Source organism: Sminthopsis crassicaudata, chromosome 4 (assembly GCF_048593235.1).
Source record: "Sminthopsis crassicaudata isolate SCR6 chromosome 4, ASM4859323v1, whole genome shotgun sequence".
In the NCBI taxonomy this organism is placed as follows: Eukaryota; Metazoa; Chordata; class Mammalia; order Dasyuromorphia; family Dasyuridae; genus Sminthopsis; species Sminthopsis crassicaudata.
In genome coordinates this window covers 291,204,371-291,270,640 of record NC_133620.1, presented here as the reverse complement: position 1 = coordinate 291,270,640, position 66,270 = coordinate 291,204,371, and the positions used below count along the sequence as shown (strand labels likewise).

The 66,270-nt window shown below is 43.5% G+C and overlaps 8 protein-coding genes across 19 annotated transcripts; 3 read left to right on the top strand and 5 right to left on the bottom strand.

Moving 5' to 3' along the window:
- Positions 1-17,453: 17,453 nt before the first annotated feature.
- On the bottom strand, positions 17,454-21,421 carry PRRT1 (proline rich transmembrane protein 1). Its single transcript, XM_074311347.1, has 5 exons — positions 21,328-21,421; positions 21,086-21,196; positions 19,548-20,086; positions 18,916-19,101; positions 17,454-18,573 (listed from the first exon to the last, which is right to left on the bottom strand). Exons 2-5 carry the CDS (start codon positions 21,102-21,104, stop codon positions 18,397-18,399), a joined length of 921 nt encoding a protein of 306 aa, XP_074167448.1. The 5' UTR covers positions 21,105-21,196; positions 21,328-21,421; the 3' UTR covers positions 17,454-18,396.
- Positions 21,422-25,432: 4,011 nt separating this feature from the next.
- Positions 25,433-30,215, top strand: PPT2 (palmitoyl-protein thioesterase 2). 3 transcript variants are annotated; one of them, XM_074311341.1, is made up of 9 exons: positions 25,433-25,561; positions 26,546-26,736; positions 27,017-27,170; positions 27,546-27,641; positions 27,911-28,018; positions 28,682-28,765; positions 28,932-29,016; positions 29,184-29,238; positions 29,439-30,215. In XM_074311341.1, the coding sequence occupies exons 2-9, from the start codon at positions 26,554-26,556 to the stop codon at positions 29,580-29,582; spliced, it is 909 nt and encodes a 302-aa protein (XP_074167442.1). In that variant the 5' UTR covers positions 25,433-25,561; positions 26,546-26,553; the 3' UTR covers positions 29,583-30,215. The 3 variants fall into 3 exon arrangements, with proteins under 3 accessions (XP_074167442.1, XP_074167440.1, XP_074167441.1); XM_074311339.1 differs by lacking the exon at positions 25,433-25,561 and adding an exon at positions 25,679-25,781; XM_074311340.1 differs by lacking the exon at positions 25,433-25,561 and adding an exon at positions 25,980-26,177.
- On the top strand, positions 28,973-34,876 carry EGFL8 (EGF like domain multiple 8). Of its 2 annotated transcripts, XM_074311349.1 has the most exons (10): positions 28,973-29,016; positions 29,184-29,238; positions 32,000-32,135; positions 32,289-32,411; positions 32,609-32,721; positions 32,836-32,931; positions 33,022-33,192; positions 33,807-33,886; positions 34,020-34,173; positions 34,520-34,876. In XM_074311349.1, exons 3-10 carry the CDS (start codon positions 32,035-32,037, stop codon positions 34,567-34,569), a joined length of 888 nt encoding a protein of 295 aa, XP_074167450.1. In that variant the 5' UTR covers positions 28,973-29,016; positions 29,184-29,238; positions 32,000-32,034; the 3' UTR covers positions 34,570-34,876. The 2 variants fall into 2 exon arrangements, with proteins under 2 accessions (XP_074167450.1, XP_074167449.1); XM_074311348.1 differs by lacking the exons at positions 28,973-29,016; positions 29,184-29,238 and adding an exon at positions 31,265-31,340.
- Positions 34,877-35,172: 296 nt separating this feature from the next.
- Positions 35,173-46,176, bottom strand: AGPAT1 (1-acylglycerol-3-phosphate O-acyltransferase 1). 4 transcript variants are annotated; one of them, XM_074311346.1, is made up of 7 exons: positions 45,026-46,176; positions 39,981-40,189; positions 39,550-39,683; positions 38,825-39,000; positions 38,542-38,637; positions 38,265-38,337; positions 35,173-36,900 (listed from the first exon to the last, which is right to left on the bottom strand). In XM_074311346.1, exons 2-7 carry the CDS (start codon positions 40,178-40,180, stop codon positions 36,716-36,718), a joined length of 864 nt encoding a protein of 287 aa, XP_074167447.1. In that variant the 5' UTR covers positions 40,181-40,189; positions 45,026-46,176; the 3' UTR covers positions 35,173-36,715. The 4 variants fall into 4 exon arrangements, with proteins under 4 accessions (XP_074167447.1, XP_074167446.1, XP_074167445.1 ...); XM_074311345.1 differs by lacking the exon at positions 45,026-46,176 and adding an exon at positions 44,663-44,810; XM_074311344.1 differs by lacking the exon at positions 45,026-46,176 and adding an exon at positions 43,524-43,825.
- On the top strand, positions 46,165-50,174 carry RNF5 (ring finger protein 5). The gene is made up of 6 exons (XM_074311350.1): positions 46,165-46,628; positions 48,908-48,926; positions 49,044-49,156; positions 49,261-49,315; positions 49,407-49,524; positions 49,622-50,174. The coding sequence occupies exons 1-6, from the start codon at positions 46,489-46,491 to the stop codon at positions 49,717-49,719; spliced, it is 543 nt and encodes a 180-aa protein (XP_074167451.1). The 5' UTR covers positions 46,165-46,488; the 3' UTR covers positions 49,720-50,174.
- Positions 50,175-50,311: 137 nt separating this feature from the next.
- Positions 50,312-53,757, bottom strand: AGER (advanced glycosylation end-product specific receptor). 3 transcript variants are annotated; one of them, XM_074311335.1, is made up of 11 exons: positions 53,354-53,757; positions 53,004-53,104; positions 52,712-52,904; positions 52,507-52,571; positions 52,308-52,395; positions 51,969-52,157; positions 51,721-51,851; positions 51,357-51,498; positions 50,917-50,943; positions 50,692-50,821; positions 50,312-50,612 (listed from the first exon to the last, which is right to left on the bottom strand). In XM_074311335.1, exons 1-11 carry the CDS (start codon positions 53,658-53,660, stop codon positions 50,516-50,518), a joined length of 1,470 nt encoding a protein of 489 aa, XP_074167436.1. In that variant the 5' UTR covers positions 53,661-53,757; the 3' UTR covers positions 50,312-50,515. The 3 variants fall into 3 exon arrangements, 2 of the variants coding, with proteins under 2 accessions (XP_074167436.1, XP_074167437.1); XR_012489361.1 differs by lacking the exon at positions 50,917-50,943 and having other exon boundaries at positions 51,340-51,498; XM_074311336.1 differs by lacking the exon at positions 50,917-50,943 and having other exon boundaries at positions 51,348-51,498.
- A 1,137-nt stretch (positions 53,758-54,894) lies between these two features.
- On the bottom strand, positions 54,895-59,523 carry PBX2 (PBX homeobox 2). 2 transcript variants are annotated; one of them, XM_074311337.1, is made up of 9 exons: positions 59,059-59,523; positions 58,094-58,167; positions 57,488-57,735; positions 57,204-57,394; positions 56,924-57,059; positions 56,568-56,721; positions 56,110-56,198; positions 55,834-55,920; positions 54,895-55,699 (listed from the first exon to the last, which is right to left on the bottom strand). In XM_074311337.1, the coding sequence occupies exons 1-9, from the start codon at positions 59,277-59,279 to the stop codon at positions 55,607-55,609; spliced, it is 1,293 nt and encodes a 430-aa protein (XP_074167438.1). In that variant the 5' UTR covers positions 59,280-59,523; the 3' UTR covers positions 54,895-55,606. The 2 variants fall into 2 exon arrangements, with proteins under 2 accessions (XP_074167438.1, XP_074167439.1); XM_074311338.1 differs by lacking the exon at positions 55,834-55,920.
- Positions 59,524-60,127: 604 nt separating this feature from the next.
- On the bottom strand, positions 60,128-62,665 carry GPSM3 (G protein signaling modulator 3). Of its 3 annotated transcripts, XM_074311351.1 has the most exons (5): positions 62,538-62,665; positions 62,191-62,309; positions 61,913-62,012; positions 61,428-61,627; positions 60,128-61,111 (listed from the first exon to the last, which is right to left on the bottom strand). In XM_074311351.1, exons 2-5 carry the CDS (start codon positions 62,236-62,238, stop codon positions 60,974-60,976), a joined length of 486 nt encoding a protein of 161 aa, XP_074167452.1. In that variant the 5' UTR covers positions 62,239-62,309; positions 62,538-62,665; the 3' UTR covers positions 60,128-60,973. The 3 variants fall into 3 exon arrangements, with proteins under 3 accessions (XP_074167452.1, XP_074167454.1, XP_074167455.1); XM_074311353.1 differs by lacking the exon at positions 62,538-62,665 and having other exon boundaries at positions 61,428-61,589; positions 62,191-62,392; XM_074311354.1 differs by lacking the exon at positions 62,538-62,665 and having other exon boundaries at positions 62,191-62,380.
- Between the last annotated feature and the right edge of the window lie 3,605 nt (positions 62,666-66,270).

The window sequence follows — 66,270 nt, the reverse complement described above, 5'->3', positions numbered from 1 at the left end:
CTAATTTCTAGTTTTCCCAGCAGTTTTTGTCAAATAGTGAATTCTTATTCCAAAAGTTAGGATCTCTGGGTTTGTCAAACATTAGATTGCTATAGTTATTGACTATTTTGTCTTGTGAACCTAACCTATTCCATTGATCAACTAATCTATTTCTTAGCCAATACCAAATGTTTTTGGTAACTGCTCCTTTATAATATAGTTTTAGATCAGGTACAGCTAGGTCACCTTCAGTTGATTTTTTTTTCCCATTAATTCCCTTGAAATTCTCAGCCTTTTGTTCTTCCATATGAATTTTGTTGTTATTTTTTCTAGGTCACTAAAATAGTTTCTTGGGAGTCTGATTGGTATGGCACTAAATAAATAGATTAATTTAGGGAGTATTGTCATCTTTATTATATTCACTCGGCCTATCCAAGAGCACTTAATATTTTTCCAATTGTTTAAATCTGACTTTATTTGTGTGGAAAGTGTTTTGTAGTTTTGCTCATATAATTCCTGACTTTCCTTTGGTAGATTCCCATTTTTTATGCTATCAACAGTTTTTTTAAATGGAATTTCTCTTTGTATTTCTTGCTGTTGTTGGTGATATATAAAAATCCTGAGGATTTATGTGGATTTATTTTGTATCCTGCAACTTTCCTAAAGTTATGAATTATTTCTAATAGCTTTTTAGTAGAATCTCTGGGATTCTCTAAGTGTACCATCATATCATCTGCAAAGAGTGATAGTTTGGTTTCCTCATTACTTACTCTAATTCCTTTAATCTCCTTTTTGACTCTTATTGCTGAGACTAGCGTTTCTGGTAATAGTTTTCCTCATATTGAACCAGCCCTTCATTTCTGGTATAAATCCTATTTGGTCATAGTATATTATCCTGGGGATGATTTTCTGTAATCTTTTTGCTAATATTTTATTTAAGATTTTAGCATCAACATTCATTAGGGAAATTGGTCTATAATTTTCTTTCTCTGTTTTCAACCTTCCTAGTTTAGGTATCAGTACCTTGTCTGTGTCATAAAAGGAATTTGGTAGGACTCCTTCAATCCCTATTTTTTCAAATAGTTTATATAACATTGGAGTTAATTGGTTCTTTAAATATTTGGTAGAATTCACTTATAAATCCATCTGGTTTTGTGGATTTTTTCTTAGGGAGTTGGTTAATAGCTTCTTCTATTTCTTTTTCTAAAATGGGACTGCTTAGACTACTTCAGAACTCTGTTAATCTGGGCAAGCTATATTTTTGAAGGTATTCTTCCATTTCATTTAAGTTATCTAATTTATTGGCATAAAGTTGGGCAAAGTAACTCCTAATTATTGCTCTAATTTTCTCTTCATTAGTGGCGAGTTCTCCCTTTTCATTTTTAAGACTAACAATTTGATTTTCTTCTTTCCTTTTTTAAATCAGGTTTACTAAGGGTTTGTCTATTTTGTTGGTTTTTTCATAGAACCAACTCTTAGCTTTATTAATTAATTCAATAATTTTTTTGCTTGCAATTTTATTGATCTCTCCTTTTATTTTTAGAATTTCAAGTTTAGTGTTTGACGGGGGGGGGGGTTAATTTTTCTAGCATTTTTAGTTGCAAGCCCAATTCATTAATCTTCTATTATATCTATATTATATTATATTATATCTCTATTTTATGAAAGTAGGTTTCTAGAGATATGGAATTTCCCCTTATTACCACTTTGGCTGTATCCCACACATTTTGGTATGGCATCTCATTATTGTCGTTTTCTTGGGTGAAGTTATTAATTATGTCTATGATTTGCTGTTTCATCCAATCGTTCTTTAGTGATTTAGTTTCCAATTATTTTTGGTCTATTTTCTCCTGGCTTTTTATTGAATGTAATTTTCATTGCATCTGAAAAGGATGCTTTTCCTATTTCTGCCTTACTGCATTTGAGTTTGAGATTTTTATGTCCTAATATATGGTTAATTTTTGTATATGTTCCATGAACTGCTGAGAAGAAAGTGTACTCCTTTCTGTCTCCATTTAGTTTTCTCCAAAGATCTATCATATCTAATTTTTCTAGTGTTCTATTTACCTCTTTGACTTCTTTCTTATTTATTTTGTGGTTTGATTTATCTAATTCTAAGAGTGCAAGGTTGAGATCTCCCACTATTATAGTTTTGCTGTCTATTTCTTCTTACAGCTCTCTTAATTTCTCTTTTAAGAATTTAAATGCTACACCACTTGGTGCATATATGTTTAATATTGATATTGCTTCATTATCTATACTACCTTTTAGCAAGATATAGTTTCCTTCCTTATCTCTTTTAATTAGATCAATTTTTGCTTTTGCTAGATCTGAGATCATGATGGCTACTCCTCCTTTTTTTACTTCACCTGAAGCATAGTAGATTCTGCTCCAGCCTTTTACCTTTACTCTGTAAGTATTACCCTGCTTTAGGTGTGTTTCCTGCAAACAACATATTGTAGGGTTCTGGCTTTTAATCCAGTCTGCTAACCACTTCCTCTTTATGGAGTTTACTCCATTCACATTTATAGTTAAAATTACCAATTCTATATTACTTGCCATCTTATTAACCCCTGCTTATGCTTTTCTCCTTTTCTTCCCCTTTATCTCCCTACCCAGTATTAAACTTATGAGCATCATTTGCTTCTCACAGCCCTCCCTTTTTAATATCCCACCCCCCACCTTAGAGTTCCTCCCCTTATCTTATCCCTTTTCCTCACAATTTCTGTATTCCTTTTGGTTTAACTTACTCCTTCCCTTTTCATTTTCCCCCTACCACTTTTCAATGAAGTGGGAGAAGTTTCACTATAAGTCAAATATTTCTAATATTTTTCTCTTAAAGCCAATTCTGATGGCTGTGCAATACACACTATGTTCACCCCCCTCCATTCTTTCTCTCAGATACAATAGGTTTCCTTTGCCTCTTTGTGAGATGTAGTACCCCCTTTTCTGGGTACAATTTCCTTTCCTCCTCTAATTTCTAGAACAATGTATACATGTGTTCTTTATATATCTTTATGGCAGAAATATAGTTCCCAAGATTTCTTTTTACCTTTTTAGATTTCTCTTGAGTTCTATATTTGTAGATCAAACTTCTTGTTTAGATCCGTTTTTTTCAACAAGAATAGATAAAATTCACTTATTTCATTGAATGTCTATCTTCTTCCCTGGAAAAAGATGCTCATTTTTGCTGGGTAAGTTACTTTTGGCTGCATACCAATTTCCTTAGCCTTTCAGAATATCATATTCCAGGCCCTTTGATCCTTTAATGTGGACACTGCTAGATCCTGGGTAATCCTTATTGTGGCTCCTCCATATATGAATTGATTTTTTCTATCAGCTCGCAGTATTTTTCCCTTCGTCTAATGGTTGTGGAATTTGGCCACTATATTTCTTGGTGTTTTGATTTTAGGATCCCTTTCAGTAGGTGATTGATGAATTCTTTCAATTTCTATTTTACCCTATGTTTCTAAAACATCTGGGCTGTTCTCTTTGATAATTTCCTGAAAAATATGTGTCCAGGCTCTTTTTTTCATCATATTTTTCAAGGAGTCCAATACTTCTCACATTGTCCCTCTTGCATCTATTTTCCAGGTTTATTGTTTTCCCAAGAAGTTATTTGACATTTTTTTTCCCATTGTTTCATTTTTTTGGTTTTGCTTGACTGATTCTTGGTGTCTCCTCAAGCCATTCAATTCCATTTGTTCAATTCTAATTTTCATTGAAATATTTTCTTCACTCACTTTTTAAATCTTTTTCTAATTTTCCAATTGAGTTTTTAAGTGAGTTATTTTGTTCTATGGAATTTTTTTCCATTTTGCCAATTTTATTTTTTAGAGAGCTATTTTCTTTTTCCAACTCATTAATTCTATTTTTTAGGGATTTGATTTCTTTATCCACTCTATCTTTAAATGAGGGGGATGATTTATCCAGATTCTCTTGCCAAGCTTCCCTTTCCTTTTCCCATTTTTCTTCTAGCTCTCTTGTGAGAGCCTTTTAAATTTCTTCCATGAGAATCTTGTGCGTTGAGGACCAGATTATTTCCCCCTTTGGGGATTCATCTGGAGACAGTCTGTTTTTAGTCTCCTTGGGGTTAAAAGAATGCTCTCTATCCATATAGAAGCTATCAATAGTTAGAGTGCACTTTAACTTTTTGCTCATATTGTCTAAGAGTCAAAGAAAACAAACTAACAAAAAAAAATTATCTGCTTTTCTTTTTTGGGGGGGGAGGGATGCTGGATGGTATTACCAAGCTTCCTCTACAGACTATAGGGGGTAGCAGTGAGGCACTAGCAGGACAGCAATGGCTATGCTGCTTCTGCATTCTGAGAGTCTAAGAGAGTGCTGAATCACTCAGAGTGGGTGTGGCCAGGTCCCCAGAGACCTTAGTTTTTCGGGGTTATAGTCTTCACCCCTGTGTTTTTAGCTTCTCTTCTTGTTTACTGGCTTGCTGCCAGAGCAAGGTAGCCAACACTGTGTTAAAGTTCTCTCCATAGAAACAACTGAGATCACACCCCTCCCCCCTCGGTTCTGCATGGCTGTGAGATGCCTGACTTACTCTGCTGTGCTACATCTACTTGCCCTCAGTTTGTGCTGGATCTAAAACCTTCCCCACCCGCAAGCAAAAACAGACCTTTTCTACCTACTTTCAAGGATATCTTCTCTTGGTATTTGTGGTTTTTTTTTTCAGTCAAGCACTAATTCCAAGGCTTCTCATGAGATAAATTATTCTGAGAGAAAACGCAGAGCTTAAGCAGATGTGTGCATCCTCTCCGCCATCTTGACTGGAAGTCCTAACATATGATTTTAAGATATATAAGCAGCATGATTTATCTTAATAAATGGCTCTGTTGAATTATCAGCAACCTCGACTCCTTATTTTTAACCATTAGCCTATTTGTATTGTACTGTCATAACAAAATATAGTCCTTTGTTTACAAAAGAAGGGGAAAAAGTCATAATTTGAAAAAAAATAGAATTGGAAGAAAATATAAACCAAGTTATCATAATTTTAAATGTGATGGATGGATAAAACAATTCAAATGTATGAAAAGGAGTTACAAATTAGATAAGAAAACAAAACCCTATACAATCAGTTGGTTATAAAAATAATTTTGAAAAATAAAGACATACAAAGGATATGAAGAGACAGTTTTTAGATGAAGAAATTGAAACTATTTCTAGTCATATGAAAAGGTGCTTTAAATCACTATTGATCAGAGAAATGAAAATTAAGACAAATCTGAGATACCACCTGTCAGATTGGCTAAAATGACAGGAAAAGATAATGATGAATGTTGGAGGTGGTGTGGGAAAATTGGGATACTAATACATTGTTGGTGGAACTGTGAATGGATCCAACCATTTTGGAGAACAATTTGGAACTATGCGCAGAAAGTTATCAAACTGTGCATACCCTTTGATCCAGCAGTGTTTTTACTGGGCTTGTATCCCAAATAGATCTTAAAGGAGGGAAAGGGACCCACATGTGCAACAATGTTTGTGGCAGCCCTTTTTGTAGTGGCAAGAAACTGGAAACTGAATGAATGCCCATCAGTTGGAGAATGGCTGAATAAATTATGGCATATGAATGCTATGGACTATTATTGTTCTGTAAGAAATGATGCAGAATGATTTCAGAGAAGCCTAGAGAGAACTACATGAACTGATGCTAAGTGAAATGAGCAGAATCAGGAGATCATTATACACAGCAACAACAAGATTATATGATGATCAATTTTGATGGAAGTGGCTCTCTTCAACAATGAGATGATTCAAACTAATTCCAATTATTCACTCTTTTTGTTGTTGCTTGTTTGCATTTTATTTTGCTTCTTTTTTTTTCTTTTTTTACTGTTTTGATTTGATTTTTCTTGTGCAGCACAATAATTGCATAAATATGTATGTATATGTTTGATTTAACATACATTTCTACCATGTTTAACATATATTGGCCTACTTGCCAGAGAGGGGAGGGCATGGGGAAAGGGAGGGAAAATTGGAACACAAGGTTTTGCAAGGGCTAATGTTGAAGAATTGTCCACGTGCATGTTTTGAAAAATAAACAAGTTTAATTAAAAAAAAAAACATGTAAAATATAACTGATGGAATGGGGAAAAATTTACTATGCAAATGAATCTGAAAAGCAAGAGTTACATCATGCTAAATGATTAAATGAAAGCAAACATTGAAAAAATAGAAAGAATAGCATGGAAACTCTATTATTTTGAAATGCCTTAGCATCTAAATTCATAAAGGAAAACTATTTGAGCTAGAAGAAGACATAAAGTAACAGGAAACTTCAATATCCCTCTCTTTTAGTTTTTGGATAAGTCTAACAGATAAATAAAAAGTAAACCATGGAACTAAAAAAATTGATGGAGAAACTAGAGTTAAGTGACTTGTGATGTCTTTTAAATGGAATAGCAATTAAATTTAAATATTTCTCAGCACCAAATGGAACTTTTACAAAAACTGATCATGTTCTAGAGTGCAGTGATATTACAAATAAAGTTAAAAAGTCAGAAATAGTTAACACATCTTTTATGGACCATAATGCAATAAGAATAGTACTTGGTTGAGGAACAATAAACAAAATATGAATTAACAATGAAATCTTAGATAATGAGTGTGTCAAAGGACATAACAATAATTAATAATGTAAAAGAAAATGATAATGATGAAACTACGTGTCAAAATTTCTGGGGACAACTAAAGTAGACTTCAAACAGAAAACCACATCCTTACAAACATATATTTAATAATAATAAAAAGAAAGGATTAATGAACTGAATATACATTTTTAAAAATTAGAGGTCCTTAAAATAAACCTAAAATAAGCACAAAGGAGAAGATGCTAAAAATTATAGGGGAAATAGATAAGTTGGAAGCAAAAAACTCGTGGAAATGATAAATGATCAATCAAACTCTCTAGCATTTGCTGATTCTTTGAAAAGACTTTTTGTTCAATCATGTTCATTCTTTGTGACCGATTGGGGTTTTCTTGGCAAAATTACTGAAATGTTTTGTCATTTCCTTTCCCAGATCATTTTACAGATGAGGAACGAATAAAAACAGGATTACAAGTGATTTGTCCTAGGGTCATACAATCAGTCAAGTACCTGAAGCCACATTTGAACTTAGGAAATTGAGTCTTCCTGACTCTAAGCCCTCATTTTTATCCCCTATACTATCTAGCTGCTCTTGGAAAAATAAAATGATAAATTCTTAATCTTGATTGATTTTTTTTAAATAAATGAGTAGACAAACAAATAAAGTAGCAAATGAGCAAGGTGAAATCACAGCAAAAGCAGAAGAAAAAAATTATTATTAAAATATATCATGCATATATATGCTAACAAAACTGAGAACACAAAAGAAATAGAACACCTTAAAAAATATAAAGTACCCAAAGCAGAACTCCAAATATAGATCTTAAACAATACAATCTCAGAAAAGAATTAGATCTAATTGTAAAGAAACTAGCAAAAGAAAAGTAAAAACAAACAAAACAACTCCTGGTTGAGATGGATTCACAGGAGAATTCTGTGCAACTTATTTCAAATTTTTTTTTAATTTTTAAAACATATGCAAGGATAATTTTTCACAATGATCCTTGAAAAACTTTGTGTTCCAATTTTTTCTTCCCTTCCTCCCACCTGCTCCCCTAGTGTTATGTGCCAGAACTCTGAATTTGAAACAAGGATTCTTACAAGATGTTCAGTCAGTTGAATTGATTTTTTTTTTTTTTTTTTGAGGCTGGGGTTAAGTGACATAAGTGTCTGAGACTAGATTTGAACTCTGGTCCTCCTGAATTCAAGGCTGGTGCTCTATCCACTGCACCACCTAGCTGCGCCTGTCAGTGGAATTGATAAATACAATGGTTATCTAGTTTAACATGGTGCTTAATAGTTCTTTAGTTCAGTACACATAATTAGTACTTAGAACTATATTGTTCCACAAGATTCACATTTATGATAATGGAGTTTATAACAGCCAGCAAGGACTGGATGAGATTCATTCCATCTTCGGTCAGGCTCCTGGTGACTGGCCTGGTCTCCTGCAATTTCTCCACTGAGATCAAGGCCAGTCTGAAAGGCTCTCCAGAAAGCTGCCCAGCCCCAGGAAAGAGATAATAAAGAATGTTGGACTTTAACACCTGGCTATTTTTGTGGTGATTATCTTGTGGTGATAGCTGAAAGGAAGGCTTCTCCAACACCTCTAGAAAACCAAATGAGAACATTATATTTTGGCACTCAACGTGGGCTAAGAACCTACATCTCTGACCCAGAAATTAGGGTAAGTACAAAAATAGATAAAAAGGAAACTTTGTAAAGGGCTAAACTAGTATTTCAGTTGAAATGGAACGAATGTTTAGAAAACAGCCTTCTTTTCCACTTCAAGGAAAATGTGTTGAAAGCATAGTTAAACTCATTAAAAACCAAGATTAGATTGTAACTTGGATGCAGATCATTGGACTCTTCAAAATATTAAAATACACATCTCTTTGTGTCTCTAAGGAAAAAGAATTAGATCAAGATAAGTGGAAATTAGTAAGAGAGCAACTAAATGAATATTACAATGATAATGGTACCAATTCAATTCCTAAAGAAACATTTTATACATATAACTTAATATAATTGGCTTTAGGAAATTATATAAGTATAAGAATAAGGAAAAAGAATAAAGTGCAGGAAGGGGAGGATACTGACAAACTAGATGAAAAGGGTGAAGAATTAGACAAGAGTCTAATTCTGATGAATTTAAGGAATAACCATATTCCTTATTCCTGCTTCACCGCAGGAGCCATTAGGGCATTCTCCATCCCCTGACCTTCCTTCCTCAATTAACCCTTTAGGGTGGAGGGAGAAGGAGGAGGGGGGAGAGGCAGTAACACAATCAGCACCATGTATGAAGCAGCCTGTGACAAGATTACTAAAGGCACTGGCTAAGGCAAAAAAAGAAGGACAGGATATATCTGATTTAATAAATGCATATCCTGTGATTAAAGAGCTTGATTCTTCAGGTCAACAAAGGAGAAGATACACTCCTTTTGATCTGGAAAAAATTAAGGATTTGAAAAAGGGTTGCACTCTTTATGGGGCTACATCATCTTATGTTAAGATACTATTAGAAAATGTGGCTTATGAAATTTTAACCCCTAGTGATTGGAAACCTATAGCAAGGACATGTTTAGAATCTGGACAAAACTTCTTGTGGCTTTTGGAGTACAGTGAACTGTGTAGAATACAAGCCCAATGAAATAGGCAAACTGGAGTTAATATACAAATCACCTTTGACCAACTAGCAGGTAAAGGTCAGTATGCAGACACTTCAGTACAGATTAATCACCCTTTGATAGCATATGAGCAAATTGCTGCTCCTGCTATCAAGCATGGAGCTCCCTCCCTTGAAAAGATAGAGGTAAAACCTTCACGAAAATAGAGCAAGGTCCATATGAACCCTTTGATGATTTTGTGGGATGTCTGCAAGCAGCTGTCATACAAATGATTGGAGAAAATGCAGCTATAGGAATTATGATAAAACAACTTGCTAGAGAAAATGCTAATGAGATTTGTAGAAGAATTATATGGGGACTACACAAGGATGCTCCTTTAGAGGAGATCATAAGATGCTATACCACAGTGGATACAAAATGCCTTTTATACTCAGGTTATGATGCAGAACATGAGAAGACAGAGTCTCTCTTGGCAAGGGACTTCCAGAGAGAGACTCTTTGATGCTTTCAGTGTGGTAAAGTAGGGCATCTGAAAGCTCATAAAGATAAAGTGAGAGGACAGGGTGAGAAAATAAGACCCAAAACCCTGTGTCCAAAATGCAATAAGAGCTTCCACTGGGCCTCAGAATGTAGATTACCCAGAGACATGAGGGGCGGGGTTCAGCTCCAGGGCTCCAGGTGGGGCATGGTGGTAGCTAAGGTTACACCCAGAGAATCTTTAGAAATTCAATATTAAGACATGATCAATCAGCCAAAAAGCAATCTGATGGAAGAAAGGGATTACATAATCTATCAGCCAAGAAGCAATCAGATGGGAAAAAGGGATTACAATTAGGAAAAATAGAATTGTATGCAGCAAGGATTACTGAGATATCCCCTGGAGAGGTGAAATCTGTGGGCCCAAGGATCCTTTGCCTCTAGGCACAATAAGTTTGACCATTTCACCTCCTGAGAATGCTTAGAAGACAGTGTTAATCCATACACTGATATGGAAAATGGAGAATGTTGACTGATTTAAGAAGAGTAAATGAACAGATGAAAACTATGGGAACTCTTCAGTCTGGACTTCCATCTCCTATCCAATTGCCTAGAAAATGGCCTCTTTGGGTTATAGAAATTAAGGACTGTTTCTATTCTATCACTCTAGATAAGGAGGATATGAAAATATTTGTCTTTTCAGTGCCCAGTGTTAACTTAGCTGAGCTTTATAAAAGATATGGACAGTTCTGCCACAGGGAATGAAAAATAGCCTTAATATGTGTCAAATGTATGTTGCTGCTGCTCTTACTCCAGTAAGAAATGCATTTCCAAAAGTTATGTTGTTACATTATATGGATGATATCTTGGGGTGTGCACCTGAGGAACAAGTGTTAGAAGCATGTCTACAAAAGACTATAGAAACACTAAGGAATTACAAATTGCATATAGCTGCAGAAAAAATTCAAAGACATGCTCCTTTTCAATATTTAGGATATGAAGTGTATCCTAAGATGCTTACAGTACAAAAGTTTTCTTTAAGAACAGAGAAGTTGAACACCTTAAATGACTTTCAAGAATTAATAGGAGACATCCAATGGGTGTATTCAGTGTTAGGCTTAATTATCAATCAATTGCAACCATTATATGACATTTTAAGGGGAAACACTGCTTTAAACTCACCACACAAGCTTACAAAAGAAGCTCACAAAGCTTTGAGAGAAATTGAACTGGCTTTATCCAATGTGGTTGAAAGAGTCACTCAAAAACCTTTGAAGATATTAGTTTTTGCTACAAAAGAGGCACCCACAGCTGTCCTTCATCAACGAGATAGTGTGATAGAGTGAGTGAACCTTCCAGCACAACTAGAACAAAGCCTTACTCCTTACCCAGTGCTTGTAGCTAGAATTTTATTAAAGACCATTAAGTGAGCAATACAATTATCTGGGATAAGACCTGACAAAATATATACGTTCTATACCAATGCACAAATTAATGTATGCTGTGAAACCATCCCAGAGTGGCAAATTTTGTTAGCCATAGCTCCAAATTTTACACACCACTAGCATACCTTGTAATCCTAAAGGTCAGGCAATAGTAGAGAGGAGAAACAGAGACATTGAGACACTCCTCCAAAAACAAAAGAAAGGGGGAGCCACAGGTAACCCTAGAAAATTTCTAAATTTAGTTCTGTATACCATTAATTTTTAAATTTTTGATAAAAATGTACTGGCTCCAGCAGACAGGTTTTATAACCCACCAGAAGGGCAGCGTCCAGTGCGAGCAGCTCCACTATCTTTAGATAATCTCTAGGTGATATGGAGAGATCCAGAAAGTGCTGAATGGAAGGGACCAGATAGGTTAATTGCTTGGGGGAGAGGGTTTGCTTGTATCTCTAGAGATGGAGAAGGCATCAGATAGGTGCCAACAAGCCATATTTGCCTTGTGCATCAGAGAAAGACAGAAAAAGAGAAAAGCCTCAAAATAAAGGAGAAGATCTAGGAAACATTTGACACTGAAAGAGCATGGCTGGTAAGACCATTACAGAACTTCAAAACCAGCAGGAATCATTGGATTCCTTGAGATGAAAAATTGTTGATAAGACTGTTGGAGAACTTCAAAACTTACAGGAATCATTGGATTCCCAGATACATGAAGTAAAGGACAATAGATTGGTTTTGGACTATTTCTAGGATTTCTGAATATGTATAATTCCTGAGGTTGACTCATGTTATTTGTTACATCACTACTAGCCTGTGTTATGTTGCTATGTGCTTATATAATACCTCCCATGTTGATGGATTTATGTATACCTGTTTCAAGTGAGACCCTTCAGAAACCCACTAATCTGGTTTGATTCCCCATTTTCCTTTGGTTTTCATCTCCCTTCCTGAGATGTCAGGGAGGGTGTGATCACCTCCTTTTTTGGTGTTTTCACTCCTTTTTTGAAAAGTCAGGGAGGGTGTGACCACCCTATGTTCTAAAATAAAAGAAAGCGGGAAATGTTATGGGCCAGACTCTGAACCTGGAATAGGGATTCTTACAAGGTGTTCAGTCAGTGGAATTGATAAAGACAATGGTTATCTAGTTTAGCCTGGTACTTAATAATTCTCTAGTTCAGTACTTATTACTTAGAACTATGTTGTTCCTCAAGATTCACACATGTGATAATGCAGTATATAAGGAAGCCAGCAAGGACTGGATGAGATTCATTCCTTCTTCCATCAAGCTTCTGGTGGCTGGCCTGGCCTCCTGCAATTTCTCCACTGAAACTAAGGCCAGTCTAAAAGGCTCTCCAAAAAGCTGCCCAGCCCCAGGAAGGAGATAAAGAATGTTGGACTTTAACACCTGGCTATTCTTGTGGTGATAGCTGAAAGAAAGGCTGCTCTAAGACCTCCAGAAAACCAAATGAGAACATTATATCTTAGCTGACAGATAGTCCAATAAATAAGTTAAAATATATGCTAAATCCAATATAGGCATACATATTTATACAATTATCTTGCTGCACAAGAAAAATCAGGTCAAAAAGTAAAAAAAAAAAAAAAATGGGAAAGAAAATAAAATTCAAGCAAACCACAACAAAATGAGTGAAATGCTATGTTGTAATCCACCCTAGTTCCCACAGTTTTCTCTCTGGGTATAGATGGCTTTCATCATCACAAGATCATCAAAACTGGCCTGAATCATCTCACTGTTGAAAAGAGCCAGTGGCAGGTAGTCCAATGCATGTTAAATATGTTGAAATACATGTCAAATCCAATATATGTATACATATTTATTCAGTTATCTTGTTGCACAAGAAAAATAAGACAAAGAAGGAAGAAAAAAACTGAGAAAGAAAACAAAATGCAAGCAAATAACAGAGTGAGAGAGAATTCTGTTTTGTGTTCTACACTCTGTTCCCATGGTTCTCTCTCTGGGTGTGTAGATGCCTCTCTTCATCACTGCACATGCAGAACTGGCTTCAGTCATCTCAGTGTTGAAGAGAGCCATATCCATTAAAACAGATCATCACATATTCTTGTTGATTCCGTGTATAATGATCATTTCACTTAGCATCAGTTCATGTAGGTCTCTAAAGTCTCTCTGAAATCATCCTGCTGGTCGTTTCTTACAGAACAATAGTATTCCATAGCATTCATATACCATAATTTATTCAGCCATTCTCCAATTGATGGGCATACATTCAATTTCCAGTTTCTTGCCACAAACATTTTTGTACATGTTGGTTCCTTTCCCTCCTTTAAGATCTTTTTGGGATATAAGCCCTGTAGAAACACTTCTGGGTCAAAGGGTATGCACAGTTTGATAGCCCTGTGGACATAATTCCAAATTGCTCTCCAGAATGGTTGGATCTGTTCACAATTCCACCAACAATGTATTAGTGTCCCAGTTTCCCCACACCCCCTCCGACATTCATCATTATCTTTTCATGTCATTTTAGCCAATCTGAGAAGTGTGTAGTGGTATCTCCAGAGTTGTCTGTGCAACTTTTTAAAAAGGTAATACCCACACTTCATAAATTATTCCTAAAAATTTAGAAAGAAAGCTTCATACTAGAATCCTTTTATGAAACAAACAAGGTCATAAGATTTAAACAAACCAAAAAAAGATAAAACAGAAAAAAAAAAACCCACTATAGGTCAATATCATTAATGAACATTGACTCAACATTTTTAAAGAAAATCCTATTAAACAGACTTTGGTAATTTACCCAAGAAATAATTCATTATGCAAGTGGGATTTATGTTGGAAATGTAAGCATGACATTTTGACATGAAGAAAAAAATAAACAGAATTAATCATATTAGAAACTAAAATATCCAAAGCCACATTATCATCTCAGAGATGCAGAAAAAATCTTTGACAAAGTGCAGCACTTTTTTATGCTAAAACATATAGACATAGGACCTTTTTAATATCATAAGAAGAATGTACCTAAAACCAAAAATCAAGCTATGTAATGTTTTCCAATAAACATGAGAATGAAGCAAGCTCTCCTATTATTTGATAATAGTTTGGAAATGGTAATGAAAGGAAAAGAGAAAGAAATGTAAAGGTATAAAATTGGGTAAAGAAGAGAAAAAGGTATTCTTGTTTTCTGATGATATAATGGTTTCCTTGGAAAATGTTAGCAAAGATATTGAGACAATTAGCTTCAGCTAAGTTCAAAGTTACAAAATAAAAATCCTAAAAAATCAACAACATTTCCATATAATAACAACACAAAAAGCAATAATAGAAAGCAAAATTTCATTTTGAATAACTACAAAATGCATAAAATTGCTGAAGATTAACCTATGACAGTATTTATAAGTATAATTACTTATATTTAATTTAATTATGAAGTCTTTAAAAAAAGAACTTAAATAGTTGGAAGACTATACAGTTATGATGGGTAGGTCATACTAATGACATTACCAAAAAAAAAATTACACTTTTAATGCTATACCAATTAAATTATCATAGGGATACTTTACAGAACTTGATGAAATAAAAAATTCATGTGGAAAAACAAAGGATTTAGAATATCAAAGGAAATTATAAAAAATTTAGGAACAAAGGAAAATAGCAATTCCAAAATTCAAACTATCTTATTAAATTATCTGGTATTGATTAAAAAATAGAGAAATAAATCACTGAACAGACTAAGGAGAGATTCAAAAACAATAGAACTCAATAACCCATTATGTGATAAAGTTGAAAACATAAGCTACTTAGGGGAAAAAACTCATTTGATTAAAAAAAAAAAAATCTTTGCGGAAAACTGGAAAACAATCTGACAGAACGCTTAGACTAGCAGAACCTAACACAAAGCTCTAGGAGGAGAGGGCAGAGGGATACTGCAATAACTTCGGTGTTAAAAAATTGCAAATACTAATAAAATTCATTTTAAAAAAGAAATCACTACTCAAATTCTACAGGGAACAAGTTGGGCTTATGGAGGTTTGGATAAGAAGGAAAATAATTCTTGAGAATTGGGAAAGTAAAACAAGAAAAAAGAATAAAGTGGGAATAAAATAGACATAAAAAAAGAAAAGAAAAAGAAAAAAGAATTAAAGTTAAGGGGTGTGGTAGTGAAGTGGTAAAGAGAAATAATATGCCTTATATTGCCTCTTAGATTATTTAGTTACCAAATGTTTGGGAATGTTTGAATAAACTGATACTTGAACATAATGGCACAGTAATGACCAATTCAGGGAATCTCAGGCAGCATGAACTGAAATGAAAAGTGTGAAATGAAAAGAACCAGGATAACAATTTATATAACCATGTGTTCAGAGGAGCTATGGTGAAGCATTTCACAAACCTGGTAGAAACTTGATGAACATACAAGTACAGAGACATATACTTTTGGACATGACTACTGTGCATTTGTTTTTGTATCTTAACTCTGCTTATTTGTTTCAAGGATTCTTTTTTAGTTCTTAATTAGGGAGAGAGATCAAAGATCTCTCTCTCTCCACCCTTTTCTTCTTCCTCTCCCTTTCACTCTTTCCTTCCTCCTCCTTCCCAGACAATGTCAGCAATAGAAATTTTTTAAACAGGGCCACTGTAACATTATTTTAAATGAATGGAAGACAATAGAAAAGTTTTCATAAGGAAGCACAGGCAAGTAGGACAGTTTTGAAAACAGCATGTAAAATTTATTACATACTCTGTTTTGGATCTCCTTTCCCATATGCTATTACTTGGTGATTTTGTCAATTTCCCTTACTTCAATGATTCATCCAGATAGAGTGTTCCAAGAAGTCCTAGTGACTAGATCTCAGGAGAGAAATTAGGCAGTCATCTGCAAGAGATGATCACTGAAGCAGTGAGAGTTGATGAAATCACACAGGGACAGAATATGGAGATCCTGGGGAGATCTTCACTATTGTGGTCTGAGTCATGCAGAATGATACAACAAAGGAGCCTAAGAAAGAAGAGTCAGGAAAACTGGGAGTAAAATTGTTATGAATTCCAGTGCAGGAGAGAGTGTTCAGGAGGAAATAGTGGTTAACAAAGATCTACAAAGAGGTAAAGTTGAAGATAGAAAAGAGGGCTTATGGATTTGGCAACTAAATAATCATCTATAACCTTGGAAAGAGAACAATTTTAGTTGGGTGGTGGGGTCAGAATTCCATACTACAATTGATAAAATGTCAAGAGATGTTTTTTCCTAGGATTTTATTAAAGAGAGAAAAAAATTGAACTTGAGGGTATGGCATGGTCAATTGGAAAGCTTCTTTATAAAGAGATTACATAATATGTATAAAGAGATTATATGTAAATATATATATAAATATACATATACTTAAATGATACACATATATACACACACATGAGCTTATGTGAATATATGTGTATCTATATTTTTATATAAAACACTTTGTAAACCTTAAAGTGCTATATAAATGTTGCCAGTAATATTATATGCCATACAAAAGAATCTATTAGATTGGGGAAGATTGAAGATATGGGAGAGGATGATATAAAGGAAAAGTTCCCAGAGAATATAGGAAGAGATTGTCCTTGATGTCTTGAAGATCTGGCTTCCCTGAGAAGTTCCCTTTGTTGAGTGCTAGGTGAAGAAAGGGATTGGTATTGCCCGATTTGATTGAAGAATTTATCAGTCCCACCTAACTTTCCCAATCCACCAAGTCCATACCACCTTAAATTCCAGTTCTACTCTGTAACCCTCTTATTCTTTCTTCAGCTATATATCCTGACCCTTACTCTTTTCTTGGAGATGTTTATACCTTTATCCTCTTCTCAGATTCATTGTTAATGCTGGATTTATCTTTGGGCCTGAATTGTACCTAATTTTCACTTTGTCATCCTTGCCCCTCCCCCCCCAGGCTGTTCCTTGATGGATAAGAGATAAGGAAAGGGAGAAGTTCAAGTACCAATAATCTCTCCTCTCTCCTTATTTCAGACTCATAGAACCATAGAAGGTTGGAGCTAGAAGGGATCCTAAAGACCAAATTTTACAACAGAAAAAATTGGATTGTAGAGAAGTGCCTTGACCAAGATTACACAATGACAGAACTAGCTTTCCTTCTACTGCACTCCTCTTTCCAACATACCAATAATGCCTTCTTTATTTCAAGTGAAATCTATATTTCTCTTCCTCAATCTTTCTCTTATTCTCTATTCTTTCCTTAATTTCCATTAATTCCCTCTGCATCTGGGGATGGTAGGTGAGGGTAGGACATATGCCACAATGTTTGTCAGAGAGGGAATTGTAGATTGAGTATAATAGTAGTCTCCAGAATTTGGGGCAACAAAATCACAAAGTTTCTTTAATCTCATCTTTGGGAATATCACACCATCTTTGAGACTGTACATTTTATCAAACACTGTATGGGGAAGGATGGGGAGCAGCCTGGGAAGTGGTGGGGAGATGAGGATTGGAGAGTTCATGTTCCTCAGAAGACAAGTGGATGGATCCAGGCCTATCCCTGCACGACTGATTTCCCTCACCTAGAGAAAGGGAGTAAAATTTGTAGATTCCCCTCTCCTTTTCTGGCTCCCCTACTTGGGAAGGGTGAGATAAGGGGAGCTTAGTTCTTGGGATGAGATGGAGGTGATTCAGGAGTCAGAGATCTCAACATCTATCTTAGGCCACACATAAAGGGTAACCCAAAGTCTGGGAATATAGGAGAGGGCCTCCCTGGTGGTCATGGGAGCTTGGGACTGTACAGGCAAACCTAGCTTCAGTAGAGGTCCCTCGGAAGGTGGGAAAAGCCTGAAAAGTAAGTAGAGTCTAACAGCAGAAGACAAAGGAGAAGCTTTGCTATGTCTAAGGACAGACCATATAGGAGATTGACCTCTGAGGCTCAAATTAACCCAGAAAAATAAGGGAAGTTTGTGTTCTAGACCCTGGGGTGGTTGTGGTTCCTGATAAGCTGAACCAATGGAGAGCTTCAAGCCTCTTAATCTGACAGCTTCTCAAGGGAAGTGGATTGTGGAGGTTTCCCAAGGGCCATATTTAGGAAATTCCTGGGGATCTGTGTAGCTGTTGACTCTGGTAGAAAAGATCTTTTTCAGGTTTAGGGGTATTTCCAGCTTTGGAGGCTCCATGGTCTTATTTGGTGGATATCTGGCAGAAGGGGAGGAGGGGGGAGATAGGGGATTAGAGAGTCATCACAAGGGAGAGGAAAGGGTATGGCAGGAAATTGGGTTTAAGGAGTCTCCAGGCTGGAGAAGGAAAGTTCCTAAGGATCCCAGTCGGTGTCGTGGTGCTGTGCAGCTATGATGATAACCACCGTGAGAATGGTACAGAGCACCATGGCTGCGATGCCCACAGCCAGGGAGATGAAAGAGAAATTCCGAGCCTCCCGGGATGCGATCTCTGCTGACACCATGTCTCCACGGGCCACAGCAGTCCGCACCTGCATGGGAAGGAAGAGGGAGGTCGGGATCAGGGAAGCACCCCACAAAAGTCTCCTCAAGCACTCTGTTTGGTCCCGGACAAGAGAAAGATGAATGTCCTCTAAGATCCTTGCAGTTTCCCAAGGGCCCAGTCTTTGCCTTTCTCTTCCTATCAGGCATAGCAGGCCTGGGAAGCGACAGAGAAAGAAGCCAGTTGGTACAATTCCAACCACCTCCACTGTAGCCTCCCACACTTTGGGCGACCTCAGTCCAGCCATAGTTCCCTAGCTTTCCTCCCCCTATGGACCCTGTTCCCCATCTCTGGCCCCTTCCCCTGGCCCCTTTTACTTCTACCACCTCACCTGTACCGCCTTGAAAATAGCTATGATGCCGGTTGGCCAAAAGCAACAAATTGTAGTGAGCACAGCGATTGGCAGGTAGTCGTGGGGTGGGCGGCGGGGCTCCAACAGGGCTAGCCCTGGACCCAAGGGTGGAGGGGAAAGCGTGGGGGTCACTCCAGTCCCTCCCGGAGCTCCTCCTGTGTATGGCTGAGGAAAGAACCGGTAAGGAAGCGGGTCACAGTCAGGACCTCGACCAATAAAATCCGGTACCCTCCCATTGCCGAAAGAGTGTGCAGTTTTCTGAGAGCAGGCAGGTCATTTTAAAGTCACTCTTTTAAATTAAAACCATTAGTGTAATCATGTAAATAATGTGATTGTTCCTTCCTTAAGAATCCCAATCCCTCTTGTCTCCAGTTCCTTCCAACCAGCCCGCTTGGCTATCCCCTCCAGTGCCTCCCACTCCTCTTCCTCCCATTTTCCAGTTATGTCACTTCCCTCTTATAGATTTCCCAGGGCCTCAAGCCTTCCCCACCACCCTCCAGGTTTCCCTTTCTTCTGACCCCTTACCTCTTAAACTATCCCGATGCCCGCCATATACCGCCCCAAGTTCCCCGTTCCCTCTCCCTTTCCCCTAGCTACCCTTCTGCACTCACGGCGCCCACGGGATAGACCGGCAGATAGGCGGTGCAGGGTTGCAGCTGCAGTGGGTACCCAGGGGCCACGTAGCCTCCAAGGGGTAGCGTACCCACGGTACCTGGGTGTGTGGGCACCACAAAGCCCTGTGCAGGAGCGGGAGGAGCGGGCGCGGGTGGGGGTGGGGCGGCGGCGGCCGGAGGGGGAGGGGGCAGCGGACCTTCAAAGCGGGTTTCCTGGAGGTAGGGATCTGGGGGCAGGCGGGGCAGGGTAGCGCACCCCGGAGTGGGAGCCCCAGGAGCAAGTCCTGAGGGGGCGTGGTGAGGAGGGCGGGGCAATGTAGCGGAGGACGAGGGACCCCGCTGAGCAGGAGCTGCTGAAGAAGTCAGCCCTCCAGCCCCTAATCTGGGGAGAGTGGCGGTGCCCGACTGGTGGTAGTGATGGTGATGGTGGTGATGGGAGGTGGAGGGTGCCTGAAGAGATGGGGCAGGGAGGTCGGCTGGAGGCTGGGGGGCATTGTAAGGGGGAGGAGAAGTATGAGGAACCGAGTCCGAGAGACCTGAGACGTGCGGACAGGTGGAAACGGTGGAAGGAGATAAGAGATAGAGAGATACGGATGCGGACGACACAGGAGTCATAGACACCGAGAAAGATAGGCAGACGAACACAGATAGAAACAGGGTCAGGAAGACAGGAAGAAAGGAAAAGAGAAATAAAAGGTGTAAGTCTCCATCCTTCAGTTTGGGGGTGGGAAAGTCTCAATCTTTGAACAAAACCTCAGCCCAGCCCATCAAAGTCTCCTCTTTTAATATATTTTTTGGTCATTTGCGCACCTTCTTCCGATAACATTCCCACTCCCCTAAAGTCCATCAGTTGCCAGGGTTTCTACCACGTGCCCATCTTCTGTGAAAGCCCTTGTCTGTATAGTTGTGTGTTACTATTGGGATGCTTGGATTTGTCCATGTAAAACCATGACAGCACGTGGCAGTTTATCTATTTGCATGTGCTCAACTGTCTGTCTGTCTCTGTGTGGTGTACCCTCAACTGTCTGGTTCTAGTTCAGGATTTTCTTTAAAGAGAAAAAGAATACTAGATTTCTCTTTTTCCCCATCCAAGGATGTACTTGTGATTGATTCTCCGCGAATTATTGCGATTGTTCATATGCTAGGATATCTGCATAGTTGTATTCCATGTTTTGATACATGTGACATAGATATTTACATCTGGACACCTGTGGTTCTTACTTTCCTTCAGCCTTCTTCCCTTCCTCCTCTCCTCCCCCTCCCCCCCCACCTACGGAAGAAAAGTGGGCAGCAGGAAGGGGAAGAGGTTGCGAATTAAAGCAGAGAACCTAGAATAAGGAGAAAGGAAGGAGAGATGGAGGAATTAGGGAAGCAGGGGAGAGGTGGATGAATCCAGAACCATGTCTTGGAGACTAAGGAAAAGTGGGGGGGGGAGGGGAACCTAGACTGCGGAGGTCAGAGAAAGGAGGATTTATGTGCTGGGGAAAAGTCAGAAAAGGTAGGGGGGGGGGATTGTTTTTGTTTTTGTTTTTTACCTGATTTTTCTGATGACATGACTGTGGGATCTGGAGTGCCGGGATGCGGAGTTCCTTCTCAGTTTGGAGATGCCAACAGACAACAGAGTTCAAAAGCACAGATGGCGCAGCCTGAGAGAGCAGAGGAGGATGGAGAGATGGAAGATATGGAGAAAGGGGGAAGGAGAGAGGCGGAGGAAAAGGAGAGAGAGGAGGGGGATCTTAAAGGGACCGAGCTGGGAGGAGGCACCCTTCAAACATACCCTCACTCAGTCTCTCTTGGTCTCTTCTCCAGTCCTGCCTCTTTCTTCCCTTGATCTCCTAGGAACCCAGGGATTCTGGTCCTCTGAGATTGCCATGGAAACAGATTAGAACTAAATCAGATGGGTTAGAAGAAGGAAGTAACTAGAGAAAAGGGACTTTTCAGTGTTGCTTCCTCTTCCCAGTCTCCAATAATCTACTGAAGTGACTGAATTTGGAACAAGGACAGGAAGGGAAGAGACTGAGAGATTTCTTCAGAAACACAAGTGTTAATCTCTCCACCTGTTTTTTCTTTTTTTTTTTTAACCCCTTTTTTCAAATCTCCAAGTATATATTTAAAGATGAATAGACTCAAAACCTAATTAACCAGAGGTAGATTCTCAGGAGAACATGGAACTACAGCAGGTTGTTTCCAGATGATTCAAGAAATAAATCAAAACTTTCAGAGAAAAATTTATATGACAACACATAGCCAAATCATTGATTTCCTGAAATGATTAATAGACTAGGTAAAACAACAACAACAAAATATCCTTGTCTACCTAATGCTTCCACAAATACCAAGGTATCCAACCTTCCTCCAAACAACTGATTCCTCACCACCATCTCCGTGTCACAATGTCACTCTATCAATCTGAAGACAAACGCTTTGGGAATTTGTGTTTATATAGGGACACACTGTTGTATGATATGAGCCCACTGACTCATCTAAAAGGAGTGAAAACTATAGAGTCAAATCCTGAATCATTTGAATTTGAATTTGAATCCTGGAGCATTCAAAATTGGATTAAGAATACAGGTCAAAATTAGAAGGGAGAGGTGAGTTGTGTAATGAAAATAGTATTGAAATCAGTAGACCTGAATTCCAGTCCTCACTTCATCACTCATTAGCATTTTGACTTTGGGCAAACAAATTGCATATTTCAGAAATGTGGGATAATGCTTGTGCTACTTATCTTTCAGAACAATTGTGAGCAAAGTGTCTTTTCAATAATAAATTGACATCTAACTGTGAGATTATTTTCTTGACCACTTTCTCTTCCTGATACTATTTCCTCTATGAATATTCATGATTCTGTTCTCTCTAGATTCTCTTCCTACCTATCTGATCACTTCTTAAGATCACTTAAGAGTGTTCCTCATCCACATTATGTTCCATTAACTGTCAGTATGTCTCAAGGCTCTGTTTTAGGTCCTTTTCTCTTGTCTTTCTATACTTTCTCATTAATTAATCTCATGAGCTCCCATGAATTCAATTATTACCTTCATGCACATGGCTCCTAGATAATATAATACACACACACACACACACACACACACACACACACATATACATATACACACAGTTTTTGTACAGTATATGCACTATATATTGTATATAATATATTACTATATAAATTGACAATATAATTCATATGTTTAAAGGTGATATGTAATATGTAATATTTATATATTTATATCTCTTTGTTTCCCTACTCTTGCCTAAGCTCCAGTACTGTATCATGAACTGGATATTTAGACACTTATAGATGTCTCAAATTTAACTTGTCCAAAACTGAACTCATCTTATCCCCCAAACAGACCTCTCTTTCAATTTTTTTTAGCTTCTGCCACCTTTCAGTAATACAATTTTATAATCTCAGACATGTTCTCAAATACCCTCTCTTACTTATGTCACAGATCCAAGCTGTTACCAAATCTCATGGTCCCTTTCTCTTCACATAGCCACCTAATCCTAATAAGGGATTCATCCCTTCTTGGGAATAGACTCCCAATTGGTCTCTGCCTCAAATGTCTCTCTACTTCAATTTATCTTCTTCATAGCAGCCAAAGTATTTTTCTTAAAGTGCAGGTATTGAGTTGTTAATTCAATAAATTCTAATGGCTCCCTATAAGTGTTAGGATTACATAGAAATTAATGTTTGGCATTTTAAAAGTATTCATTGATTCCAATTTAACTCTTATATACATTATATACATATATAATTATATACATTACTCATCTCCATGCACTTTAGAATTTAGTCAAATTGGTCTATTTGATATTCCTCAGTGATGACACTCTGTCTTCTATAGTCTGTCTTCTTAGAATTCATCCCTTTCTCATCACAGCTTCTTGGAATCCCTGTTTCCTTTAAGACTAAACCTGATTGCTACCTTCTGCATGAGGACTCTTTTTTTCTAAATTTCATTTTTTTTCATGATCAAAACTTTTTCCTGTGACTTAGACTGAAAAAAAGAAAAGAAAAAGGAAATGGTTGTATTGAATATGCATAGTCAAAAGTCTCCATCTCCAAATATATATATTTCATTCTGTATCTTGAATCTATCACCTCTCTGTCAGGATACATGTAGTATTATTCATCATTGGTCTCTGGAATCATTATTATATTTATCAGAATTCTTAAGAACTTCATAGACTTAAAAATATATATTTTTGTTATTGGATAGATAGGTCATACGTGTCTGCCTGAATTGTCTAAATGTTGCTTTCTAGGAGGTAAGGATAACTGGAATCTAGCTTACCTCTCTACAAGAGAGACTTGATTCTTGTCTGGATGGGAGAAGTGAAGTGGGGCCACTAGGTTGGCTATTTTTTTTTCTTCAGAAAGAAGGTACCATACAAGAATTATATCTATTTGCTCATATCTTAAATATTTCTAGAGGAAATTATTTTTAGGTTCAAGCAGCTTCTCTGGTTGCTATCCCTTAAAGGGGAAGGCGTACTCCAGGCTTAGATCCTAAAGCTTTACTGGTTCCCACCAAATACTAGCTTTTACACACACACACACACACACACACACACACACACACACACGCGCGTGTGCGCACACACCACACACATGCACACATGCACACACCACACGCACACACTCATGCACATACACAAAACCCCAAATATGACAATGAGTGAATCCTGAAAGGCCCATTTATCTAAGAAGATCACAAACAGAAACCTGAAAAGTTTTACAGACAATCCCCAGAGTGAATAAGCTTTCTAACTGGGAGATGAGAAATCCTAACTCAGCCAAGAGGGTACCTGTTCTTACCCAAGGGGAACCTCCCCAAGTCTGTAAGGAGGCAATCTAGAAATTAAGGATTTGTGGCTTTCCCCTACGTTCCTGTCTTTCAAAATCCATTCTCTTTCTCTCATACTTCTCCCAGAAGAGAATCTGGAATCATATATTTCCATTCATCCAAAAGCAGGCAGAAAGCTTCTCTATTCACAAGGTCTTACCTAACTTTGCCTCCTCACTTTCGTCCTTGCTTCAGTGTTCAATCAGTATCCTGTGTACCAATAAGATTATTAAGTAGACTTGAACCCAGGTTACATGTAAACTTTTTCTGAGTCTAATCCCTTCCCCTTCCCAATCTCCACTTCTGCCCACTGTGGTGGGTCAATTCCACTGCTCAGGATTCAATTCGATGTCTTTAAGGATCTCTAGGAGGCTGAAACTTGCAAAGGTTTTCTCCAATTTGCACAACGTGTACCTTTCAGTGTATTTGTTTCCTGGCTGGCAGACTAGATGGGGAGGACGGCTGGGGATGTTTATGGAGAGGGCTGAGAGGTGCTTAGAGGGCTCGGTCCCTTTCGGTCTGTCAGTTTCTCTCTTTGTTCCCATGTTTCACTGGCCCCAACGCCGTTCTGTGACCATGTTAAATGTTTCTCTCCCAGATCCACCCGTCCCACCGCCTGTGTCTTCAAACAGCCTTCCCCCTTTGCTCAGCGCGGAGGAATGAGTTTTATTTGGGGAGCATATTCTGCAGTGGGACCGACACCGGCAACACCAAAATGTTTTCCTGGACGCTTTCCCCCTTCCCAAAAGGCGTACGGGAAAAAGCAGCGATGAACCTGCTTTCTATACAAGGAGAAGAAGCGCACGGGCAGGCTGGTAAAAAGCAAAGCGTAACCTATTTTTACCGTGTTCAACATATATGGGTCACTTGTCATAAAACGCTTCAGTCAAAAGAAAAAAGAAGCCGAATAAAGCGCTTGCTCCCCCCCCCCCGCCCCCCCGGCGGACTGGGTGGTTCAGCAGGGCCAGAGTTGGAGGCAGCGGAGATGAAGGGCAGGGAAGGACCTCCCGGGGACGGAGGTGAGTCAGCGAGTCATTTTGGGGCCTCACCGGGCTGGAGAGGCTGGTTATACAAGTATCCGCACTCCGCCCGAGGGCCTCGAGGACTCTCAGAGCGCCGGGAGACCTCAGCCTGACAAGCACTCGAGCCCGCAGCAGCGTAAGGAACTAGCCCCGGCGGGGGGGTCGGGGCTGGGGGAGAGGAGGATTGGCTCGGGGCTCAGAGTCCTTCCCACCAATCCGCCTTTACTTCTCTCCGGCCCTCCAGAGGAAGGTCAGGCAGAGTGACATTTGCGGCAGATACCGGCCGGGAAGGGAGATGGATGGATCATGGGAAATAAGTGAAGGAGGCCAGGCTCTGGGGCTCCTTATCTGGAACGGCAAGGGGGACTATTTTCGTTCTCCCGGGATTCCAAACTTCTTTCTCCGAGATTCCATTTTCCTTACGCAAATGGGTCGCTCTAACTAACCCTTCTCTTCTCCCCCCTCTACTTTTTTTTAACAAATGGAACATTCCAGTCTGCCCGGGTCTCTTTTTCCCCCACCCGATCTGCCACTAGGTTGCCACGAACGCCTCCAGGGTTGCCAGGGAAAGCCCCGGACGTGACGCAAGATTGTCGTTCAGCCCCGAACTCCCACCCCAACCTTTTCTACGCTGGGGCGCACTCCCCGCCTCCCGCCCATCCCCCACCTCTTCCCCCCTCTTTCTCCCTCCCCCCGGGACTCTGGAATAGGGGGGAAGTACACAAGGGGAGAAACGAAGCTCACGGATCCAGGCAAGGGTGGGGGGAGCGGGCAGAGCGCTGATCGGAGAGCGTGGGGGCACGCGCCACCCTTGCATATATCCCTGGGGAGCCAGGCTGCTGAGACTGCAGAATGGGAAAAGGGTTGGTGGGAAGTGGGTGCCCAGGGCCTCCTTGGTGGGGGCCTCTCTGGAGGGAGATGATGAAGGAGCCCAGAATTGAGTGGGGCCTTGGAGAAAAGTTGCTGTAGTTCACAGGACATAGGTTGCAAATACAAGGGGTGCACTAGATCTGGAGCTGTGGGTACAGTTAGGGGAGGAAGATGGGATTCTAGAAGCTGGGGTCCTCGAAGCAGAAGGATGGTCTCTTTATCTCCTATCATATCTTGTCCTTCTTCCCAGACTGGAGCATGCCGGAGTCCTGGAGGCCCCGGTTCCCCACGCTGGGGGTCGTGCTCATATTGCCCTTGCTGCCTCTCACTGAGCTCACGGCTCCGGAAGCCCCCAAAGTTCCCTACAAGCCTGTCATCATAGTGCATGGCCTCTTTGACAGCTCTGCCACCTTTAGGCACCTGCTGCAGTACATCAACCAGGTGTGTGTATGGGTGGAGGGGGAAAGAAGGGGAAGGGAGGAAGCAAGGGAATGCTGGGTACAAGGGAACAGTACCTGGCTTCCTTTCAAACTCACTGGGGCCTCCTTTTGGGGCCTCCACGGGAGTTGATGCTGATGTAGAGAAAGACAGGGGGAAAAGGGCACTTGGGCCCTGATCTTGGGATGAGAGGAATTCTCACCTGAGAAGTGCGCCAATGGGAATGTGGAGGGCTGTCTCACACTGGCTTATAAAGGTCCTGATTTAGTCCATTTCACTCCAGACACATCCAGGGACACTGGTGACAGTGTTGGATCTCTTTGATGGCGGAGAAAGTCTTCGACCACTATGGGAACAGGTACAAGGGTTCCAGAAAGCTGTGACCCCGATCATGGAACAGTCTCCCCACGGAGTGCATCTCCTCTGTTATTCCCAGGGTAGGAATTTTTGTACCATATTGCTCACCCTGACCTCCTCGTGACCTTTCCTCCTTCACTTCCTCTCCCATCTCTGACCTTTGAACTCTGCTGCTGATCTCTGATGCCAGAGAGTGGCCCTGGCGTTTCATCCCATTTTGACTATTCCAGCCCCCTTCTTACTGACTATAGACTTTCCGATGAATCATTTGTAACTTCTCCTCTGTACCCCTATACCCACTAATATATTCAACTTCTATTATTTTGTCTTTGTATGTATCTGGCGACAATAACACCCAGCTCGGCTTTCGTACTTTACTCCCCAACTTCCCACATCCTTTCCTCTCTTTGGGTCAATGAGATGACTGCTTCCTCCCTTCCCCCACCATGCTATAGGAGGCCTCATCTGCCGGGCCCTACTCTCTGTTATGGATGAGCACAATGTGGATACCTTTATCTCCCTCTCATCTCCACAGATGGGGCAGTATGGAGGTGAGTAGATACTGTGGATACCTTCATCTCTGAGGGGAAGGGAAGAGTGGGGACAGCTTCTGGATTTCCCAGGAGAACAGAAACTGGAGAGGATGCGAATCTGGGCTGGATTTTCCAAGTCCTTGAAGGAGCAGGAGCTCCTTTCTCTGGGTCTCAGAGGAGCTGGGCCTCGGGAGGGCATAATCAGAGTTCCCCTTTTCTTAGCTCTCTGAAGAATATGGAAAGGATAAGTGCCTCAATTCCACCTGGCTGTGGCTTTCCCTTCCCAGACACAGACTACCTGAAATGGTTGTTCCCCACCTCCATGAGGTCTAACCTATACCGAATCTGCTATAGCCCGTGGGGCCAGGAATTCTCCATCTGTAACTACTGGCATGGTGAGAGGAGGAAAGAGAACTTAAAAAAATGGGTTAGTGGCTGGCAGTGGGAGGGTGCAGCTCTTTGTTTTTCACTCTATTTTTCTGTTTGTTTCTTTTATGTGTCTGTATATATCTTAAATTCTTTAAAGATCTGTAATTTCCTAAATGTGGGTACCACTTTTCACCAATTCAAATGGAAACCCCTCTGTGATTTAGATGTTTTTAAAGAGTTAGTGTGGCTGAAAAATTCATTAGGTTGTGGTCAACCTGGTGATATTTCTCTTTAATATAGACATGAAATATATATCATATATATACATTTGTGAATAGTTGTTCATTGTATAGAATATTTGTATACATTAATATATTTTATTATATATTGTATAAAATATTTATATATATTTATATGGTATAGAATTTGTATACATTAATATATTATGTATATAGATATGAATATCTATTTCATAGTTTTCTCTCTTATCTTCTCTGTATCTTATAGTCAGAATTGCCCAGAGAACTGAGAAGTTAAGTGACTTGATTAGTTTATTCAGCTAATATGTATTAAGTCAGAATTTGAACTCAGATATTCTTGAATTCAAATCCAGATTTCTATCAGATTTCTCATCACACAAAACCACAAAACTTATTTGTAATACATACACCCACTTTCTCTGTCTCCAGATCCCCACCACCCAGACTTGTACCTCAATGCTAGCAGCTTTCTGGCTCTTATCAATGGAGAAAGAGATCACCCGAATGCCACTGGTAAGATACCCTGACAGTTCTCCTCCTCCTTCCCTCTCCCTAGCTTGCATCCCCACCCCTTTTATAGTTCTCTCCTCCTTTTAGGGCTTCACCCCCCGCCCCCGCCCCTGTCTCTCCTTGATTCCTTTATCTAAACCTAACTTCTCATTTTTTCTTTCCTGGGCAGTATGGCGGAAGAACTTTCTACGTGTGAAGCGTGTGGTTCTGATTGGGGGACCTGATGATGGTGTAATAACTCCTTGGCAGTCCAGGTTGGAGACAATGGAAAAAAGGGGTTATGATAGACCGTGGGGTCTGGGGAGTAAAGGCTAATTGAGGGAGAAGAAGCTGTCTGGTACAGCAGAAGTAAGAGGAACATGTGTCACTTAGGGAAGAAAATTCACCAGCTTTTATTCTTTCCACTCCAAAATCTTTTCAGTTTTTTTGGCTTCTATGATGCAAATGAAACAGTATTGGAGATGGAAGAGCAGCAGGTAAGAATTACTTATAACTCCTATTCCCCTAATTGTCTTCTGAGAGAAACCCTGACTCTAAATTTCCCCACAATCTGGAAGGAAATTCAGTTCTAAGACTGAAATATCTTTCCCTTCACACATCTCCCTGTGTTTTGTTTTGTTCTTTTGTTTTTTCTTTTTTCCCCTGTATCTCTATCTCTCTTTGTCCTCTGTCCAAGGTTTATCTCCTGGATTCATTTGGGTTGAAGACCCTCTCTGCCCGAGGGTCCATTGTGAGGTGTCCTACACCTGGGATTCCCCACACTGCTTGGCACTCGAATCGTTCACTCTATGAAGCCTGCATCGAACCTTGGCTTTCTTGAAAGTGTTCTTGGATAGCCCAAGAACTCTAAACCTGGGGATGCCAAGTCTGTCTCTTTGAAGATCCAGCAATGAGCCCTGGCTATTCTATTATCTCCTGGCTGTTTGACTTCCACCAAGCTGCCGCTTTGATTAAAAGGGGCCTCCTAGATCGACAGCCTTCCAGCTATCTGACCTTCTTCCCTTTTTCATCCCCATATCCTCTCATTCTGGGAGGATGGTAGAAAATTGGATTTTAATCTTTTGGCTGCTGCTGTCCCTGTACTTTGGGGATGTGAAGGGAGATCCCAGTACTTTCTTTCATAGCGGGAGTTCCCTCTAAGTGACTCAGGATATTTCTAGTTTCTCTTCCTTATGTATTCCCTTTCTTTCCTCCTTCCCTCAGCCCCCAGGAGGACATTTTGGAGTGGGAGATCTGAGGGTTCTCCAGTGGGGTGATTCTAGGGACAAATCATTTTTGAATTATCAGTATTGGGGTATCTATGGCTTATAAGCCTGTCTCAGGCTTGGGGTAGTCCCTACCCTCTGTCTTTGGGATCTCCCGTAGAAGCTGTTTCTCTGAGGATCCTACTCCTGTGTAAAGGGGATGTTTTCTCTGTATTTGTGGAAATAAAATTCCATTTGTTCAACATAAACTGTCTTATTCTCTAGTTATGGGGGTCAGTACCTCTATCCTTAGAAAGGGTGGAGACAGAACTTAATGGTGGGGTGCTTGGATACCAGAGTGGAGGCATCTGTCCTCTCAATGCCCATTCTGTTTGGGCTCTTGATTCTCCGCAGGTTTGTTTCTCTTGAGGACAGTCCACTTCCTGTTCTAGCCCTAGCATTGGAGGACAGAGCCACAGGCACCAGAGGCCTGAGTCCAAAGAGCACTTAGTAGGCTGAGGCTTACTAGGTGGAATGTCTTTCTCCAACATCCCCCTTCCACTCCCCATCTTCCCCTCTTCACGATATGGAAGCTGTAGAGTGGGAGTTAAAAGAGGCATCATTTGGGCCCTTTTATGACCTTTATGAGGTTGGGGTGGGTGTGGGTGAGTTGGTACTAGACAATAAGCCTCCTTTTCCTCCAGCAAGGAATGTTGATCTAGACAAGGGGGCCCTGTCTTCTCTGAAGTAGGGGGCAGACTGACTCACAGCTTCTATGCCCCTCACAAATGCCAGAGGGAGCTAGAAACATTTCCTCCTGGGGCCCTAGCTTACCCCATTTACATGTTTTTGGAGGGGGAGGGCATATTCTCTCTCAAACTACCTTTCCCCTGTTTCCCATATACTGGACCACATTTATTCATTTTTATATTCCCATCTTCCTCTTGTCAGCTCCATTTATAAATTTTCCACCCTCTTTAACCCTTATACTCTCTCCTGACCTCCTAATAGATCTTAGTCTCACTGTTGGGAAATGGGGACTTGGGACCACTGGACCCTGCTGAAATGCCAGGAAAGAAGGCTTCTGGGGCCTTAGGAATTATAAAGGATGGGGAGATGCAGGTTGAAGAAAGCTCCTTTGCAAAGGTTTATTAGAGTTGAGTGGAAAGTATGTGAAAACTTGACCTTAAATTTCCTGGGCTGGTGCTAACATTCACAGGATCTTGTAGCAAAGGGAATAAGGTGGAGGCGGGGAAGAGAGAGTAGAGATGGGAGGCCCTATATCTAGCCCAGCCCCTTCTCTCTTAGCTTTCCTACTTGATTCTGCCTGAGACTTTTGTCTGCAGCAATTCCCAGTGGACTGAGGGAGAGAGAGAAAGCCCAGGTGGAAATAGGTATGGGGTAAGAAGGGGGTGGGGTGGGGTGGGGAGGGGAAGAAAAGGAAAAGATGTTCTGATCAAGTTGAGGGATGAGAATGATTTAGGAGGATGTTGATATCATGCAAGATTTTGGTATGGAAGAAGCATGTGTAAAAGGTGTAGGTGTAAGGATGTATGTTTGGGGTATTTGTAAAATGTAATTCGGTTCCACAAACACATGCTATTTTGTGCAAGGCACTATTTAAGATACGTGTCTGTAGAAAGATCAGAGCATTATATCAGAAGAAGAGTGTCTGGGGGATGAGAAACATGGAAATAATGGACAAGGTATAAGGGAAGACAAAAGTCTATAGGGTAGTATATTAAATAAGAGGTATATGTATGTGTGTCTCTTCTGTGTCTGGGTAGCAACACTGTAAAAAGTGAAGGAATAGTATTAAGGGCATATGCAAGGTGTTTAGGATATGTTGACAAGTATTAGAGGAGTAGTATATGACAACTGTAAGGAAAGGTGAAGATTGCTACAGGTAATGAGTGAGAGGCCATAGTCACTTCACATTCAACTTCTTGAAAGGTACATGAATGAGGGATTCCTTCTAGGGTTTTGAGAGGCTCAGAACAGACAAGAATAAGTGAGAACACTCCTTCATTCATTAACTCCTTACTCCTTTCAGGATAGCAACGTGGGACGCCTCATATACAAGTGATCATGGGGTCTGGGGTCCGGGTTTTGCTGTGCTGTCTGCTAATGGGGTTCTCAGTCCTGCTCTTTTTTGGGGGGCAGAGGGCGAATGGGGACCTTTCATACAGGTAAGGATGTTGTTTCCCTAGTGGGGGTGGGAGTTGGAGCACCTTGATGGAACATCCTTAAGTAACACTGAGGTCTCCTTCAGAGAAGGGGGCTCTCTAAGGGCATGTCCGTTCTGAATCTCCATCCTCTCTTCCCCCTCCACTTGGGTGCAGCAAAGGAGTTTGCTCCAGGCAGACCTTGGTGGTTCCTCTAAGGTACAATGAATCCTACAGCCAGCCAATATACAAACCTTATTTGACACTGTGTGCCGGTCAGCGTATCTGCAGCACTTACAGGTGAGTTGTAGGTTCTTGAATGCCCCAGTCTAGGAAGAGTTGTGAGTTGCAGGGAAGGGTGGAAGTTGAGTATTTGTGTTTAGGAACTGGGGATTAGACTACAGATTGAATTACTGAGGAGAGCTTAAGTTGGGATGAGATCCAGAATGGCCATAGGGAACCATGTTCCAGGATCTTAAGTCATTTGCTCCTTCTAGGACCACATATCGCGTGGCATGGAGGGAGGTTCAGAAGGAAGTGCAGCAGTTTCATGCCATATGTTGTCAGGGTTGGAAGAAGAAGCACCCAGGGGCACTGACCTGTGAAGAAGGTGTGTAGGAAGGAGGGGAAGATGAATGGTGGTAGGGTTGTGAGAGCCTGCCAAGAAGATGGAAGGAGGGAGCTCATTCCCTATCCTGACTCCATCCTCTTCTTCCATCCCCAGCCATTTGTCCTAAGCCCTGTCAGAATGGAGGGATCTGCATTCAGCCTGACCAGTGTGAATGCACCCCTGGCTGGGGAGGGAAGCATTGCCACATGGGTGAGTATTAGGCTACTCATTTCTGTTCTTTAACTACCTGCTGTGAGTAATCTAAACCATGACACCTGAGGGCTTATTTCTCTCTTTTAGATGTAGATGAATGCAGCACTGGCATCATTCTTTGCTCTCATAGCTGTTCCAACACCCTGGGCAGCTTCACCTGCAGCTGTCCAAAAGGTCTAGTTTTAGGGACCAATGGAAGGACTTGCCAGGAGGTCCCCTCTGAACCACTTCCCAGTCCCAGTATCCTTAGTTTGACAGGTAAGTGGAACTCTCTTCACAACATTGCTCCCTTATTAATGATCATGTGAAGGACCTACATGTCCCTAACTAAAGAGTCCTGACACTCAATCTAGCTCCAACCTTGGAAGCCTTGTTTCATACAATTTTAAGTCCATTCTCTTTCTACCTTCTCATCTCACATTCTCATTTCAATCTTCTCAAAATTATCCCTTTTTTCAACTCCCAACTTCAGGTGTACAACTCCCTTCCATTGGACTGTATGATTTCTGAGGTCCCTTCTAGCTCAAAAATCTATGATTTTATGTCCCTTCAGAAAGGGAAATCTTTTCAGATTTCTCATAGCATTTTATATGATCATAGATTTAGAGCTGGAAAGGAGCTGAGGTTCATCTAGCTCCATCTCATTTTACAGATGAATAGGCTCATGTCTAATGTCAGATGTAACATCTGAATTCAGATTTTTCCCCTGGCTCCAAGTCCCTCTACAACATTTTCCCTTTTGCAGTTCTTGCTCTCCTTTATCTTAATTATTTGTGCATGTCTTACCTACACCCCACTTTGACTGAGTTCTTTTAAGAAAGCAGTGTCATTTGGTATAGTGCTCTTAAAGTTTGCTGAACTGTATTCTCCAGTTCGGGAGGTGAAGAAAGAAAAGCATTCCCTGAGGCTGGAGGTTAGAGAATTACGTGGGCGGCTGGAGGTCTTGGAACAGGTGAGACTCTGGGAGTAGGGTCAAACTACTAGCAGGTAAATTCAGAGGCAACAAGGCTATAGGGCAGTCAAAGGAGCCCTCCAATGGGCAAAGGCGTTTCAGCAGCACCTTTGGCATCTTCCTGCCCCTGCAGTGGGCTAGGCAGGTGAGTGCCTGGGTTCGAGCTGTGCTGCCAGTATCTCCTGAAGCGATCCGGCCTGAGCAGGTGGCTGAACTGTGGGGGAGAGGAGACCGCATAGACTCCCTTAGCGATCAAGTGCTGCTTTTGGAGGAGAAACTGGGTGCCTGTGAGTCCGCTGTTCCATTATCTTCTTTTTATTAACCAGTAAACTTATGTGCTCCCTGAACATACCTGTATACACTTAACCTTATCCCCATACATAATCATACCAGTTCTTTATGCCCCCCTTCGATCAACAGTTGAAGTCTCAACTTTTCCTGCATTCTTACCTGTTAGCAACTGCTCTCTTGGATTTTGCCTCTATCTTCTCCTCCATAAGGTAATGGACAAATTCTTGGAGGAAGGAGTGATGTTATTCCTGCTCTCACCTTCCCAACACTGAGGCCCAAATCAGCTCTAAAAGTCTCTCCACATATCCTTCTCCCCCTCCCCCCATGTATGTCTCTTAATAGGTTCTTGTGAGGACAACAGCCTGGGTCCAGGTCTCAACCATGGCAGATAAAAGCCCTTTTGGACATCAACACTCTTGTTTTCAATGCCTGCCCTCCACCTTCTCTGCCCAGGGAATCTATAGTGAAATTATTGCTAAAGGAATTAAAACAGCTGCAAATCTGGACAGAAAATGCCATCTGCATGCAGAAACAGAACTAAGGAGATTGAATGTAAATCAACACGTGCTATGTTCACTTCTTTTTTCTCTCTCCCATGGTTTTCCCCTTGTGCTCTGATTTTTCTCTCCCAATAATTCATAAAGCAATATATATTAAAAATAAATTTACTACAATAATTAAAAAAAAACAAACTACAAAGCTAATTTCCTAAGGATATTGTTGGAAAAAAAGAAAAAGGATCATTTGTACAAAAATATCTATTGAAGATTTTTTATGTCAAAAACTCATATGTAACCTGTGTCTAGTAGTTGAGGGTAGCTGAATGTATTATCACAAATTGTAATGTTACTGCAGCATAAAATTAAAAATTAAAAAAAAAAAAAAAGCTGCCTAAGGGAAAGGCAAGAATATTTGTCTACTGCAGCCCTGCCCCCTTTAGCTTAAGATGGGTTTGGACCACGGAAATCTTTTCCCCAACAAGATACAACACACAATTAAGAGTCCTTCCATCTCCCTTTATTCTCCATATCTCACTATTAATCCAGATAATAAAAACCATTGAAGTCAAGCAAACCCTTGGACTGCCTCTTTCATCCCCTCCAGTCCCACCCTCCTGAGGTAGGAGAGGAGAGTGTTTGGAGAGGAGGAAAGGGCAGTCCTGGTACCCGTGATAGGGGAGATTACTGGAATACGGAGGCCTTGGGAGGAAAAGCAGAACCGGTTGGGAGAAATGTCTGGGAGTCCCCTTACCTCCCCAGATCATACTGGCCTGGGATGGGGGAAAGAATAGGACCATCAAATGGTCCTTTCCCCACCCACCCTCTCATTAATGCTCATCAGATTGGGGAAAGGGCATCAGCAGGACTGAGTTTCCCCCCAAAAGAATGGGGCTTCTCTTTTCCTCTCCCACCCAAATGGGGATGTGCTACTTAAGGCTGGGATCCTCTTCTAGGCTGGGACTGGCTTCTAGGCAAAGAAGCCTAGATTTGGCTGGGATTCTCCTCTACCCCTTTTTATAATCAGCCTCGCCCCTTTCCCTTTGGACTTTTAACACTGAGAGCTTTTGGCTGCCAATCTGGACGATGGGAGGTGGGGGAAGGGCAGCTCCTCAGCAGCAAAGGAAAGAAAAATAAATTAAAACCTACTTCAGCTCCCTCTAACCAACTTTCAGCTCTTCCTACCATTCCTCCTAGAGTAAGAAATTAATGCAGCACCTGTAACTCCACCCTTCCCAAAGGTCTGGGCCTAAAGGTACAGCCTAAGGCCTAAGGACTGTGTTGGAAAAGGACTGGGTTGGGCTGGTCTTCTGCTTCTCCAGGGGAATTTTTAAGAGTGTACTATCTCTGGAGTGTACCACCCACAAGTCGAAAGGGAGGAGGAGGAGGAAAAGGAAGAGGAGAAGGGAAAGAAGAAGGAATTTTTTGTCACTGGAAATTGAGTAACGCCGGTAAAATGGACTGTACCAAGGAAAAGGGGAAGGTACAAGTCCTTGGGAAAGAGGAATCCACAAAAATTCATTGGGGTAAGGGGTGCAAAGAGGAGCTCTTGGCTGGGTCTTTCTCGAGTGTCTGCGCCCCCCCCCCCCCTAGTTGGATAAGTCCATTTGCATCCAGAGAGTTGGGAAGGGGGGTAGAAGAGAAAGAACAGAGCACTTCCATAGAGGCGGATGAGTACACAAATCATGGGTGGGGAGAAGAGGATTCTTCCACTATGGGGTGGGAATGGTCCATGCCTAATGGAACATACCACTCAGGAAACAGAGAGGGGAGCAGAATGTTCCACAAACAAGATGAGAGGGAGTGTGTAGTCGGGAAAATCCATAAAGGGATTGGGAAGAAAGAGGAAAAGGGGTGGAAGAAAAGCGCTTTGTCCATGTCCACTTCGGAAGCTGAAGATTCGGAGTAGAGAATTATGGGAGGAGAGGCTTGGCTGTACCATAAAGGAGAAATGGGATGGGGGAAGTGAAGAGGGAGTCAGGCCCAGTCCAAGGACCATTAGGCTTGGGGAAGGAATGTGGAGGAGCGGTAGGAGAAAGGCTCAGGGGCCAGCCTCACCAGCCCCACCAGGTTTCTTTAGATAGTCACCCCCTCCCCGGCCATCAGTAGAGATCTCCCGAAAAACTGTGAGCATGGTGTGACGGATTCTGTCAGCGAGGTCCGGCACGTTGTCTGGGGTCAGCCCTTCTGTGGCTACAGGGGGAAGCACCCGTACCTGACATGTTCCTGGGGATGGGGAAACACAAGCTATCATTCCAGGTCGGTCTTCAATTTTCATCCCCCTTTATATTCTAAATAAAAAGCCTTTGCACAAGCCTCACTAGCAAGCTTACACATTTTTGCCTGCAGACATTAAATTTCTCCTTTCTGCCCCTAGGCCCCTCCTATTTTCTCCTCTCTACCTCTAATATCTAACTCATTCAAAGAACCCCTGAATATCAAAGCTGGAAGGGACCATTTAGAAAATCAAGTCCAATCCCAAGAAGAAATGAAGAGGGAAAGAAAGTGACTTAAGTTAGTGGGAACACTGGCACTAGAACCAGTTCCTGACAGTTTAGTCCAATTATTCTTTCTACTAGATGGAATCGGTATTATACCAGTTATCAATTCATCTAATAACCACAAAGGTGCCTCCAGTTACAAATATGGAAGTGTGTTTCAGAAGCATTGTGGTTTAGTAAGGAGAACATGGGACTCTAGTTTTACCAGCTATAAGTTTGGGCAATTTACCTCTGTACAGCAGTTTCCTAATCTGCTGAATGAAGATAATAATAATTCATTACCTACAAGGTTGAAGAAAGCAACTGAAACTTCATAAAATGCTACTGTCACTGTTATTCTGGAGCTATTTCCTCCTCTACAAACTGAGATAAATGATTCTTCACCAGAAAGATACACCTCTACAAATAGGTGTGTTTACCTGACTAGGGCCATCTAAAGGGGTTGGTGAAGAATCTCATAGAGAAATAGAAGCAGAAGAAAGTGGAGAAGGGAGGAGCAAAGGTATGATGCGTGCCCCAAGAGAAAGAAAACATTCAGAATGGTTCAAAAATTTCTTCAAAAAAGGAAAAAAGAAACCATGACCTTCTAGATGACTGTTAAGGTCATGCAAGTAAGTTAGTGCAGGGCCATTATTAGAACCCAGATTTCCACTCTCTTATTCAAGTACTTTTCCTTTCAAGACCCAGCTCAATCTCTGAAACCTTTCCTGATCCACTCTAGCCCAAAGTGATCCATACTTTCTGCATTCTGTAAACATCAACACCTTTCTGACTATCTTATATCTATTAGCTATTTTCTCATATATGTAAGCCCTGGTTTCCTACTAGATTATAAATTCTTTGAAGGACATCTTTATGTCCACCACAGCATTTGGCATAATGATTTACATACATAGTAGATATTCTATATTTGTTGAGTCTGATTTCCAGTGACTTGACTAAATAATCCAGCTCTGATGTTCTGTTTCTATGACTAAATGATTTCCTGGCTTCTCGAAGACTCATATTTCACCCTCCCTCCCACAATCCCACTGGCCACTCTACCCTCTCCCTTCCAAATCTTCATGATCAACACTTAGGTCTTCTCACCTGAGGTGAAGCGCCGTTCTTTCTTGCAGTAGAAGTCTTTATAGGAGGACATGACAATGGGGATAATAGGGACCTGCAGGAAGGGTAAGGGTAAAATCAGAGGACAGCCTTCTTCTTCAGCCCTCCTCCCCTGATAGTCCCTTTATCTGATCATCTCCTGATGAGTTTCTTCCCCTTGTTCATTAGCCCACAGAGAGTAAAGGGGTTTGGAGTTGGCTGGAAAGTTGCAGGAGAAAGGGAGTCTGTCAGTGGTCAAATGGGGAAACTGAATTCTGACCTGGGCCTGAACAGCAAGGTGGAAGGCGCCACGTTTGAAGGGAAGCATAGAGCCATTGTGGTTCCTGGTACCCTCAGGAAAAACCCAAACTCGGACCTAGGGAAGAAACTGGATCAGAGATAAGAAGAGACAGAACAAGCCAGAGATACAGCCAGTGTAATATAGAATGGAGAAGTTAGTGTCAAAGAGCAGATGTAACTCCGGGATATTAGAGGTGCTTCTGTGTGGCCGTTTAATCCCCTTTTCCCAATGAATTTTTTTCCCCCTCTTTTGGGTAACTCACGTTCTGGCTGAGCAGAGTTTGCGCAGCTTCAGCCATGACACTGATTGCATCCCCAGTCCGTTTCCGGTCAATGAAGATGACTCCAGCCAACCAGCACGCTAGCCCTGCTGGCCCAGCCCATAGCAGTTCCCGCTTGGCGATGGGTACACAACGACCTGGGAGCACTTCCATCATTCCTAAGGCAGGGAAATAGTAGTGATAGGAGCCAGTGAGTATGATATTCACTCTCAGTGTAAAGAGCAGAAAATAGGTTGTGGGACAGTAAGGGAAAGTGCTTTTACTTGAGAGGAAGAGTAATGGAATGACAGGAAAGTGACACCCAAAGGGTGTCAAGACTATTTTAGAGGGGAGAGAAGTAATTTGGAGGGAGATTTACCTCCCAGGGAAAGTTCTTTAAAGGGAGATCAGACACCAGGTGGAGAGGGGTAGAAGGAGGAAGGCAGGAGAGACCTTAAGGTTTGGAAGGAAGAAGAGGGAAGAGAAGTTCCTAATATAGATGGGGAGGAAATTCTCAAGGAGAAAACAGTAGGGAAAGGGGGAGCAATACTTTCTAAGGTGAGAGGCTCTAAGAACATTTCCCATTGGGAACCAATGTATCTGGGGTGTGGGGTAATGAATATCTCTAGGGTAGAAGGCTCCTTGGAGATGAGAGTTTTAAAACCTAGAGGGAGAAGAGGGTACTCGGGGAGAAATTTTCCTATGGTTATGAGAGAGGACTGTCTTACCTAGTAGGTCAAGGGAGCTTTGGTGGTTGGAGACAACAACATAGGGCTGGGAGGGGGGGAAGTGATGGGCCCCTCGAACCTCCAGCCGGATCCCATACAGGTACTTGATGTGCAGCAGCATTAGTCGAAGGATCCTATGGGGATAGACCCAGGATACCACAGTTGAGTGTTTGGCAGAAAGGATCACATAGTTCTTCTACTTATTTCCCTAGTATTCCTTTAACCCCACCCTCATCTTCTTGCATCTATCTTTTTCTCCATCTCAATTTTCCCTTCTCTTTTTCTGTTTCTTTTTTGCCTTATGTGTATGATCTTTCTCCCCTGGGTCCTTCTATATCTTCCCCACTCTGTAATCCCTTGTGCCTGGTACCTCTAGTAATCCATTTCCCCCACCCTGTTTTCATTCCCCATTCCTTGGGTTTCTCTCTCACTTCATGTTCTCCACGTTTCGTCCTCGAAGAGCACACACAGGGATGGCCAGCACTGCCAGGAAAAGGATCCAGCCGTTGTAGAAGGCCATTTTGCAGAAGTACTTGGCACTGGTGCTGTAACCCCAGAGCACAGGCACCAGCAGCAAAAGTAGCAACAGAAAGAGCAGCAGCATTGTCCATGGCCCTGGCCACAGCTCCATGCTGGCCACCTGTAAGGAGCAGTGGGGAGGGAGGAGATAGATAGTGGGCCTGGAGTACTAGAAGGGAGATGTTGGGGGGAGTGGCCAACAGGGACCGGAGCAGAGAGACAATAAGACAAAAGTACAGGTGGGAGAGTAAGAACTTAGGGGGTCAGATTGAAGGGGGGTGGAGGGATGAGGGGTAAAGTCATGGTAGAGACAAGGGCCTTCCATTCCCAAATTCCCACCCAGTCAATCCACTTCAGAAAGATAGTAGGGACATAAGAACTGAGAAATCCTTCCTGGTTCCAAGATATATAAACAAAAACACATAAATGTATACACATAGAGGTATTAAAAAAAAAAAAAAAGACATACACAAAACACACATCAGAATTGAAAGCAAGATAGTCATACCTATTAACAGCCTGATAGACACATGCATATATATAAATACACTTGGACATATATATGGAAAAAGACAAATATAGATATATAGGGATAGGGACTAGATCTATGATTTCTTTAATGTAAGTACTCCCAAGTGAGGAAATCCCCTTAACCAATCTAGATCAGCACTTTCAATACAATTCATAGTTTATCCAGGGTATGTATTGGAGGCAGAATGTGAATCCAAATCTTCGTGACTACACAGCCATCTTGTCTCTCTCAGAGGCAGAGAGAGCTAAACACACCCAGAGAATCCCAATTTCACCCAAACTTTTCCCCTAGTTCCCCTCTAAAAATACATAGAAAAATCTGAGGACAAAAGACAGACACAGATTGAACCAGGAACAGAGAGCTATGTTCCTCTTTTCCTCTGTCCCCCACCCAATATACAACCTCTCCAGGTATTAGAGGAAACATGATGAGGATTACTTAGGTGATGAGTTAAGAATCCCACAGAACTGTAAAGAATCCATAGTACTGTGAAAGAAGAGGTGGGGTGCGTATGTGTCGAAGATCACACTACCTGCCTCAGGAGGAAGAAGTGGCTCAGGAGAAAAAGAAGACAATATGACATGAGGAAAAAGAAGACAGTGACGTCTCCCTCAGAAGTGGACACAATTCATCTTCCTTCTCCTCCCCCCATTAAGGGAAGGCAGTGGCTGACTTGAGTGTCAAAGGTAAAAGAGCTCAATCCCATTGGCCAAGTGTGATAACATCACAAGGAAGAAACATGTGACAAACACATACACATTTTCAAGTGGCCTGGCAGAGAAGACATAACTGAACAGGGACAAACAAAGACACTCATAGTACATCACCTATGCCTCTTTCTCTTTCCTGAGGATGATGACATTAAGCACACAATATATATTAGCTTAATTGAGTCAAGAATTGCAGTAGGAAACACATAATAGATACTTAACGGGTGAGCACAAATGGAGAGGATAAAGGTCCTCATGGGGGGGAAGGGGTAACCAGACAGAGAATAAGGAGGCCTTGGGAATGAAGAAATGGTGATGACAGAAATCAACCTCCATGTGTAACAATCCTCTGAACACACACCCACACACACACACACATACATATATGTACCAGGTGAAGAATTCAAGAATGAAGACATGCTCACGCTGTTGATAACAAAAACACCAGGTATTTAATACTGTAGGACTATAGACACTAACATGAAATACGATGTATTCTAAGTACATGCACAACATGCCAAAAGTATAACATGCTTTCATAAAGGACACAGAAATCATGAGGATTTCATAACTACTGAAGAGGGAATGGGAAAGTGCACAGGGGGAAATTCAATAATGTGAAGAGGCAGAATGGTGGTAACATAATGGAGGAATGAATATAACAAATGTAAGTCATATGGAGATAACATTCAATGCAGTACAGAAACAAAGATACTAATAAAATGTCTGGGGTGAAAATAACATGCTAACTCATTAAACATGCAAATGATGAAAGCAGTGGAATGAATGTTCAACATTAATAAAAACGTGGACAGATGAGAGTGACATACTCATACACATCCATATAAGTACACACTGATAAATTATAGCAGTAGTATAGATAACATGTCATGCAGAAATGTGGGTCAAGTCAAATACATGCAAGGGCCCATGAACATGAGATGGGTTTTGTGTGTGTGAAGTCCACATGGGCTATGTGCACAATTTCTTCAGGAACACATATCTAAGAATATCCAAAGGATATCCAACCATATAAGATTGCCAGTTGTGTTACATAAACATATTGTTTACAAAACAGTACAGGAAAGAAATGGTGAAATGGATGTTATCATATGACCAGAAATGCTATATAACATAAGATATATAACATAAGATATACGTGCTCAAGCAATGCTAGAACTTCCTTAGAAACTAAATGCAGCAAAAGAGGTTAATACAACATAAAGATGTATGTTAAAAAATAAATTGAATCATGGACTCAGACACCTGATTGTTCAATAGGGCAATAATCACAGCTACAACTTGTGAAATGCAACAAAACATGCCACGGGCACAATGTGTGTGGGTGTATGTGCATATATACATATGCATGTATATATAAAAACTATGTGAAGATAACTACCTGGGTAGTGAAAGTCATGGGCAGAGCATATGAATATAAACATACAACTAATATGTAATGGAAAGATCTGAGAAGGTAGGAATATATTTGAATTTGAATATATATTTGTGTAAGATATTTAAATATGCTCCAAAAGGATATGACACAAGGGACAGGTCATATTACACTAGGTGATTGGACAAGTATGAACTTAGAAAACAAAAGCATTTTAGCCATCCTTCCTAACGGGGGATGGATATAACATCTAGCTAATATGAGCACATCTGCCACAACCATGGATCATATGGGAGCACATTTAGCTACACAGCCACTATCTGAAGCATGCACACTGGGTGGAGAAAAGGAAACAAGACACGTGTGTCAGAAAGGGCCTAACATGCACATAGGAACGTAGAGACCTTAGGTTCTGTGCATGGAAACAGAGGGGTGTCCTGGTATGATCCTGGCAACCAATATTCTCTTGGAGGAGGAGTCAGGAATGTAGTTTATAATCTACACTCCTTCCAAGGGATACAAGGGACCGAAAGAGCAACTGGGGGGAGGGGTGCAGGGAATTCCACAGTCCCCTCACCAAGCACACTTCCTTCCCACCCCGTCACTATCCCATAATCAGGCCAACCCTCCACTCACCAGGCCCTCCTCCATCCCTTTTCTTTTCTGTCTGGATCCTCTCCATCTTTCTCAGCCACTCCTCTCCCAAGTCTGCCTTGCACTCTTTCCCCAGACCCCATTCTCCACCTCCATGACCTCCCAGCTCCCTCCTCCCCCGACCCATCTCTCATCCCCCTCCCCAGTTCCATCCCTCCCCCACCTCAGTGGGGTAGGGGGCCTAGGGGGCTGGCCCCCTCCCCAGCCAGGCTGCGGCAGCGGTGGTGGCGGCTGTGTCTCTGTCTCTGATGGGGAGTCGGTGCCAAGGGGCCCTCAGGGTTTAGGGGTATCCTAGCCCCGGCTGGTGGAGGGGCTGTGGGAGTGGGGGGCCGGACCCATAGTGGTGAGAATGGTGGGAGGGAGGGTGTTCCCCCGGCTCTCTCCCTCCCTCCCTTACTGCTGTCTCTCCCTCGGAGGGCTGGGGCTGCCGATGCTGCTGCTGTCCCCCCCCCCCAACGCCTGCCTGTTTCCGGGGCTGGCCAGGAAGTGGGGGGCGGTGACAGGCGGGCTATCTTGCCAATAGCCTGGACAGGGACCCAAGCATTCCCTCCCTCCAGCTTTTGGCCCTCCCTGCCTCTTCTTTTTTCCGCTAGCTCCTCCTGCTGAGGGTTCTGGCTATTCCCTCCAGCTGTCTCTTTCATAACCCCTTTTCCCCTGTCTCTGGTCCCGATCTTTCCCTGCTCATTTATCCCTCCTCCGTTCTCAGCCTTCTCCTCTCTCTCCGTTAGAACAGCTTTCCTCCTCCTTCCGTTCCTCTGCATCTCCTTCTCACCATCCTTTTTCTCCAGCTGCTTTTCCTCTATCTCAGCCTCTCCCATCCTTATCTTTCTTGTCTCTCCTAATCTTTCCGCCGGCCGGTGGCTGTCCTCTTCTCTCTGTCCTCGCGGTATCTTCACCGCTCTCAGGACACCAGCCCCTCCCCCCTTTTCATCTTGCCCTCTTTCTGATCTTCCTGCCCCCAACCCCCCGGCTCCCTCCCTGCACCTGCCCTCTGGGGCCTCTCTCCCCCACCTCAGAGATGGAATTGCCTATTTTTCCCACCCTGAATCAGGGCTTGGCTGTCCACTCTTCCTGGGAGGGGGCGGGTGAGATGGGGCACACTCAGCCCTCGAGCTCGCTCCCCCAGTTTCTAAGGCTGCTCCCCTCACTTCTCGGACCCTCCTTGATACTACTGGCTTCGTTCCTTTCTCTCCCCTCTCTATCTCGTTCCAAACAAAACACCACACACTCCATCATCACCTCTTCCCTTCTCTTCCTCGCTGGGCCAGGCCCTGTTTTCTCTCTCTCCAATAAAAGCCCTACCTTCAGCTAACCAACTCCATCAATTCGGGACCGCCCTCTCGCTTTCCCTTTCCTCTCCACTCCCCCAGATGTTGGGGTTCTTCTGGGCTCTTGCCCCACTTGGTTTCTCTCTGAGGGCCCCTGTCTGCTTTGTCTCCTCCCTCCCATAGAACCATGGAACACAGAATGTCGGAGCTGGAGACCTTGGAGACCACCTGTCCTCCTTTTACAGAGGCCCAAAGAAACTGATGCTAAGGAGACGGCTTCTCCTCTCCTCTCCTCGTTCCTCCCACAGCTAACCTGGGTCTCCCCACGGCCTCTCAGCCAGGGCGGGAGCGGCCGGCGGGGGCGGGTGGAGGGGTGTGTGAAAGGGCGGGTTATTACCAGGTCGCTGTGCCTGGGCCCCACAGGAGGGAGACTCACTGCCTAGGCCTGGCTGCCTACACCAAGCACTTGAGCCACGCTGAGCGGTAGCGGGTAGAGCAGGGGCACCTGCCCTGGAAGAAGACCCCAGTTCTGCTTGGTGTGTCACAGGGAGGAAGGGGCGGTCCTAATTCTAGCTCTGCAGATCATGGCAGAAACATTAGAGTATCAGAACTGGGAAGGACCCCGGAGATCATCCGAAGCATGATGGAAACGAGACCGTCCAGCTGCACTGTGCAAAGACGCCGAAAACATGAGGATCTGGCGGAAGGCCAGTGGCGGAGGCCACCCAAAGAATCAGGCCGAGTCAGACTCTGACCCCCGGGACTCTAACTACAAACTCAGCACTCTTTCTCCACTGCACCACTCGAGCTGAATTAGATTTAAAATCGTTTCTGCTCTGTGCGTCATCGAAGAAAGGAATCTGGAGAGTTCCGCTCCGTGCGTAGGCCAAGATTAAGGGGGATGGAGTGCGTGGGCGCTCTTAGGGATGGGGGTGGGGCGGAAGAGTTTTATAAAGCAAGCGATGGAGGATCTGTGACGTCAAGGAGATGGGGCCAATTGCCATTCTCGGGCAACATCATTGTAAAAGGCGCCGGACGTACTCAGATTCGGTTTCTTACGTCACCGAAACGGCTGAAGCCATTTTGAACCCGGTGACTAGCATGATTTTTTTTTTTTGCTTCCAATCCCGGCTAATCTGCGAGGTCTACAGGTAGCCAATCAAATTTGAGGGTTTGCTGGAAGTGGCGAACGGAGAAGGAATTTAAGGCCGGGGTGGTGGCCAAACCGAGACCAATTGCAACCCAGTCGTTATAGCAACGGGAAAGACGGAGAGGAAAGGGTGGGTCCAAGGAAGGAAAACCTCCTCCGGATAGGCCCGCTCTGTCTCTCACTGCGTGTTTGCGACCCTTTCCTAGCCAACCGTCTGCTTCGGAATTTACGCGCTCACAGTCCAATAGGATCTCTGGATTGTGAATGAACTGGAGGAAGGACGGGGGCGGGAATTGGCTGGATCATTAATAGCTAGAATCTGGGTCCTGGAGCCGATGGAGACGACACATAGCAGTGGGGGACGAGTGGTGCTGCTGATATAGTAGACTCTTCTTTGCAGCGGACAATAGGGTCCGCCGGAACATTTTACGGCTTATCCTATGACGCAAGCATCTTGACTGTCGACTGCTTCGTCCAATAATCACTCTTTAAGGGCGGGGCAATGTGTGCCTCTCCCTCCCCAGACTGGCGACCAATCCTTTCTTTCCGAACGCGATGTGACTGGTGGGCAGGATCACCAATGGAGGCTCGAAGACCTTGACGGATGACCAATGGGCAAGAGCAGGGGGGTGGGCTTTTTGGACCTTCTGGGTTTGTATATGTGTTTAGTGGGGGAAGACCTGTGTTGCGCGGGCAACTGTTGAGGGGCCATGGCAGCGGCCAGAAAGGAGGACGGGGGCTCCGAAGGGCCAAACCGAGACCGGGGAGGGGCAGGTGCGGCCTTCGAGTGTAACATCTGTCTGGAGACAGCGCGGGAGGCGGTGGTCAGTATGTGCGGCCACCTGTACTGGTGAGAGCCCCGGGACACCCCCCACTCCTCCCACCACACCAATGAGAACCCGGGACATGGACCTTTACTAGTAAAGTAGTGAGGGCCTTGGAATATGCCTCCCTCCCACTGCCCCGCTCCCTCCCCCCCGCCCCGGCTCTGGCTCTGGCTCTCTCTGTCTCTCTCCTCTCTGTGTCTCTCCTCTCTCGCTCGCTCTCCTAGAGGGAGTTCTGGGACACACTATCCTGAGCTCCCCTCCCTAATAACAGACACTCTGGGACATATGCACGCTCATGCATATTCCCAGAGAGCCCTAAGGGACAGACCTCTGCTTAACCCGCCTCTAGTTAATGGCATAAGCCTGCAGCACATCCACGGCCGCGTCCCCGGTGCTGGTGGGAGAGCTCGGGGAGACCGACTGGTGAGAGGTCCCCCGGGTGTTCTCCCCAAGACACCCCCACCTCTCCGTGTGTAAGAGTGGTAAGAATCCCTTGAACACATGCACACGCCCCCTCCTCACGCTGGTGGGTGACGTGTGTGAGAGAGATGTCTATGTGAGACATTTGAAGAGATGGACCCTATTAACTGCAATCCTGCCTGTATGTCTGGCAGCCTTAGGAGGCGCCCACACGCACACGTTGCCCAGGTTCTTGGAACACTCACAGGTACTTGTTCCAATGGCAGCTTTGGATAAACACCGTACACGGACTTGTGCTCCTGATGAGAGCTTGGGATCCCGTGTCTGTGCTGGGGACCGCCAGGGGACATAGACACACACATGCTGGCGGGGGGTAGAAAAGGTGACTCCCCTGTGCACCCAGGATGCACGTCCAACTTATAGTACTTAAATAAATAGTTATTAACTGCCCAGTGTGCTGAGCAACAGATACAAAAGTTTAGATCAGGTGTGGTACCTGACTTCATGGAGCCTCCAGGGGGGTGTACCACGAGTATAAATAACATGGATGGATGGACAAAATAGTGTATGAAAAGTGCGTGAGAGGTCAAATGTGAATGTGTTATGGCTGGAGGGTGTCAGAAAGGGAGGAGCGGTGTTGGGTTTTAAAAAAAGCAGTCCTTCTCAGAGTTGGACTCGGAGGAGGTCAGCTACCTGGAGTTGTGATAGCTAGTAATCTAATTTGGAAAGTAGAGTACACAGGGGGGAATACTATGAAATTAAATTGGAAAGGTAAGTTGTTTCCAGCTGCAGAGATGCGTGAATTCCACGCAGAGGTTTTAGGGAATTGTGATCAAAGTGACTTGACCAGTATTTAAAGAAAATTGGCCTGGCAGTAGTCTGAGAAGAAATGAAAGTATTTGGGAGGGAAATCTTTACTGATGGTGGTAGTAGAAAGAACATTGATGAAAGAAAGGTAGAGGTGAAAGTTAATAGGACTGGCCAACTGATTGGATGTAAGAAGTTAAAAAAGGGGAAAGTGTAAAAAGTAATACTGGTTTTGAATATGGGAGTCTGTAAGAATGATGTTTATTGCCATTGGCAGAAATAATGAAGTCAAAAGGGAGAACAGGTTTGGAGGGAATGATAGAATCTTAGGATTTACACCTGAAAGGAACCTTGGAAATCATTTAGTTTAGTCTCATTTTCTTAATAAGGAAACAGATTCAGCTAAGTCAAATGTCTTGCCCAGGGTTAAACAGAAAACAGGCCAGCACAGATTCAAACTTGATTCCATTGACTCAGAATATAATAAACATTCTGCTATATAAATGAACTTAGATTTACTAAATTGTTGAACTGGAAAATTTGGTCTGATAGCCAGGTGCAGAACCATTTATGTAGCTGTCATGGCTGGAGGTAAGAGATTGTACTAAAGGAGATAGAAGAGGGTTAAGAACTTGCCTTGAAGGGTTGAGAAGAGGAGTCAGCCAAGGATTCAAGGCATCGTTAGAGATGGAGGAAAACTAAGGGGAATGCGGCGCATCTGAAGTCAAGGGAGGAGATAGGTATCTTGAAGGAGGGATTATTCAGTGTAACTGAGGCTATTGCATTTTTTTTTAATATAACTTTAAGAGATCAGTTTGATATGAAGTGATTAAAGTATAATTCAGATTGTGAAGGGTTGGTGTTAAGGAAGTGACACAAAGGATTGTATTTGTAGGGGAGACTTAGGGCATTTGGGATAATATGAATTCATTTTGATGTGACGACAGGTTGAAAAAGATTGAAGGAATACTAATGAATGGTGAGGGGAATGGGGCTGGGAGGCAGTTGGGGCCTGGGACCTCTGTGTATCTTCTATCTGCAGCTGTTCTGACCTCTGATCTCTCCTCCCACCAAGCTGGCCTTGTCTCCACCAGGTGAGTAGTGGCGTGGATGGAGAGGAAAGGGAAGTGGGAGATGGGTGCTGAGAAATGGAGAGGCCTGGGGAGTGGGAGACCCAACCTATTTACTGTATACCACACTTCTTTCCTCAGTGGCTGGAGACTCGACCTGAAAGACAAGAATGCCCTGTGTGTAAGGCTGGAATAAGCCGGGAGAAAGTTGTCCCACTGTATGGGAGAGGAAGCCAGAAACAACAGGACCCTAGGTGAGAAGGAGAATATGAGGGTAGAATCAGGCTCTGGGGATAACTTTTTAAGTCTTGAGAAAAAGCAGGTGATGGCTTCCTCATGTAATCTTTATCTTCAACAGATTGAAAACACCGCCACGTCCACAGGGCCAGAGGCCTGCCCCTGAAAGCAGAGGGGTGAGACTTGTTTTTTCCCATCATGACTTTGTATCCCCAAAATTCCTCTTTCATCACTTATCTTATATCTACCATTTTTTCATCTCAACAGGGATTCCATTCGTATGGAGATGCTGGAGGCTTCCACCTTTCTTTTGGTGTGGGTGCCTTTCCCTTTGGTTTTTTCACAACTGTCTTCAATGCCCATGAGCCTTTCTACCGGGGCCCAGGTAAGAGCCTTCTCCCTTTTTCCTCAGGATGAGAGTCTTCTAGCTCATTCCTTGGGGCAAGGGACTCTTTTCTGCAACTCTTTGATTTCTCTTATAGGTATGGACCTGGGACCCGGCCGTCCAGGCTCCGGCTGGCAGGACTCCCTCTTCCTCCTCCTTGCCATATTCTTCTTTTTTTGGCTGCTCAGTGTCTGAGCTGCCCCGTCTTAGGGGCCTCCCCCAACTAGAAGGAGAATCAGTATTGGGGGGCCCCAAAACTTTTTTTTAGGTATCTGCTCTCTGCTGGCTGAGGACAGACACAGCCTCCCCCCCAATCCCATCCCTCTTAAGTGAGGGAGAGGGAATCAACTGAGTACTGAGTGGGAGAGCCAGAGAACCCTTTCCTCTCTAGTTGCTAAGTTCAGATGCAACTTTACTCCCAACTTGAGGGGTGAGGGAGTGAGAAATGGGTAAGGGGACTGTCTACTTTCTTCTCTACTTCTTCCCAAGTTCTCTTATTTGGGATGAAGAGGAAGTGTTCTTTATTCTCCCAATTTTTGATTTAATTTAATTTCCCCCTCTATGCCTAGGATGGGTTCTGTCTCCCTACCTTCATCCCCATCCTCACTCCATAATTTGTAAGGAATTCAATAAAAAAAAAATTGAAAATATGTCTGTGGGAACTTCCCAACCCTACTCCATTCTCTCCACCCCATTCCCCTGCTCCTTGCCCCTCAAGATCTTTCTTATTTGATACTTTTCCTTTGAGGTTTTTAGGGCAGTGAAGAAGTGAGACACACACAAAGTGTAGGATTATCAGATATTTAATAATCATTGTTTGGATGAGTGTGCACAAGCAGGGAACAGGTTCAGCTCTCAGTTGATGTGAGAAAGACTGACTTTTCAGGAGAAGTAGTGAAAATGGGGAAGGGATATTGAGGTCAGGAGAAATAGCATTAGGGTAGGGAGTGGGAAAAAGATGGATGGAATTAGATGGATAGCCAAGGATTGCTCAGGGTTCCCCTTCACTGTTCTCAGCTGTTTCTTCTTTTTCAGGTTGATTTAGTTCTGCCCGTTCTTCCTCTTCCTCTGGGCACTCAGGAACCTTCCTACAGAAGGAAAAAGGGAGGGAGCCCTAGATGTTGGCTTCTGATCTCTGGCCCTAGACTTTCCATTCTCTTCACTTACCTCTCTTCTTTGTGGAAGAGCCGCTTTTTTTTCCACAAAAGGAATCCCCCCAGCAGGGCAGCTGTGACCAGGCCACCCAAAACTACTAGAATGAGGGCCAGTAAGCCTAATCCTGGGCCTCCCTCAGAGCCTGTGGGGAGATGACAAAACATGATTGGAGAAAGAACAATTTTAGTGTTACTTCCAGTTTGTCTCACCAGCCATCCACATATCTATGATTCTTACCTTCTACTTGGTCATTTTCTCTAGAATCTGAAAGTCAAAATAGATCTTAGTCAAGGGGGTTAGAGCTAGAATGTGGGGAAGGAGGCAGGGAAGTATCCCTACTGTACTTAGGACCTGTTTTTCTCTCCATCGCTCGGATTCCCAAGGAAGATGAACTCCTTTATTCTCCCCCTCCCCTCCCCCCCTACTTCCCATTCCTCACAGAACACCCTTGCAGCTAAAGTTGTTTTTTTTCTGGCAATGGAGGAGGCTTGTTGGGCTTCCTCTGTTGGGCAGAGGAGCCTGGACAGGAGCCTGGAAGGAATAGCCTTCTTGGGGGGGGCAGTATGGTAAGTGGGAGCTGGCAAGGGATGGAGGATTGAGACCTGAAGTTTGGCCTCTGTGACTCATGCCTCAGTCTGGTCTGGGATTGGAAAATTGGACAGGAGGACTTTTCTCACCAATGATGCTGATGCTAACACCAGGACTTTCTCGTGACCTATGACTTTGGTCAGTGGCAACACAACTGTATATTCCTTGGTCTTGGACTGTGATCTCAGGAAGGAACAGCACAGAGCTTGGTGCAATAGGCAAAGGAGAACCCTGGGAAAGGATGGGGGAGGAGAGATACTAGATGATTATCAGGGATCCCCTTCTACGGTATTGTCCCATTTATCTTCCAAATTTCCTTCTCCCCCAACTTAGTATTTCTGTAACTTCTTCTTCCTTCCCCCTTCTCCAACCCAAATCATTCACCTCCCAGTGTTTCACATGGCTCTCCTTTTCATTAAACTCACTGTACCATTAAGGAACTGAGTCACTCACATCTTTGAGCCAATGAATTTGTGGTGAGTGCTGAGCAGGGACCTCACAGGTCAGGGTTACTGCCCCTCCAGGGGCCACTGCTCCACCCTCTGGATCTACTACTAGTCGAACTTCCTCCAAAGATACTGGCTCTGGGAATGGCAATGGTGGTTAATTCCTCTACTGCATACTGCTTCCTCATTTGAAATACATACCACCCCCCCTTTTATATATAAGCCTCTTCTAATTCTCTTCCACTCAACTCTCACCCCAGACACTGGGTTGAATAGGAGCTGTGTGGAGGGCCTGTTGTCCAGGAACACTGGGACTGAAGCTAAGGCTGCAAGAGAAGGTGGGATTCAGAGGGCCTCCTGGAACTGGGGTCATTGTCAGCTCTGATTGTATTGTGAAAAGTCCTGTGTCAGGGTGTCTTCTGGTCTCCTCCCTCACAGATACTCCTGGTGGGGAAAAAGATTCATGTCCCAAAAAGTAGAGGACTGGATATAGAGGGGGAAAAGGCTATGGCAAGAAGAAAGTTTTTAAGATTTGAAAGATCACAGAGAGGAAATAAACTTTGTAAAGAAAGTTTTCTTTAAGGAAACACTCACCTTTCCCATCAGGCACCAGGGCTTTTCCATCTAGATGCCAGCTAAGAGTCCCTGCTGGGTATCCCCCTTCTGATAGGCATGTTCCTACCTGGTATACCAGAATGACCTCATCACCCTCCATTTTTGCCCTTTGGAATGCCTTTTCCACCCCTCATGCACCATTCCCCCCCCGCCTTTTTTTTTTTTTTTCCAATTCTACCTTGTTGGGGATCCCAGCAATGAGTTCAGAGGCAGAGCCCACTATTTTTGGCTTCCTTGGAATCTCTAGAGGGAAAAATGAAATCAGAGGTCCTCAAAGGATTTTTTTTTTTAATCCAGGTAGAGGAGGATGTGGGTGTGGGGGGAAGAAGCCCCAGATTTGAAGATGCTGAAGATTGCCAAAGAGAAGCTCTTTTTGCCCTTACGGTAGACACGAAGTCGATAGTTGGACTTGAACTCCTTCCCATGGCGATTGGTTGCCTTGCACCTGAATGTTCCTTCATCCTGGATCCCAACAGCTGGCAGGAGAAGGGAGCCATTGGGGAGAACTCGAGCCACACTCTCCCAAGGGCTCTCTCCAGGAGAGAGGATTTTCCAGGCTTCAGTCCGGCCTGTGTTCTGGGAAGAGTTTAGGAAGCAAAGGATGACAATTGAACAGGGGAAAAAGTTCATGTGAATTAGAAAGCAAGAAGGCTTAAGAGATAACTCCTAACTTACCAGTTTCCATTCAAGTTGCTGGGGTGGTTTCCTAGGAGCCCCCTTACAGGTCAGCACCAAGGGCTCCCCGATCCTGGCTGAGATGTTCTGACTGCCAACCACTGCCCTCAAGGAGAAAGCATGATAGATTTTTGGGGTAGGGATGGGGAAGGCCAGAATATGTGACAGAGCCAGCACAGGGTTGGAGTCCCCTATTTGAAGTAGCATCAGGCAAGGAAATAGCTAGAGAAGAACATAAGGGATAGGTATGGGAGGTAGAAGAGGAGTAGGAATGGTGGGGGAATTGCAGTTGAATAGGGAAGAGAAGGAATACTCAAGGGGGTTGGGGCTTATCTGGGCAAGTCCCTTACCCCCTATGCTAAGAATCAGCACCCAGGCTCCTGTGTTTGTCTGAAATGCCATCCTGTCTTCTTCCCAGGCTCCTGGCTGTTTGACTCTCTTAGTATCTTGCCACTGTCCCACATAAAGCCAGCACCCTGTGATTCTCCTCCCCCTTTTCTCCCCAATCTCTTTTGTCTGCTCCCCTGGAGAATGCCAGGAATCCAGCTGGGTTCTCAACAAGGGCCCTTGAAGTACCAGAAGAAACTGTTGTGTTCCCCAACCCAGGTACTGCTGACTCTTAGCAAAGCCACACCCATGGGAACTGGGGAGAAACATGCTCTAAATCTTGGCACCCCCAAGCCAAGCCACTGAAGACTAGTGGGCATAGTAGACCCTCTTCTAAGAGAGGAGAAGTTGCTAGATAGGACTAGGCATAAGTCTATTCTCCCTAGGAGAAAGGGTATTGAATTGAGAGAAAGAAGGAAAAATCAGGCAAGGGATAACACTTTTAAGTGAGTTGTGAAATCAAGTGTCAAACTCGGGACTCCTAGATTTCCAGACCATGTCTGTCCCATTAAGCCATGATGATGTCAGATTTCATGTGTGGGGAAAGATTAAAAACCTAGAGAAATCCAAGTTCTCATATACGTGAAAAAAATTCTTCACCAAACCCAGGGGAAAAAAAAATTTCTTTATTTAAAACTGTCATTTGTTCTGTGAAACTACAAGTTTACAAGTGAGGAGATAACTGCCCCTTCACCCTCCCCCCCCCCATCCCCATTACTTCCTGACCCTGCCCCAGAATCCCTATATTGGGAGGAGTCCCCTCATCCCAACACACACACACCAAATCCTGAGGATGTTTGAGGAGTTTAGCCAGGAGGGGAGAGGGGTGGAGATAAGGGACATTTCTAATACTTCCCCCCCCCACACTTCACCCCTGTTGCTCTCCTCTACACCCCAGATTTTGGGCTAAGATCAGAAACCTCATTTCTGGGGAAACTGAGGGAGAGACAACAAGCATACCCTCCTATTTCATGTATTTGGCAATAAGCCTCCCTTCCCCCCAAGCTAGGATAACAATAAAAAAAAAAAAATGCAAAAACATATTTAAGATGTGTTAGTCCCTGGGAGAGGAGGCAAGTGATTTCACTTTTTCCCTTAAAATTACAATCCTCAGTTCTGCTGACCCATTCCTCAAGTAATTTCCTGGGGAGGTCATTTATCCCCTTTAGTTTTCCTATTACCAGATATCTGGAAGAATGAAGCAAGCTTATTTGCACATGCAAATGAAAAAGTTCTCAGTACCCAGCAAGGTCTAAAGGGAGGGTTTTATTCTCTTTCAACATATCCTGTAGATCAGATTGATGGACCCATTTGGGGAGTGAGATTGGCAGGTCCTCTTAAATTTGTTCATTTCCCCCCCCATCCAATACTAATGGCTATTAACCCTAATATGGGAAAGGAAGAAATCAAAAGAAACAATACACTTAACCCCTTTCCTCACCCAAAACAAAACAAAACAAACCTAAATTAAAAACAAATAAAAAACCAACAGATGAATCCCAGGTTTTCTTTTTTCTTTTTTTTTTTTTTTTTTTTAGAAAAAAAAAAATCCAAAGCCTGTCAACATTTTTCTAAAGTAGCAGAAACTCCCTTCGAGGTAGATATCTGAGTCAGACACTCTTGTCCACCGAGCAATTCTATTGGTTTAAGATGAGCTGCATATGAGGTAATAAGAGCTGTCTTAGGGGGCAGGGGGTGGGGTGCACAGGGGGCATGGCCTGTGTCCTCTGTCCAAAAATTTTGTCTCCATTTTTGGCGTCACTAGGCAGGCAGGGTGGCGTCTCTGCCTAATTCTAGAGTGGATAAGTGGGATAGGGTGGAGTGGGGAGGACAAGAGGAATAAGTCATGAGAGGGGGAGAGAGGGGAGAGAGAGAGAGAGAGAGAGAGAGAGAGAGAGAGAGAGAGAGAGAGAGAGAGAGAGAGAGAGAGAGAGAGAGAGAGAGAGAGAGAGGGAGAGAGAGAGAAGACTAAAGGAAAGAAGTAGGGTAGAGGGGAGAAATGAAGCAAACAGAGAAGGATCCCTTAGGAGATCCTTCCCACTCTCTGGTTTGCACACCTAGCACTGAGACACCTTTATGAGGAAAAGCCCCATTTGTCCCTCTGCCTTGTGCTTCTCCTTTGGGTGGGGTGTGTTCACAGGATGTACTGGGCCTCTTCATGACTCTCTTCAGGAGTCATCCAATGTGTCCCCCCACCCCCTGAGACAGAGACTGGATCAATTGGACGTGTCAGAATGAACGCTTCCAGGTCCCTCTGTTGGGGATGTCACTGAAGATGGGGTCACTGCCTCTTGCCAGCCACCATTAGCCTAGGAAAGGAGAGGGACATATAGGATTACAAGGGAGGAAGTTCTCATATTTTGAGAAAAGGTATGGAAGGAAAATGTAGAGGACATCTCTCTGATCCTAGGGAGAGTAGGGGTGATTCTATATACAGACTCACCCTCATTTCCCGGGGGCTGTACGTCTGGCCTCCCCCAAGACTTTCCCCGTAGCCCCCAGGGCCCATTGAGTGTCGGAGTGATTCCACCTGAGAGAGGCAAAAGGAGGGGTGAGGAAGTGGGAGGCAGAAAAAGAAAAGGCACCTATGTCCCAAGGGAAAAGAGACAGCAAGGCAAAAGAAGTGATTCTTACACCCTAGAATTACAAGATACAATGTGCTATATTTTAGCGGGTGAAGGGAAGGCATAAAGAAAACACATAGCCTTGTGCCACTGACCTGGGAACTGGGGTAGGAGTCTCCATTGAGCCCAGGCATCCCTAGGAACAAGTCTCCTGATCCTGAGAGGTTGAAGGAACCACCAGAGCCTATGGGAAAGCAAAAGAATAGAGGAAGAGGGAAAACTAAATTATTCCTAGCTAGGATTCCCAAAGCACCTCAGAACTATTTCTCTAAGGGTTTACTTCCATATACAAGAGATTGGTGAATAAACTGTCAATCCAGAAAGGGAAGATTTCACCTCATTCCCTATGGATCTTCTCTGCTAGAAGAGAAGGCAAGGGATAAATTCTCTAAGATGGCAAGAACTATATGTTGTGATGTGTTCCAAATCCTGTCTCATTTTGGTCACCCTCAAACTAGATAGGGCCCCTTTCTGCCACAATTTGGATCAGACAGGGAAAAAAGCAAATTCAGGGAATGTAAACCAATGGAATAAGAGTAGTGGGAAGTCCAACCTGCAGAAGAGGGAGGTGTAGGGGAACTGGCACGGCTATGCCCCCCTTGAGTGACAGACACAGCAGTTTTCACTGCATAGATATTTGCTTCTTCCTGGAACTTCCCAATATTTTTCTTATATCTGATCCGCTTGTTGCCAAACCAGTTAGAGACCTTTGAAGAGAGGAAGAGGACAGGACTTGAGGAAGACTAGCATTTTCTGAAACCCTGTGACTTGACTGCCCTCCTTTTCTCCCTCCCTCCAAGACGTGATAACCTTCCCCTCTCAGTTTATTCTTCTCTTGCCAACTTTTCTCCATTCCCTTGTTTCTCAGGAAACAAAAGTCTTTCCTTCGGTAGTACCTGCCCCCATTACCTGAGAGACAGTGATCCCACACTTCTTGGCAAGCTCCTCCTTGGCCTCTTCACTAGGATAAGGGTTACTCAGGTGGGAGTAGAAATACTCATTTAAGACCTCAGTGGCCTGTTTACTGAAGTTACGGCGTTTTCTTCTGCAGGGACAGGGAGAGGGTTTGTGAGAAAGTTGGAGTCTCTGGGAGATGGATTTGGAGTGACGGGGAGGATTGTTGTTGCTCAATAAAGGGAAGGAGGCTGGTAAAAGAGCTATGGGCTGGGATCCTAGATTTCCAAGTCACCTGGCATCCAGGAAACGCGAGCGAAGGATCATGACAGCTTCACATGTGCTCTGTTTGAGCTGCATCTGAATGGCACTGAATTTTCGGTGGATGATGCCAACCATACGTTCCATTTCCTTGGGAGCCACAGGCCGTGTACGACTCTGCTCTCGAAGCAGGTTCATCACATGGGTAGTAAACTCATTACATGCCTGGGAGGGGGATCAGGAAGCCAGGTTTGTATGAGGAGACCCCTTTGACAGCCTCCCAATGCTCCCTCCTTCATCCGGCCCAAGGGGCTATACCTGTTCGTACTTCTCCAACTCAGAATGGTAAATATGGCGGATCTGGGCCAATTTACTTCGATAGTCAGAGTGCTCAATAGAGTTGTCAGGAGACACTCCACCCCCAGAGGCTGCTGCTGCTGCAGCTGCGGCTGCAGACCCTCCTCCCTTCTCAGGTCCTGCTACCCCTTCTGCCAGAAGCATGTTGTCCAAACGCATCAGCTGGGGGTCCACGGGCTCTTCCTCTTGTGAACTTCGGATACTGAGGCCTGGGATGTGAGATAAAGTATAGGGTTTCAGGGGATGGGTTCAAATCCTTTCTCCAACACTTACTCTCTCTGTAACTTTGGACAATTTCATTTAAACCTGGCTGGGCCTTAGTTATTTCATCTATAAAATGAGGGGGTTGAATTAGATAGCCCCTGAGGTCCTTTTAAGTTTTAGGTCTATGGTACCTAACTACCCAGCAGCCTCTTCTTTCCCTTGGGAACTCAGCAAGTTCTGTCCCCAGTTTCTTTTCTCCTTCTCATTCTTCAGGGACCCAGACCTGTTCCTACTGTCTCTATCATGAGCTGGATTTCATTCCCAGGAAAGGAGTGTGTGTGTTGTGGGGGGGGGCATACATACCCGTTTTCTCTTTGATTTCACATAGGACACTGAAAAGAGCAGGCTTCATTCGGTGGCAATTCAGGGCATGTTTCCTGGGGAAGGAAGAGGAGAAGAACAAAAGAAGGAAGGAGAAAGATAGGAATGTCACTGCAAGAAGCATGTGAGAATTGGGGAAGAGGTAGAATAAGTTGAGGGACAAGAAGGGAGAGAGAAGTACAGGGAGAAGTCAAAAAGGTAGAAAGAAATTGGGATGGGGTTGAAGGAAATGAGAGACTAGGGGGCCAGACCAGGTCCTAGATTTTGGAGAAGTGCACAGAATTAAATGGAAACCAGTGATGGGATGTGTGTGTGTGTGTGTGTGTGTGTGTGTGTTGAGGGAGACATGGGGTAATGAGTTCGAAGGGGTATGGAAGAGTTTGGGAGGGTCATTGGGGGAGATAAGTGGGTTTAAGAGAAGAAATGGGGGCCAGGAGACAGTGAGGCTAGGAGTTTGGAGGTTCCATAGGAGGAAGTTAGAGGGAAGCTATGAGGAAGGGTATAAGAATAGCTTGAACAAGCTTAAAGTGGAAGAGTGGGGAAAGCTTTCTTACTTAAAAGTTTAGGGTAGGGGTGGCCAGGAGGTTGTAATCAAGTGATTTGGGTAAGGTTGTGAGTAGGGGTATTAGATGCTGTGATGATAAAAATCCCACACTGGGTACTAAAAGACAGCCTTGGAATATTGGATATTTCGAGGGGCTTAGGAGTTACTGAGAGATCAGGAGCAGGCTAAGCATTTAGGGAATTCACAGGCACCTAAAGAGATTGTATACAGCAGGTCTAGGGATTCCTTAGAGTAAGGGAGGAAGAGGTAGAGTAGTTGAGGGGATTTAGAAAAGACCAAAAGACAGTGAGAGGACTACAGAGGGTCAGAATATGGGGGAGGGTCCCAAAAGCCCGTATGTGTGAAGAGATCTCAGATTTGGAAAAGGGTTGGGGGGACTCACTTGGCCTGGGCCTCATCCAGGCTTTGGTCGGTGATGGTCATGATCTGCTGCAGGATGTCCCCGATGTCCTGCTTTCCCCGTCCTCCTGGGACCCCCCCAGGACCCCCTCCGGGTTCTCCACCACCGGGAGGTTCCCCAGATCCCCCTGGCTCCCCACCTATTAGCCCCAGGCCTCCCCGGCCACCGCCTGGAGGGGGCGGCCCTAGTAGCCTTTCATCCATGGCTGGGGGGGGGCCTCCCCCCGGAGCCCCTCCCTGATCAGTCCCTCCTTTCTCCCGGGTTCCCCCCTTTTCTTGAAAAATTGCTTGGGCCGATGCTCCTACTGCCACCCCCCCACCTGTCTCCCTGGGGGGCCCCTGCCCTGGGGGAAGCTCGGAGATATGGGATGGGCCCCCCCAGAGGAGACCCCGGCCCCGGGCGGCGGAGAAAATGGAGCCGAAGAGAGAGGAGGCCCGGGCGGGGGTGTGTGTGAGAGAGAGGGAGGGAGGAGGGGGGAAGCTGGGGGAGGGGAGATTAGGAGGAAGAGGAGGAGAGAGGAGAGGAGGAACAGGGAGGAGTTGTGGGCGGAGAGATAGACCAAAGAACAGAGACCAAAGAAGAGGTGGGGAAAAAAGAGAAAGATGTGGGGAGAAGGAGAAGGTTCTTTGGAGAGAAGATTGGAATTGCGAGAGTTAAGGGCCTGATGCTTATTTTGATCTTCTATAGGGAAGGAAACCAAAGCCTGGAGGGAGAGGTGGCGTTCGACTCCTGATAAGGGATGGCTAGAGATGCCAGGTGCCCGGGTTCTTGGACAGCTCTGTTCATATTTCTAGTCCTAAAGACTCCCTTCCTGTCTTACTTAATTAAGACCAGGAGTGTGGGAGCTGTGCAGAGAGGGGAGGGGGTAAGTATGTAATTAGGGAGGTCTCCAGCCGAAGCTTAATGAGCTAGTAATTAACCAGCCTCGGAGGTGAGCTGGCCTGCAGCCAGACAAAGGAAAGAGCTATCCAGCCCTTGCCTCAGGCCTTTCCCCTTAGCTCCTCTCCCCAAAGATCCCATGCCCCCTCTCACTTAGTCACCAGTCTTCAGATGAAAAGGAAATTAAATTTATTCATAAAATTGAAACAATATGCTTTCAGGGAGGTGGGATTAAGGAGAAGGGGTGTGAAGTCTCGGATCACCCGGTCTTTGGGCCTCCTCCCTTCATCCTGTCCTCTCAAAGGATGAAATGGGTGGTAGGGTGAAGGGGCTGGAGGCTTCCGATCTTTTTCCTCCAACCTTCCAAGCCTTTTCCTTCACTGATAGGAAAGAGGCCACAGTTGTTTATACAGGGCAGCACTCTTATTCCCTCAAAGGTCTAGGCTTCTTGGAAGACTGGGAGAGAGTGCAGATAAAACTGGTCCCCCTTAGGGGACAAAGATGTTTGTATCTTGAGAGGAACAAGATAGAGTAGATAGAGGTGCTGTCCCTTTTCCCCTCCCTCTGGAAGTTTCTTAGGCAGCTCATTTCTGGTTGGATCTGGATAGTTTCTCAGTCATTCCTGAAGACCGAATTCTATTCTAACCTCAGTACTTCAGATCCAAGTGGACAAAGGTGTGGGTATCCTCCTGGGAGGGTTTAAGTTACCAAGATTCCCTCTTTTCAGGCTTTCTCCTACATTGCTATTATTCTCTGTTCTTCCCATCCCCAATCTGATTTTCTTAGAGGAATGTCAGGTGCCCTGGTCTCAGTGGGGAAACTTTAGGGGTCTCAGCATCACTATTCCCATAGAGAAGAATGGAGGAGAGGAGTTGATTGTTCACTGTGTTCTGCAAATCCTGATAACCCCTGGAGACAGGCCCAGGCTGAGACAATTTTTAGACAGTGCTCTCAGTCCCTTACTCCTCACTTCACCTCCACCCCACAACCTCCCAACTTCAGCAGGAGAGGGGAAAGATCAGCAGTTATGTGTAGGAGGTCTGGATCTTTGCTCCTCCATTCGGCCATCTCCCTGCACCCTCCACAACAGCTCCAGAAGCTCTTGCCCTCCTGGTGGAAGAGGTGGGTCTGAGCGCTGAGCTTCAATACGCTGGCACTGGGGAGAAAGGGGGTAGAGGTAAGGTGAGCAGGGGAGGGGGAAATTGGATGTCTGAGGGAATTCCTGAGGGAATGATATACTGGAGTTAGGGGATTGGGTAGGGGAAGATTCAAGAACTGGTTGGAGCTGGATACCTGATTTTCTCTCTGAAGGGAGCAAAAGTGGGGATAAGAACAGATAAGGGTAGAGGGGTGGGGATGATGCAGATTTCTGGGTCCATTAGAGAAGTGAGTGCTGTGTAAAAGGGAATCTGAGGGCAGAGGGGCAGACTGGATCTTATACCTAAGGGAAGTTAGGAAAGCTCTGGTCTCACCTGGTGACTGAGGATGGTGCTGTAGAGTTGGTCTTTGTCCTCTGAAACCTGGACTCTGACTGAGGCTGTGGCTAGGGAGCCAGAGGAAATGTGGAAGGTGGCTCTCTGTCCTTCAAGCCTTTTGGACTGAGCTTCTGCTACTAAGTCCAAGAAGAGTTCTGTCTGCAGAGAGAGCATGGAGGCGGAGCGGGGTCCTAGGGCTGGGGGAGTATGTGTAGGGGTGAGGATCAGAAATGTGGAGGTTGAGGAGTTAGGGATAGGAGAAGCTGTAAATGGAGAGACTGGATATTGGAGCATTGTAAAAGGTGTGTTTGTTACAGTTAGGGAATGGGATGATGAAAATTCTGGAATAATTGAGGGAGAGTACCAGTTAGAAACGAGTGTCTTATAAATGAGGTTAGGATCAAATCTGAGATTGGTACTTAGGCCAAAAATAAGGTTGAGGTAATGATTTAAAGAGCACAGAGAAGTAATAGAGTGATTACCTGGGTTTTGATTCCTGGAATGAGGAGGAGTTGGGGGTGCAGATCTCCAAGGTCTGATAGTATTGAGAGGGGGCCAGTCTTGATCATCTGGGGGCAGGCTCTGAAAATGATAGGTAGGTACTTCAATCACAGGTAGGCAAATCTCCAGGCAAGAAAGAGTGCCTGCTTGGTATTCCAATGCATTGTTTCTCTGTATACTCTTGTCTCTCTAAAAGTCTAAATTTGTTGTCTTGTACCTATTTTCCTTTTTGCTTTTCTCCCAACTTTCCCCTTCTTACCTGCTCAATCTCATCGCCGTCTTCTTCCTGGAGTCTCTCTGTTTCCATCCCCTTTAGTAGGGGGAGGTGAGAAGGGAATTGGAGGCAGTAGTGGTGGTGTAGGCTTGGACACCTGAGCCCTAGAAGGTAGCAGGAGATAGAATAGGGTTGAGGGAGAACTTGAGGGCCCGTTGCCTGGGTTCTAAGAAGGAAGATGGGTTCTGGGTTAGTCCCCCCAAACCCCGCCCATCCCTCTTAGTGATGTTTCCCCTCCCCCCCAACCAACTTCCTCCTGTTCCCCTTTTCCACCCTCCCCTGCAGTCTCTTATCCTCTGGAAAGTACTGAAAAAAGATACAATAAAACTAACTTTTCTCTGTTTGAGGGTCCTGGGGAAGTGGATGTTGATGAGGAGAAATAGGTATTGTGGGGGATTATCAGACTGCAACATTGCTCCCCCTTTCTCTTTCTCTCCCCCTCCCCCATAGCAGGTCCTCTATCCTTCCTAGCTGACTGTCAACACAGGAACTAGCTGAAGAGGAAGTGGTTTTACTCCTCAGGCTGTTCCCCACCCCCACCCCTAGTCTTTCCCCTCCCCTAGGGAATACCCCTGACCTAGTAGAATAATCTTTCAGTGTAGCATTCCTCCTCTCCCTCTTTCCCCCATCTACTTAGATTGGAGAGATTCTTTCCTGCTGGGAAGCAGGAGGATATTAGTGATACTGTAATTCTGGAGAAACTGAGGCAAGATAGAGATTAGAGAGCGTTTTTAATATTTTATTAATCGAGAGTTTAGACTGGCAGCCAAACAGGATCCATGACCAAACAGGACTCATGCTCACCCCAGCCAGCTGAATCAGACTCTTGTCTCAGCATTCTGGGATTCCTGAGAGACTCTTATAGGGCTTCAGTGATCAGGGAAACAAAGGCAAGGGGGGGGGGTAGAGTACTGGTGAGCTGGAACTCCAGGAAGGACCATGACTTTTCAGTTCTGATAGGTTGGGGGTAAAGAAGGATCATCCAACCATTCTGGAAAGCAATTTAGAACTATGCTCAAAAAGTTATCAAGCTGTACATACCCTTTGATCCAGCAATGTTACAAAGAGATCTTAGAGAAGGGAAAGGGACCCGCATGTGCAAAAATGTTTCTGGCAGCTCTTTTTGTAGTGGCCAGAAACTGGAAACTGAGTGGATGCCCATCAATTGGAGAATGGTTGAATAAATTGTGGTATATGAATGTTATAGAATATTATTGTTCTGTAAAAAATGATTTTAGAAAGGCCTGGAGAGACTTACATGAACTGATGCTGAGTGAAATGAGTGGAACCAGATCAATATACACTTCAATAACAATACTATATGATGATCAATTCTGATAGACATGGCTCTCTTCAATAATGAGATGATCCAAACCAGTTCCAGTTGTTCAGTGATGAAGAGAATCAGCCAGAGATACCCAGAAAGAGAACTATGGGAAATGAATGTGGACGACAACATAGCATTTCCACTCTTTCTGTTATTGTGTGCTTGGATTTTTGTTTTCCTTCTCAGGTTTTTTTTTTTTTTACCTTTCTAGATATGATCTTTCTTGAGCAGCAAGATAATTGTATAAATATGTATACATATATTGCATTCAACATATACTTTAACATATTTAACATGTATTGGACTACCTGCCGTTTAGGGGAGGAAGTGGGGGGAAGGAGGGGAAAAGTTGGAACAGAAAGTTTTGCAAGGGTCAGTGTTGAAAAACTACCCATGCATATATTTTGTAAATAAAAAGCTATAATTATAATAAAAAAGGAAGTATCATTAATTCTAATAAGTGAAGAAGTTAGAGATAGGATGTCTGAGCCGGAAACCAAGTGTTTGAGATAAGCCACCTGGAGTTTTATGACTCTTTGGAATGCCTGAGTGGCCAGGTCTGGGAAGGGAGTTGCCTCCAGCAAGACTGAGGAAGAACAATTCAAAGAAATGGGCATAACATACCTCACATTTATCTGTCGCTTCATTAAAAAACAAAAGCAAAGATGTCTTGAAATAGGAATGCCAATATTATTATGCCAGTTTTACCAATGAGGAAATTGAGATTCTGAGAGACCAAGTGACTTGCCAGAAATTCTTCTGGGTCAGAACTTCCTGCTGTGAATGGATGCCTCCAACTTGAGTGAGGAATTTGAATCTGAGAAGCTTCTATATCAGTTGATTATATCATAAGTATTTACAACTTGTATAAATGCAGTATTTTGGTAGAACAACTCTGCAGTCTCTTCAACAGAAGCTTCTTTTTGAAACAAACTCCTGTCTTTTAAATACCAGTTTCTAAAAGTGCTGTATGGTTGTGAGCTATATGATATGAGTTTCCAAAGAATTAAAAAATGAGTTTCAAAGAACAATGGAGAAGCACATGGCAGGTGGGAACATGTAATCCATTCAAAATAAGAGTGGGTTACTGAGATGGTAAGATGGGCTAACTACTGGGCACCTACACACTTCATTGATAGTCTCACAATGTTAAAAGGAAACTAGAATGGTGTCCAACATGTTTGGGAGACACTCTGTGGCAAACGTAGAAGGCATGAACAAGAGTAGTAGAGAGTAGGAAGATGTGCATGGATGGCCTATTTTATTGAAGGGATTTCCCATCATTGAAATCACAGACCCATTTAAGTTTCTTCAGCATAGTATGGGGGAAAGACATGGTTTTTGGAATTATAGGACTTATGTTCAAATCTAACTTCCGACTTGTGTGTCCTTTCACTTCCTTGTGTTTTTGGGACTAACTTCGGAGGTGCCTTTCAGTTCTTGATCTATTATTCTGTAATAATGGCACTAGGGTTCTTCTAAGGTCTTTACTGGCTACCATCCTATGATCCTGTTTCTCAAACTCCATGCTAAAAATACAAAGATATATAATGTAAAATAGGATGATCTTTTTCCTCAAAGAGTTGGAAAGTCAAGACTAGGAAGGATCAAGGTCTTGGGGCAGGGGCAACTTCTCAGTATTGAGGACTAGGAAACTAGAATGAGGAAATGTAATAACTCCTGTGGATCTCTTGAATAGAGAAAACTGTTATAAGCAGGGTTGGCGCTGAGAGATATGATGGAGGATGTGACTTCATGGACTTGTATGCCTAGGACACATAGGTGAGTGTTTTCCTAATGTCTAGCCTTTCAGTTTCCCAAAGATTCTAAGCCAGTGGTCCTCAAACTTTTTAAATAGGGGGCCAGTTCACTGTCCCTCAGACTGTGGGAGGGCCGGACTAGAGTAAAAACAAAAACCCACACTGTCTCCTCCATTTGCCATAACCCGTGGGCTGCATCTGGCCTGCGGGCTGTAGTTTGAGAACCCCTGCTTTACTAAGCATTAGGTAGTTTCTCATTCCTGAACAAGATGACTATAATGCCAGACCACCAGTAGACATCTCCTTAGAGATACTAATTTTTTTTTCAAATTTCTTAACTTCTGCCCTTTAGTTATTTAAGTGGCTACTGTGCATTTGTATTAGGGAATGTCAGCAAAGAATAAGGTGGCATTTGGATTCCTCCATTGAGTTAAGAAGATAGTTTGAGAAGTTTTACATCTAATTGCTGTGACCATAAATGACAGATTCTCTGTGGGAACCCCAAAGTTGTTTTGTTGTTTTTTTTTTTTTTTTTACAAGCATTTGAAATATTCATTCCTTTTTTTGGAGGGGAGGTGGAGCATGTGAGAAGTCCCACTCCAATTATGTGTCATGCGCTCTCACTTTCTCTACTTAGCTTTATTAGGAGATAACAGAATCTAGTTCATTATGGATAGAGGGGACATGATTGGATGCTCCATCCTTAAGTGATCTCATCCTAGGGTAAGGGGAGAAACTTGAACTGTTCCAGAGGCAGGCACCCATGGGAAGTCATCTGCACAGGGAAAACAATTTCATATCTTGTTTTTCTTTCTTTTGGGGGCAATCCTCACACCAGTTTTGGGGTCTCCCAGCATCCCTGTATTTGGGATTTGCTTGTCCCTTTTTCTGTTGCTCCTTGCTCCTCATCAGGCTCCTAATCTTTTTTGGGGGGTGGCAATGGTGATAATGGTATTGCGCACCCCCTCCCTCCCTTTG

Excerpts from the sequence above, each read along its gene's own strand:
- PRRT1 (XM_074311347.1), bottom strand. Across the intron at positions 19,102-19,547 it reads CGGTCTATCCCGTGGGCGCC|CCATACACAGGAGGAGCTCC; the intron begins GTGAGTGCAGAA and ends TTCTTTCCTCAG. Across the intron at positions 18,574-18,915 it reads CTATTTTCAAGGCGGTACAG|GTGCGGACTGCTGTGGCCCG; the intron begins GTGAGGTGGTAG and ends CTTCCCATGCAG.
- AGER (XM_074311335.1), bottom strand. The coding sequence starts at position 53,660 with ATGTTTCTCCCCAGTTCCCATGGGTGTGGCTTTGCTAAGAGTCAGCAG. Across the intron at positions 52,158-52,307 it reads CCTGGTGCCTGATGGGAAAG|GAGTATCTGTGAGGGAGGAG; the intron begins GTGAGTGTTTCC and ends TTTCCCCACCAG. Across the intron at positions 51,499-51,720 it reads AAATTCATTGGCTCAAAGAT|GGTTCTCCTTTGCCTATTGC; the intron begins GTGAGTGACTCA and ends ATCCTTTCCCAG.
- PPT2 (XM_074311339.1), top strand. The coding sequence starts at position 25,721 with ATGGATGGATCATGGGAAATAAGTGAAGGAGGCCAGGCTCTGGGGCTC. Across the intron at positions 28,766-28,931 it reads AGATCACCCGAATGCCACTG|TATGGCGGAAGAACTTTCTA; the intron begins GTAAGATACCCT and ends TTTCCTGGGCAG. Across the intron at positions 29,239-29,438 it reads TGGAGATGGAAGAGCAGCAG|GTTTATCTCCTGGATTCATT; the intron begins GTAAGAATTACT and ends CCTCTGTCCAAG.
- GPSM3 (XM_074311351.1), bottom strand. The coding sequence starts at position 62,238 with ATGGAAACAGAGAGACTCCAGGAAGAAGACGGCGATGAGATTGAGCAG. Across the intron at positions 61,628-61,912 it reads TTCCAGGAATCAAAACCCAG|CCCTAGGACCCCGCTCCGCC; the intron begins GTAATCACTCTA and ends ATACTCCCCCAG. Across the intron at positions 61,112-61,427 it reads GCACCATCCTCAGTCACCAG|TGCCAGCGTATTGAAGCTCA; the intron begins GTGAGACCAGAG and ends CTTTCTCCCCAG.
- RNF5 (XM_074311350.1), top strand. The coding sequence starts at position 46,489 with ATGGCAGCGGCCAGAAAGGAGGACGGGGGCTCCGAAGGGCCAAACCGA. Across the intron at positions 49,316-49,406 it reads CTGCCCCTGAAAGCAGAGGG|GGATTCCATTCGTATGGAGA; the intron begins GTGAGACTTGTT and ends TCATCTCAACAG. Across the intron at positions 49,525-49,621 it reads GCCTTTCTACCGGGGCCCAG|GTATGGACCTGGGACCCGGC; the intron begins GTAAGAGCCTTC and ends TTTCTCTTATAG.
- AGPAT1 (XM_074311342.1), bottom strand. The coding sequence starts at position 41,183 with ATGTCATATTGTCTTCTTTTTCTCCTGAGCCACTTCTTCCTCCTGAGG. Across the intron at positions 39,001-39,549 it reads AAGCTCCCTTGACCTACTAG|GAATGATGGAAGTGCTCCCA; the intron begins GTAAGACAGTCC and ends TCCCTGCCTTAG. Across the intron at positions 38,338-38,541 it reads ACCTTGCTGTTCAGGCCCAG|GTCCCTATTATCCCCATTGT; the intron begins GTCAGAATTCAG and ends CCCTTCCTGCAG.
- PBX2 (XM_074311337.1), bottom strand. The coding sequence starts at position 59,279 with ATGGATGAAAGGCTACTAGGGCCGCCCCCTCCAGGCGGTGGCCGGGGA. Across the intron at positions 57,736-58,093 it reads TGAAATCAAAGAGAAAACGG|GCCTCAGTATCCGAAGTTCA; the intron begins GTATGTATGCCC and ends CTCACATCCCAG. Across the intron at positions 55,921-56,109 it reads ACTCCTACCCCAGTTCCCAG|GTGGAATCACTCCGACACTC; the intron begins GTCAGTGGCACA and ends TGCCTCTCTCAG.
- EGFL8 (XM_074311349.1), top strand. The coding sequence starts at position 32,035 with ATGGGGTCTGGGGTCCGGGTTTTGCTGTGCTGTCTGCTAATGGGGTTC. Across the intron at positions 32,412-32,608 it reads CGTATCTGCAGCACTTACAG|GACCACATATCGCGTGGCAT; the intron begins GTGAGTTGTAGG and ends TGCTCCTTCTAG. Across the intron at positions 33,193-33,806 it reads CAGTATCCTTAGTTTGACAG|TTCGGGAGGTGAAGAAAGAA; the intron begins GTAAGTGGAACT and ends TGTATTCTCCAG.